The sequence below is a fragment of the Archocentrus centrarchus genome, chromosome 20 (assembly GCF_007364275.1).
Source record: "Archocentrus centrarchus isolate MPI-CPG fArcCen1 chromosome 20, fArcCen1, whole genome shotgun sequence".
Taxonomy (NCBI): Eukaryota; Metazoa; Chordata; class Actinopteri; order Cichliformes; family Cichlidae; genus Archocentrus; species Archocentrus centrarchus.
The window spans coordinates 2,124,006-2,195,704 of record NC_044365.1 but is presented as its reverse complement, the minus strand read 5'-3'; the positions used below and the strand labels follow the sequence as shown (position 1 = coordinate 2,195,704).

General features: G+C 46.3%; 1 protein-coding gene across 3 annotated transcripts; it reads left to right on the top strand.

Moving 5' to 3' along the window:
- Positions 1 to 32,001: 32,001 nt before the first annotated feature.
- On the top strand, positions 32,002 to 70,075 carry LOC115799125 (activin receptor type-2B-like). 3 transcript variants are annotated; one of them, XM_030756126.1, is made up of 11 exons: positions 32,002 to 32,553; positions 48,450 to 48,517; positions 58,591 to 58,798; positions 63,238 to 63,344; positions 64,083 to 64,231; positions 65,503 to 65,877; positions 66,014 to 66,162; positions 66,886 to 67,000; positions 67,085 to 67,223; positions 67,394 to 67,524; positions 68,993 to 70,075. In XM_030756126.1, the coding sequence occupies exons 3-11, from the start codon at positions 58,614 to 58,616 to the stop codon at positions 69,212 to 69,214; spliced, it is 1,572 nt and encodes a 523-aa protein (XP_030611986.1). In that variant the 5' UTR covers positions 32,002 to 32,553; positions 48,450 to 48,517; positions 58,591 to 58,613; the 3' UTR covers positions 69,215 to 70,075. The 3 variants fall into 3 exon arrangements, with proteins under 3 accessions (XP_030611986.1, XP_030611985.1, XP_030611987.1); XM_030756127.1 differs by lacking the exon at positions 48,450 to 48,517 and having other exon boundaries at positions 32,502 to 32,553; positions 65,503 to 65,646; positions 65,734 to 65,877; positions 68,993 to 69,214; XM_030756125.1 differs by lacking the exon at positions 48,450 to 48,517.
- Positions 70,076 to 71,699: the final 1,624 nt, after the last annotated feature.

Sequence of the window (71,699 nt, the reverse complement as noted above, 5' to 3'; positions counted from 1 at the left end):
ATAAATGTGGATTTGTAGCTGGAATTCATCTTAAAGCATCAAAGGCACGCTTCTTCTCCTCACTGTGATTTCATCGCTCTGCCTCTTCTGCTGCGGTTTAATGGCTCTAACAGGAGAATTAGCTGCAGCAGCTGTTTATCTCCATCACTCAGTCAGCTCGTGTTCACACAGGAAACAAACGCTCGTCACGTTTTTATTTGGGAAACTCAGTGAAACACAAACCTGATTTCTGCCTGTTATCAGATTACAGGCCAGAGTGTGATAAAGGTTAGCCTGTGTGTGTGTGTGTGTGTGTGTGTGTGTGTGTGTGTGTGAGAGAGAGAGAGAGACTGTGTAAACGCCACTTTCTCCCTGGTGACTAATGCCTCAGCCCTGAGAGATGGAGTTCGATTGAGATGGGCTCTGTCTGTTTGTGTGTGTCTGTGTGTGTGCATGTGTGTGTGTGTGCGCGTGTCTGCATGTGTGTATGTGTGTGTAATGCGGCAGTGGAGACTGGGTTCATGTGAGGAGACAGACTCTGCAGAAAGGGCCACATGTGTGTGTCTGCATGTTGTGTGTGTGTGTGTGTGTGGGTGGGTGGGTGCTCCATAGCATTCACAGGATGGGAGGGGGTGCCTCTCTGTGAGCTGTCCTCAGATGACTCTGGTATGTGTGCATATGTGGATGTGGGCGTGGCTTATAGTTGTCCTCAGCTGTCTTCTGTATCCCCGGAAACCCCGCGGCTCTCCTGCATCTGTTTACCTCCGTACGGACCGACTCCGAGCCTGATCATTAGCCGGCCCCCCGCCTTCATCCAGCAGCTGCCTCACCGGGGAGCTCTCAGGCTCCGGAGCCTTTTCTCCGGTAATCCCGACACATGAAATGTTGTCAGATATCAGACTCGGTGTTCAGCTCTGTCATGGATGGATCCTGCTCCTCAGCTGGACCATCACTTCCACAATGAACTTCATGTTTCAGTCAGACCTGAAACCAGCAACTGAGACCATAAATTCAGCAGGAAAGAGTTCACTGAGGTCAGAGGTCAGCTGAGTGAGAGCCTCATTTTCTCATAGACTTCTATACAGTCAGGCCAGAGCAGTCGCCCTCTGCTGGACATTAGAATAACAGTTTAAAACAGATGGAGCTTCCAGGTCAGAAAATGAAGCCAGTGTAGAAGTGCCTCCACATGGTGATAGCTGTGAAAATGTTTCCTGTCCCATTGAAGTCTACAGGAAAACAGCTTCCTGACCTCTGACCTCTGCAAACACGTTCCTGCTCAATTTTTGTGCTCACTCACTCATTTCAGGTCCTATTCACCCAGGGTATGCTCATTGACTGAGCACTCAGTAGCCAATCAGCAAGTTGTTTCACAGTCAGACCCGCGCCTCTTCATCACATCCGGTGATGATGAGATGGAGCTGATCAGGAGCAGCAGGAGGAGCTGGGCCCCCTGGGAACATGAATGGCCCGCCCCCGGTTTGTGGGGGCGAGCGTGGTGTACTGTCCGGATGTGCTTGCAGTGTACCGAGGTGACGGCTCCAGCTGAGGTTACTCACGTGACATCATGTGCACAATGTTCAAGAGTGGTCTGCCATAAGCACTGTTTGGTAGGAAAACCGTGTGTGACTGGTTGGTTCCTGGAGGTCTAAAAACCTCTAAGTGCTCTGGTTGCCAGCAGGTTGCTGCGGTTGCCTGTTGTTTTTCATGTTTGTCTGCAAATACTCGCTAACAACTAGTTGAGCTGTAGTAGAACTTCAAAAAGGCTCACCTTCAAAATAAAAGTCGCAGTGCAGCTGGCAACATGTTACAAAAGCTGGAGCTTTTACTTTGAAGGGAAAAGGTTTCCATTTCCGGTTTGTGCACATTTTTCTGTTTCGCTGCAGCTCTGAAAGCAGCTGCACGTGTTTGGAGACGAGTCCATCACTTCCATAGCAAAATGCTGGAGACCAACAAAATCACATGGAGGTTTCTGGCAGGGAACAAGAGGGTGATGGTCACCGACTGGCCTGTGGGCCTGAGGCCTTAGTCACTTCCAACATTAAATTCACGTGGTTCCTCCTGGGCGGTCCCCAGGTGTACCCCGGGGGTCTCGTCCCAGTAGGGTGTGCCTGGAAGATCTCCAAAGGCAGGTACCGAGGAGGCACCCTCACCAGATGTATGAACCTCCTCAACCTGCGCCTGTCGACATGCAGGAGCTGCAGGATGTCTACTCTGGATGTGTGAGATCCTCAGCCTATCTCCAAGGCTGAGCCCAGCCACCCTGAAGGAAACCCACTTCAGCCGCTTGCATTCGTGACCTCACTCTTTGGCTCATTACCCAGATCTTATGGCCATCAGTGAGGGTTGGGACGTAGATGGAGTGGCAAATCGAAAGATTCTGAACTCGTGACTAAACTGAACGGACAACGCTGCAGTGGCGGTGGAGAGGTTTACCCGGAAAGACGTGACAGCATCGGGGCGCTGCAGCAGCTAACAGCCGTGTTCCCCCTTTCCAGATTTTTCTCCGCATTTTTAATTTTAGAGTGGAGGTTAAAATGAGAAAAAGAGCTTTCCCTCTGAATGTGGGCCATGTGATGTCCTCACAGAGTGTGAGTCATGCTATAGGTTCAGCCGAGGCGATGAGCCGCTCTGCAGAGCTGTCCTCAGACGGCACGTGAGTGTGTGTGTGTGTGTGTGTGTGTTTAGACTGATAAAAAGGAGCTGCTTTCATGTTCACACACACACACACACACACTCTTGATGATGGAGGACGTGTGACTGTGTATTCTGGATGTTTTGTTTGTGTGTTTGAAATAATTGGCTCCCAAAAGGCATAAAACAGGAAAACAAATTGTGCTGCAGCAGCAGAGACGGGGCGTATATATGAGCTGTGTATATGTACATATATATATGTGTGTGTGTGTGTGGGTGTGTGTGTGCGTGTGTGTGTGTGTGTGTGTGTGTGTGTGTGTGTGTGTGTGTGTGTATGTGTGCGTGCGTGCGTGCATGTGCGTGCCTGAATGTTTAAGTCTGTGTGCTAAATGTGCCTAAAACACAGAGGGGGAGGGCGTACGGAGGCTGGCTCTGTATTTGCATATCTGTGTGTCTGATTCAGTAGATGTGTGTGCGTGATGAACAGATCAGGAGTGTGTTTGAGCGAGGACGCCCGCCTCAGATCCTAATCCAGCCGTTAATTAGTTTCAAAGCGGGCGGATGAAAACGTGCGTGTGGATTTCATCTGAACCCTCAAACCTGGCAACCGGCGTCTGAAGCTGCTGTAAAAGTTTGGGTGTAAAATGAGAGATTCATCGATTTGGAGGGAATGACTGACAGAGGGAGGTTTAATGAAGGACTCTGTAAGAGATAGAAGCAGCGTTAAAACAAGCCGAGTGCTTTCACTGACGGCGTCCTCCAGGTCTGAGACACATTCAAAGATAATCTTCAGATGAAATCTTGTTTTTTGGTGCCCAGAAGTGCCGCGTGTTTCATGTGCAGATAAAACACTCACATTTTTTTATTGGCTCTTTTTGAGCCTCAGAAATGACAATTCAAGGCTGCTGAAGAGAGCACACAGCAAACTGATGAAATCTCTAAAATTCAAGAAGTCGTCAGCCTCCATTTTTAAGGCTGCAGGAGAACCAGCGTCGACCTCCTGAAACATGAACGCTGGAGCTGCTGGGGGGGGGGTCATTTTGAACCCATATGTATCATCACAGGCTGCTTACCCTCATTATGAAGGCTGCTCTAACATGCACAGATAGATAAATGCTGAGCAGAGGGGAGGATGGATGCATGGAGAACTGGGCGGGTTCTGGCAGTGCAGAGCGGAGGAACCAGAAAAACGCAGCTGAACTGAGTCCAGATGGTGGAGCAGTGAAGCCCAGAGCGGAGCAGCAACTTCAGCATGTTGTCATTGCTGCTGTTGTTACAGGAAAGGCTCAAGATGCAGCTCCAGCTGATGAAGCCCACAGATAAATACTTTATTGATCCCACAAGAGAAGCTGTTGTGTTCCAGCAGCAGGATGAAGAATAAAAACACAGTCTACAATAACATAGTTAAAGTAGCACAGGTGTACGGTGAGGGCCGAGCATGAGTAAATAATTTGAACACCATAAAAACAGCTGCGAGAAGGCATCATACAGAAATATGTGTGTGGAATACCTGACAGGTGAGTTCACCTGTCCCAGGAAGAAGAGTTACAGTGCAGGTTGATGGCTGAATCAGTCTGAGGGAGGAGGAGCTCTGCTGCCTCTGCAGTGTGGAGTGGAGCAGGTGAGATGGTGGTCCATGGTGGAGAGCAGTTTGTTCAGTGACCTCCTGACCCTCACTGACTCAACCACCCCCAGATTCGGACCAATGATGGCTCCAATCAGTTTGTTGATCCTGCTGGCGTCTCTGGCAGCAGATACCAGCAGCACTCACTGCCAGACTGGTAGAAGATCTCCAGCATCTGCTGCACACATTAAAGGATCTGAGCTTCGTTCCCCTTCTTACACACAGCATCACTGTTGGTCCGCCAGTCCAGTCTGTCATTCAGGTGAATGCCCAGGTACCTGTACCTGTCCACTGTCTTCACAACCTCACCCATGATGGGATCAGTCACAGTTTTTCCACCATTTCATTTGTCTGACTAACATTCAGGAGGAGGTGATTTCTGCCGGACCACAAAGCTCCTCACCAGCTCTCCAGTGAAATGATCAGTGTGCTGTTCTCAGCTGTTACAATAAGGTTTATTGTCCTGCATCCATGACAAAAAGGATCTACCAGATTTAACTGAGATAGAAGTTAGCAGAAAGTTAGCTAGTTGGTATCTATATGAAGATGAGATGCCATGTTCTGACTGAAGGATTTCTAAAAACCTAAATGATGGAGCTCAATTCAGACTAATATAAAAACACATCAGCACAGAGAAGATGGAGGATGAGGCTTCACTTGTTCTCAGCTGAGCAATAAACACCATCATATGACATCAAGAAGACTCCAAAAACAGACCAAATATCAGCCAAGAGAACGTCTGCTTCATGTTCACACTGAGAGAGTCTTTCCTGAAGCGTTCAGATATTTGTGTCAGCTCACCGTGTAGGTCGAGTTTTATAAACTGAGCTTAAAGACGTGCTGCACATGAACGGAGCTGATGAACAGCTGCAGAGGCCGAGGGTGATGACTGATGATTGATTCTTTCGACACCTGCAGCAGACACTGATACATCATCACTTAATGAGAGGATACCAGTCAACAGTATCCTGCACTCCCATTGGTCACTGCTGCAGAGAAAAGTTTAACCCTGGACTCGTCCACTTTGCACTGAGTTCAGGGGTCTCTGCTCTTCCCTCCAGAGTTACCGTCTGATAAACAAACTGCATCAAAAACAAAGGAAAGCAGAGCTCATGGAGGGGTGCTGAACAGAAGAGAAAAGCTGAGGAGCACTGAATCCTTATGGAGACACAGAGACACACAATGAGACCACACAGATCTGACTACAGGTCCACTCAGGAAATGAGACACAGGTGGAAACAGTTAGGGCGGGGCAGATATAAAACCTGACAAAGACGAGAAGCAAAAACACCGGAGTGTGAAATCTGCTGAAGAGAAGACGCAGCCTTCATGGGTGTGCTGGAGGTGCTTGAAGTAATGACAGTCTAGCTTTACTGGATCATCTCTCTGTGGCACAAAGCAGAGTTGTAGAGCTTTCTTGGCCACGTTCAGACAGCATCTCTGTTGTCTTTGTCTTCAGGAAAATTGCAGATGAACCTTGAAAATGTTTGTGTGTGTAAAATGTCAGAAACAAGCAGGGACGTCCCTGAGAACAACCTTTTAAAAATTAGAATGAGAAAAGCAAGTGACGGCTTCAGCTGGCAGCAGCACACCTGCTTCACTCTGCTTATTAAGTCCATCTGTCAGCGTGATGGACGGACGCTCTGAGAGGAAGGTAAATGCCATTAATGTCCTCCTGCTCTTCCTCCTCCTCTCAGGGTCTTTCCAATCATCGAGTCAGGTTTTTATCTCTACATTTTTTCTGATAACTGTTTATAAATAAAGATTTTAAGTATTTCATTTCATATTTGAACAAAGGACAAATAAACAGTGTACAGTAATCCCTCACTTATCGCGGGTGTTACGTTCCAGGACCACCGCGATAAGTGAAAATCCGTGAAGTAGGGACGCTATATTTATTTTAACACTTATACATTATTTTAGTAGTTATACACTATTTTAAGTTTTTACAAACCCTCCCCACACACTTATACACCAAATATATACATTACTGTACAACATGTACTACGTATGTGAAGAACGAGTACCGCAAAAACACACGAAACAGCAAAAATATCGCAATAAATGTTTTACACTAATATTGACTGAAAACCCACGAAACAGCGAGTCCGCGAAAAGCAAACCGCGAAGTAGCGAAGGATTACTGTATATTTATGATAAAGGATGTTCATCGTACCTCTGAGCTGCCAGCTGTTGGTCTGATGCCCCTGTTGGATGGAAAACACTGTTACAGTCATTCATCTTCCCTGGTGGAGGAATCCTTTAGTTTTCATGGTTGCTTTGACACCACGAGGTCAGCTTTGTTTATTTTAATGAAACCTGCACGTCTTCTGAATGAGTCATGATGAAATGTGGGGCAGATGTTCATTTTCCCCTGAAGATGAACCACAGTGACTTTAAGTGACCTTTTAACATTTGCTGGTATTGCAGCTTATGACCAAAGTCTATTGAGTTATAAAGCTGAGTATCATCTGCATAACAATGAAAATTGATGCAGTGCTTTCTAATAATACTGCCTAAGGGAAGCATGTATAATGTAAATAAAATTGGTCCTAGCACAGAACCCTGTGGAACTCCATAATTAACCTTAGTGTGTGAAGAAGACTCCCCATTTACATGAACAAATTGGAGTCTATGAGATAAATATGAGTCAAACCACTGCAGTGCAGTACCTTTAATATTATAGTATGCTCTAATCTCTGTAATAAAATGTTATGGTCAACAGTATCAAAGCTGCACTGAGGTCCAACAGGACAAGAACAGAGATGAGTCCACTGTCAGAGGCTCTAAGAAGATCATTTGTAACCTTCACTAATGCTGTTTCTGTACTGTGATGAATTCTGAAACCTGACTGAAACTCTTCAAATAAACCGTTCCTCTGCAGATGATCAGTTAGCTGTTTTACAACTACTCTTTCAAGGATCTTTGAGAGAAAAGGAAGATGTATTTGGAAACATTTATTGGTAATAAAAGTAATGATTAACTTATCAGAATTAGAACTTCCTCTAAAATGTGTGTAAAATTTCTGAGGCAGTTTTTTGTGACAGTTTTATCAGGAACGTGCTGATGCTGCTGTCTCGTTTTGCACCCTGAGACTTTCGGCTGTTACTTTACAAACTCTTTACCACCTAAATGTGTGATACTTTATAAACTCTTTGCTGATGTAAAAAAGTCTTTCTGTTAAACAGACCGTCTCCACTGTGCAGCCCACGTTCTCCGTCTCTCCATCACTGCAGCTCTGTCAACATTTACTTCTCCAGAACATTTAAAGAGCGAGTCATCATCAGTGGAGGAGGCACACAGAAAATTAAATCACAATAAATATCAGCTTTCTATTTTATTAGCCATGTGGAGCTTCTCTTGACTTAATGACCTCACCGCATTTGTGTAAGCCCACAGAGCAGATAATTAAACATAAAAACAGCTTTTTTAGTGTTTGCTGTGACAGGAGCTCTGCTCAGGATCATTTGTTAATACTGTGAATGCCCTTTGAGTCACACAGCAACCAGAGAACATGTCTGCAAATGTGCTGAGCGGTGACCACTGACAAAGAAAGGTATGACTTTAATATTAGACATGAAGTCTGGACTCCAAGCAGTAATCTATACATCCATTACACACCCATGTCTGTGTGTCTGTGCCCTTTGACCCGGTGCAGGGTCAGAGTTACATGTTGGTCTAAACAGGAGCCAGCAGAGGAAAACGGGTGCAGATCAGGACACTTAGTGACTGTAACCTTGATGTAAATGATGACTTAAACTCAGTGACATCACACTGTGGTCTCTGACTTTTTATTTCAAGTCTCCACTGAAGCTTTACGGCCCTCATCTTAAAGCTGCCATGTTTTTAAAACGAGAAGTCACCATGTCTGTATGACAGGGTGAATTGCTAACTTATCATCAGCCTGCATCCACAGACACAGATCATATCTGCGTGAGACCATGATCCAACAGTCTCATCCAACAAATGACTCGCAGATTCATCTCACACTGAAAAGTAAATCGATGAGTCGCCTGAAGGCTTTACTGGACTGTTTGGAGGATTTTAGGATGTTCTTTAAATGTTCTTAAACAGAAAACAGAGGCCAGTGTCACTATGATCCTTTAAAGACTTGTAATAATCCCTCTGTGAAGAACCTGTGAGTGATCTTTGACAGTAATCTGACCTTTGACAGTCACTTTCATGCTGTCATTAAAACTGGTTTCTTTCACCTCCAGCTACTCACAAAGGTGAAGCCGTTCCTCTGTTTCCGAGACTGTCAGCTGTCCATGCCTTCATTAGGTCTCGACTACAGTAATGATCTTTATTCCTGTCAGTCTGTCGCTGCTTCACCGGTTACTAACTGGCACCGTGACGCGAGACCACATCCTCCATGTGAGTGTCCCCTACACTGGCTGAACTGAGTTTAAGGTTTTATCATTTGTTTTTAGGCGTGGGTCAGCGCCTTCTTCCCCCTCTGACCTTTTAAGGTTGCACATTCACATCACTGAGGTGTGCTGAGCTGATGCTCCTAACTGCCCCGAGGTCCAGATTGAAGCACAGAGGAGATCAGGCCTTCGCAGTTATTGTTACAAAACTGTGAAACAAACTGCAGCTTCACATCAAACCTGTTTGAACCCATTTTTATTCTCTGGCTCTAAATCAGACCGAGCTCTGAGTACGCTGTTTCTGCTGTTTTTACTCAGGTTTTATTATTTTATGTTTCCTGTTCTGTCTCTTTACCTTATGTTTTATGTGTATTTAGATGTGCAGCACTTTGGTCAACAGCTGTTTTTAAAGGTGCAAATTAATAATATCCAAAAACACTGCTGGGTGACCTCATCAGTCAGCCTGTCCATCACCACCACTCAGAGCTGTCCCTGATGTAATCCACCCCCACCTTCAACCCACCTGTCACTCCCACCACACACCTCAGCACTGCCTCGCTGGCCCCGTACATGACCTGCACCACCTTCACAACCTTCTCTGCCACTCCCGACTCCGACTTGTCCTAAGGACAAATCATGTCTGGAACTGATTCAATAAATTATTTCACTTTTAATGTGGAAGTTTTCCACAGCTGAGACAGGAACTGGGCTGCCCCCTCCATTATCGGGTCTAAACCTTTGCAGCTGATTAAAAGCTGAACGAGCTGTAGAGACCGAAGCAGCTGGACAGTAACTGCAGTTACTGGCTCTTTGGTGTTATTTTAATTTCTGCTTTAATGTTTCAGCATTTTTGTTGTGAAGCACGTTGTGATATTGATCTTTAAAGGTGTTGTTGTCTGAGTACTTCCTGCCACTGGCTGACCTGGACGCTGGGTCAGCTGACTCTGATCAGGATGTTTGCTGCTCCTCGTTGTGTGTCTGTGTTTGTTGTGGACGTCAGCGTCGAGTGTGCGATGCCTTCAGGTTCATCCCCTGACAGCAGAGCGGCATCGCCTCTAAATGAAAAATGGGACATATTATTAGGCATGATTATTAGAAGGCACTCCTCCTGCAGGTCGACTGTGTCTGTGTCTGTGTCTGTCTCTGTGTCTGTGTCTGTGTCTGTGTCTCTGTCTGTGTCTGTCTCTGTGTCTGTCTCTGTCTCTGTCTGTGTCTGTGTCTGTGTCTGTGTCTGTCTCTCTGTCTGTGTCTGTCTCTGTGTCTGTGTCTGTCTCTCTGTCTGTGTCTGTGTCTGTGTCTGTCCTTCAGCTGTTTGTTCCTGTAAAGTCCATCAGACCTGCGCTCAGGAAATTACAGCCCAAACCACAGAGAGGATTCTGGATGCCTAGCAACAACCACTTGCTGCTTTCCCTTTTCCCCTGAATCTCAGACACACACACACACACACGCACACACACACACACACACACACACACACACACACACACACACACACACACGTGCCTCATCCACCGAGGCAGAAACACCAGCCTTTAGAGTCAGCTGTTAATTTGGTCAATAAGGACACCGTTAATTTGGTCAATTACAACCTGTGTTCATTTGTCCAATTAAGCGTCACGCTAATTGATCATCTAGGGGGCAGCTCGGGCCTAATTAGGTGGATGCTGTCGGCCAAACACACATTATCAGACAGAAAGGTGGGGGAGGGGCTCCTCTTTTAGGATGGGTTAAAGCAGGCGGCTCGTTAAGGAACACACACCGAGGTGACTGACAGCTGGACGAGGTGTGAAGATGAGTTTCCAGATGAAGGTTGTGTTTGTTTTTTGTATATTAATGTGTACTCTGACATCAGCCTGCTCCAGATTTACAGCTCTCCACCCGACACACCGAGCTGCAGCGGCTCACTGAGTCGTGTGTGTGTGTGTGTGTGTGTGTGTGTGTGTGTGTGTGTGTGTGTGTGTGTGTGTGTGTGTGTGTGTGTGTGTGTGTGTGTTGGAGGACATTAAATCATTGCAGTTGGATCTTGGTTCATCCTGAAGGTGGAAAAGAACATTTAGGTTCATCTCAACATCCACACAACAAAGAAAAAATCACAATCACACAACTCCAGAGCGTGGAGGACACGGAGGTCATGGACTTGGTGCTACATGCATTTGTCACACAGAGTGTGTGCTGTTTGCTGCTGAGCAGGTGGAGCACAGATGCAGATCGTTGCCTCTCATGTTTTTACATTAAACTCTTCGTGCTCTGTCACGTGTGACACATTCAGAGTTTGAAAACTCTGTAACTGCAGCTCACAGGACACCAAATCTTTGCGCTCTTCAGGAAAGACTCCCTCTCAGTGTGGACGTGCAGCTGAGGACAATCAAACCACACAGCAGCAGATTAATGACTAACCTCCTGCTGTGGATGGATCATCTCAGACGTTCTCTTGGCTGAAGTTTGGTCCATTTTTGACGTCTTCTTCCTGTCACATGATGTGTTTGTGTCTCACATTAGGAACCGTCAACATCTCACTGTACAAACATGTTCATATATGTCTGCCCACAGCTCAGCTACCCCCCCCCCCCAAACACTGTTTCTGTGTAGTTTCCTGTCTTCATAAATTCATTTCAGTTCAATTTTATTTATACAGCACCAAATCACAACAAACAGCCGCCTCAAGGCGCTTTGTATTGTGGGTAAAGCCCCTACAATCATACAGAGAAAACAGAACCAGGCTCAGGGGGGGGGGGGGGTCATCTGCTGAGGGGGGGCAGAGATTAATAATAACTAATGATTAAATACAGAGTGGAGTATAAACAGAGGTGAATTAAAAGAAACAGTGCATTATGGGAACCCCCAGCTTGAATTAGCTTTTCAGCATCAGTCTGAGAAAGGCTGTTTCTAATTTTAGAAATATATTTGTTTAATGGATGCTGTTCACAGTTAAAAGCATTGAAGCAGTTTTACTGTAGTTTTGATTGGTTTTTGTGTCTCTGACCCACATTTAAACCCTGGAAACACTCCTTAAACTCAGCGGTGGCCTGTTGTTGCCATCTGAGTGTCTCTTTGTTGCTCTGTTCCTAAACCAGCATTCAGTTAATGATAATTTAGTATTATTCTCCACTGGAGTTTCTGCACTGAGCACACAGGTTATTAAAATCCAGGACTCAGTATTCACAGAGCTGCAGATGAAGCAGATCATCCGCCTCTAAAGTAATCCTCGTGTTGCACGCTGGACTTTAGCTCTTCCTGCTCCCGCGGCGCGCTCAGCTCACAGGAAAATGAAAGGAAACAACAGGCACACAGCCTGTTAGAGTAACTGACATTTCATTGAAATGTCAGTACAGTGCTGCTGTCGCCATCCTCTCACTGAGCTCAGGTCTGCAGGCTGCCAAGGAGACTTTAATTAATGATGATGACACTAATTATTTCAAGAAAAATGGGAAAAGATTCACTTTGTCTTCTTTCTTTCTGCTTGGTGCTGCCCTTTAATCTGTCACTCATTCACACACACACACACACACACACACACACACACACACACACACACACACACACACACACACACACACACACACTGATGTGCTTGGTAAAGATGCTTCAATATTGTTTGAGCTGTTCTGCAGCCGCTCGCTGGAACATCAATTACACCGTCATTTTATATCACTGAATTAGCATGTTGCTGTGTGATGATGACACACACATATACACACAATCACACACACACTCTGCGGCATAAGCTGTGACAGCTCGGCAAAACAATAAATCTTTGTCGCACTGTTTGCTGACGCCAAACACCACAAACTGTCTCACACACACACACACACACACACAAACACACACACACACACACACACACACACACACACACACGCACACACACACACACACACACATCTTAAAGGAACAATCCAATCTTTTCCTGTCATGGAGGAAGTGTAGGACTCCTCCCTCTGTGTGTGGTGATGATAATCAGGAAGTTGGTCTGGGCTGCAGCTCAGGATGACACCACACCTGATGGTGATTGGCCAGCTGTGAGGAGGTGAGGGAAGCCGAAAAGTTAACGAGATTTTCTTAGTCTGTGGTAATTATTCCTCTTCAGATCTAAATCTTCCTTCAAATTCTCCAGATCAAACAAACTCTGAGGAATCACTGGGAATGAAACAGTCCAGATTCCTCCTGCTCCGTGTGGCTGTCACAGTGAAGTTTAACCTTCACCATCCGGGATGAAGAGGATTTACAGGGCTCAACGGTCAGCAGGAAGTTAGCAGCTAGCTTCCATCTAAAGATGATGCAGTGCGTTCAGACTGAAGCACCTCTGAACAACTGAAACTTTGACAGAACAGCAGCGACAGTTGGAGGGTTGGTGAAGTCGGGCTCGCTGATCCGAGGCAGAAGAAGCACCGTAAATCAGTCAGAAGCACCTCCACCTGCAGGCATTCAAACGTATCATCGAGCACATTCACTGACATAAAGCCACAGAGCACCGAACAGCAGAATAAGTGAAAACTAGGAATAATCACAATAAATTATATTAGAAAATCAATCCAAACCAATACAAACAGGATTAAATATAATAAAACAATAAAAACAAAGAGATGTTTTATCTATGCTGGTAAACAGGGCATTACAATAATCTGCACACAGTGACTCAAAAATGTAAACAGTTTTCTTCAGTTCAGCTGATCTTGCCATTTAAGGATGTTCCTTAAAACTGTTCCTGTTTTCCTGAAAGAAAGGAAATGTGAAACTGATTTTTCAGAGATATTATGCTGAGATTACAAACACTGGAAGCAATGAATTGACTGATTTTTGAATCTATATCAGGAGAATTGATAATCATGGCCTCAGGCTTGTTGGGGTTTAAAAGAAGGGGATTGTTGGAGAGCCGGTCACTAATCCGGGTTAAACAGTCCACTCGGGTGGAGAGCCCATCCAGCTAGTGACACATACTGTACACAGAGGAATGTCATTGGCATAGAAATGATAACAACTGGCAGAAAAAGATCAAATGATGTTGACTAAGGGAAGGATGTAAGGAGACTAAAGATGGATCCAGGATTGAACCCTGTGGAACCCCACAGGTTAGAGAAGCATTGCTAGAGGAGAACTCGGTCCTCCTAACAGAGAAAATCCTGTGAGATAAACCAGTGCAGTGCTGAGCCACACATACCAGCCAGCACCTTATTATGGTGAGCAGTATTAAAGGGAACACTGAGGTCATGCAGTACGAGTGCAGAACAATGCCCTGCATCAGGTGCCATATTCGGCAGCACGGCTCTGTTCTGAGACTGCACCAAGCTCCTGTGCACATCCATGGGGGGGGTCAAACACAGCATGAAGAAGAGGAGGTGGGCTGCAAAACAACTTGTAGAGGTGCAGCAGAGCTGCCCTATGTGACATTTGCCGGTTGGATGCGATTTTTTAAAGTTGTAATTTAGCTAAGCTTGAGTAGATGGTCTGAATGAACTAATGCTTAGTTCTTACTTTTTAGAACAATGGGATTATGGGTATTAGCTGAACACCTATTGTGTAGAGTAGAGCTGGTGTCCTAAAACTGACTGCAGCTCTTTCATAGATGGACTTCTTTTTTACAACTTTCAGAAAACTTGTGATGAGCTCATCTCAGCTTCCTGTCTGTGCAGTGTGCTCAGACTCATTCAAACTGGTAACCAAAGTTCAGCATTTCTATCCAGCAAATTGTTACTGTATTGCATTAGGGATTTAGTTTTGCAATGCAAATGAGCCAAGCTTTAATTTCTGGCTGGCAGTCATTCTGTCAGAGGAGGAGTCATCAGATTTGCCTTCAGTCGCTCTAACAGAGTATTTATCTCGGCCTTTTGTTCCTTCCTTTTCTTCTGCTCCTTTCCTTCGGGTTAATAATCATTTTCATTTGAAAGCCTGGATAAATCTGAGAGTTAATTTCAGTGTAATTTTCTAATCAAATGCTCTTAATGTGTTAGAGTGATGAGTAGGCCTGGAGCTGTTACCTCAGCTGCACTCTGGATGAGCTGAAAGACAAACGCTCACTTTGATGCACTTTTTGTTTTGTCTAATTTACAAAGTCCACTGGAGATTTTTAGAGGTTTTTCTTCTGGACGACCAGAAGGCAGCACGAGCACCTTCTGGTCTTTCCCCCGAGCCTGGAGTGCTTTCCTGTTTCCTCAGGGGCTCCAGTTTATCCCATCATCAGCAAACATACCAGGTTCATGCTGCTTGTTCTTAAAGTACAGAGTTTCACTTCCTGTTTAACCTGTTTAAATAAAGGTTGATTGGTTGGTGGGTGCAATGATGCCAATCCAGCATCACTGCAGATGTATAAACACTCTGTGTTGTTTTGTTGGTGCTGAAAGCAGACGAGGGCGATCACGCAGCAGATGTTTATGAGGGTCATAACTGAAACACCTCCACGGTGTTTTTTAGAGATGGGAGTAGAGCCGGGGTACCCTGACGGGTCACCTCAGAGCGTCAGCAGTTCATTCATGCAGCCTGATGGAGCTGTGCTGTTAGCTGCCGCTCTTGACTGTTGTAACCTTAACCTGAAGCAATTTTATGGACACAGCTGGTTGGAGGGAGTCGGAGTTCAGGGGCGAAGCCTGTTGAAGATTCAGGCTTCCATCAATAGCGTGACGGCCCTGTGAGCAGGTCCTCGTCTGTGGAGGTCGGGACAGACTCACTGAGCTCATTTGTGTGGCGGTGCAAACCAGCCGTTAACCAGCAGGTCAGGTTTGGATTGGATGCACATCTTTATTCACAGCTTCTGAGTGATGTCCACTTCTATGTCCAGCATTAACCTGGACGGGGAAGAATCTGTTCCAGAAATGGAGAAACATGCATGTCTGAGTGGCTCCTTCAGGTTTTGTTTCTCCTGCCTGGGTCTCATTCTCCAGGCTTTGTTTGGTGTCTCTGTCCTTCCTCCACCCACCCTGCAGAGACAGATAACTGAACACCTCATTAAACTTTGATGCAGCTAACAGAGAAAACGGGTTCATGATCATCCTGTCGGCTCAGTGTCGGAGGGATGAAAGATGCTGATGCAGTGTTGGTCAAACCAGCAGACTCTGCTTCTTTGAATCTGAATATGACCTGCTGTATAAAGATGATTACAACATTTCTGATCTGAAGTCTGTTTCAGTGTCCTGCTTCTGGAGAAAGGACCCCAGCTTCCTTTTTCAGCTGCTCTTTTGACACATGTCTGATGTCCTTTGGTTCAAATTGAAACTTTGCCCTCAGCCTGTGAACAGAGCTGATACAGTCAAAGGTTAAAGGCCACACTGGGCTGACAAGTTAGCCCCAAAGTCTCCAAGTAAACTGAAGCTGTCCTGAATCATCCATCAGAGTGTGAGAGTGTGCTTAGACATGAGCTGCCTCAGACAAAAATATGCCTCATATTTGAGATATGAGGAATTTTATTCAAATTAAAGTTTCACAGCAGACAGACTGAATGGTCAGTAAAACCAAACCAACAGGAGAGTAAAACATTGGCTTTTTTTTAATTCTCACCTGTTTAAATTGGATTAATGCTTAAAGTTTGCATTAGTGGGGCGTGGCCTCTTTGACTGACAGGTGAATGGCGACACAGGCGGCTGTAGCTGCTTTCTGTCTGAACTGACCTCTGGACCATGTTTGTGCTTTTTTAATGCAGTTATCTGACCAATCATATGGCCGCTGTGGCTTCATTGGACTAACAGACGGTCCAAGAGGGCGGAGCTCCAGATTACTGAGTCTGTGATCTGAACCCAGCCTCCATTTTTCCTGCTGGTCTGTCTACTGTGGTATCAGTGAGAGAAGATGAACTGTGTGGAGAACATGGAGACATTAAAGGTCAGGGAAGTCTCTGGGATTTTGCTGAACGTCTTCATATGAAACGCTAACCTGAATCCTGAGCTCAGAGACATGACAGTGAGTCAGACTCAGAGGAGGGCGAGGGCAGCAGCAGCTTTGTCTCAGTCCAGTCAGACCTCATCGACTGTGTTATTGACCGAAGCTCCGGCTGCTGCTCAGTGGCTGCAGCAGGCCGCACATGCAGAACTAATCTCGAAGCCCCGCGTGCATGTGAAATGCACGAGAGCGTGGCTGATAGCCCGGCGTAATGTGCAGCTGTGAAAACCATCCTGTCACGAGCTGCTGTGGGAGTCTGAAGCTGCCAAAACGAATCCCACCTGTAGCAGCGCTGAGCACCACAAGGCACTTAATCTCCACCCGTGTTCACGCTGTCGTCCACGATACTGAGCGAATGCCAGCTCTCGATGTCGGCCTCCTCCTGACTCATTTACCTCTCAACATCAAGTGCTGCTAAATGTGAGCTGAATATTATAATGCAATCAGCCGAAGCCACGAGTGCCGCCGAGTGGGTGTGATCTTTGCGTGGACCTGCTGTGCTGTAATCTGGAGATTAAACTCCAATCAGCCGACCCCGACCCACACGCACACGTCTGACCGGCAGATCGGTGACCGAGCGGAGGAGGCCTGCAGGACTTTATTGTGTCTGCGGGCAACAACAAGCTGCACTGATCTTCTACAAGCACACTCCTTTCACCTGTTGGCTGCAGTGCATTCTGGGTAGTGACATTAACGTTTGGAGCAGTCTGTGGACCCTACAAGACCTAAACCTTCAGTCTGAGCCTGAGGAGCAAAACATGGCGGGCGTCACTCAGAGTGAACATGAGGATGGTCACAGGGCGAGTGGCGACTCCACCCGAGCTGGAGGTCAGCGTGTGGATCAAAGTATGGTTGATCAGGGATTTGATTGGTTTCTGTCACTCATAACCATCATCAGCGTGCGCGGCTCTTTCTCCTCTTCCTGTGGACCGGAGAGCTGTGATGACTCATCACACTCGTTTCCTTTTTGATTGGAAATCACAGTCAGCGTCGGCTTTTTAACGCTCCGTCTGCGGCTGATTAACCGAAGCATCGCGTCATGGAGCCGGAGTGCGCTCTGCAGTGATGACAGGCTTCATGGCTCAGATATGTTTCTGACAGCAGGCCCGCTGTAGGCCCATTCACACCGGGCTGTGAGGCCATGGCAACCTCTCGTTGCTAGGTAAAGTGGTCACTAAGAGCTGAACTGGGATTTTTCCCTAGCAACAGGAGGTTGCCGCGGGTCTCAGACTGGTCTCAGATTTGAAGCAGTGAGACGCTCGGAGGTGTCTGCACTTACAGTTCACCCTGGAGACCCAGATGGAGACATCGTGGCTGCTGTCTCATGAGCGAGGACATCAGTGTGGACGGAGCTTCTTCTTCTTCTCTGGTTTCCTGAAACTGATCAAACCTGCATCACTCGAGTTTGATCCAACGACCTCGCTCTGAGTCAGGTGACATTTGCTCACATGCTCAGCTTACATTGCTTCACTCTCCTCCCCGTCTTCCTGTTTTAATCCCACTTCCTCTCCCTCGCTCTTCACCTCAATTATCTTCTCTTTCACCTTCATCCATCAGGGATCGATGGGGCTCGACTCGCCCGTTCTTTTTCTCTCTCAGATCCAAACTATTCAATAATCCAGAGATGCTGTCAGATTGATTCGCAGGAGTGTCCGAGGTCCTGAGCTCAGGGAGGTCGAACTGTTTAATGTGAGAGCAGAACTAAAAATCTAATCTGCCTCTTCAGCCCTTCTCCTGCAGACCTCTGAGCGGGCCGACGTTCTCCTCCAGGCCCAGCAGAACCATTTATGTCATAATTCTAAAATCAATGGCTTCCTTCTGTTTAAAGCAGAACACGTGCATGCATGCGAGCAGCGATCATCAGCCTCTGTTCACCGCTCTCATGTTCATGTCGACCGGCTTTCAACATGATCCTTTCTCACCAAAACCTTTGTGCAAAAGTCTTGAGCCAGCCCTCATTTCTTTGTGTTCTGTACGAAAATGGGAAACATGCAAGATGTCTGTGCAGGTTCTCAGTCATCCAGGTCAGAGTGTCTCTGGAGCTTGAAGAAAGAGGACTGGACGTCTTTTTGTTTCTTCAAGACGTTTCACCCCAAACGCTTCTTCAGGTCTCACACCAAAGCTGGAGAGACCCAGGTATTTAAAGCCCAGTGGGCGTGGTCCCCTGGAGGTGGTTGTTCATGTATATAATCACATGCACCAAGCTGTGAAAGGAGGCGTGGCTCATTACAGTCAGTGACCACCTCCAGGGGACTGACAGACCTTCAGAAGCTGTAAAATGAATCTTCTCACGTTTAGTTTTTTTCCTTTTGGGTGTTAAAGAGTGTTTTCCTCTGAGGAAAAGTGATCAGAGGATCTGTTGGTTGATTTGATTTAAAGCTGCATTAACAGACTTTTTGTCACTAGAGGGCATGCTGTATATGCCACATCAGGTTTTGCCCTCCTGAGGGAAACATCAGGCTCTGGAGCTGCTGTGATGCTGCCCCGTGTTCTCCAGCTCGTCTCTAGCTGCTCGTTGCTGCTCAGAGGGAGCGCAGATATCCCTGAGGTGTCTCCGGCTGGATGTTTGGGCTCGTTGTCCCGCTGCAGAGTGAATTCGTGCCATCCTCCCTGATGGTGTTGGTGTGGAGAAGCTCTGTTCGCTGCTGTGTGTTTGTGTTGCATCAGACACACTCAGCTCTTTAATATTGCATCTGTGTGTTTGCGCTCGCAGCAGGAGGCCTGTCGTCGCTCTGTGTGCAGCTCTGTGTGCAGCTCTGTGTGCAGCTCTGTGTGCAGCTCGCTGCAGCTGCGTCGAGCCTCTCCATCCTCTGCAGCGTGCAGAGTCTGCCGTCGCACTTCTGTGAATATCAAAGACTGAATTAGAGCGAGTAATCAGGTCAGAGCAGCAGATCAGGTGATGTGTTTGGGTTTGCTGCCTGTGGGCCGTTCACCACCAGCCTCAGTGTCTCCTCATGAAAACACACATGTTGGTTGATGGAGGGTCTTAATGAAAGCCCTTCTGCTGTGACCCTTTCCTTTCTCTGGCTTTAGGATTTGAACTCCCAGACGAGGAGAAGTTCAGGCAGATTCTCTGCTGACTGTAAACGAGCTGCTTTAAAATATGACTTCCTTCTTTGTTTTGTCACTTTCAGATGGATCACTGAACAGAAGGATGCGAGTCGACACCCACACAGAGCCTCAGTCTCAGCAGCCAGAGGATTTCTATTGGTTATTTAAATAAGGATGCAGGCAGCCTCCTCCTGTTCTCACCACATGTATGTTGTAATTATCTTTACTCTGTGTGAGATAATGAGTTCTAATTAATACATAACATCACAGTTTTTTCTTTACTTTGTGACTGCAGTGTGTTCCTGGGTAAGAAGATCAGCCTGAGAGCTGCCATCAGCTCAGCCAGGAGAGGAGGAGATGTTGTTGTTATTGTTGTTGTTGTTGTCGTTGTGATGGAGGTGACAGAAGCTACACTAGAACAGCCCACACCCGTCTCTGTAGACACTGCCAGGACTCACAAGGTTGCGGCAGCAGTGAGGCAGGTGTAGCTGCAGCTCAGCATCAGGGATCAGCAACTGTTGCTGTTACATTACAAATGATGACATCAGTTGTCAGGTTTCCTCCACAAAGCTGTGGCTTTAGATCGTTGGTGTAAACTCCTGTTTGTGATTTTTAACAGAGCTGATATCTGTTGTATTTATGAAAAAGGTGACAAAAATCTGACCCGCTGCACTTCCAGAGCCTGAAAATATTCACAGTATGATGGTAAAAATTTACAGGGTCAGGGGTCGGGTCGGCTGCATCCTGGGGTCACGGCTGGCTCCAAGGGTGGTGCTCGTTCACCCACACTTTGTAGGAGGGGTTGATGTGGATGGGTGTGTGTGTGTGTGTGTGTGTGTGTGTGTGTGTGTGTGTGTGTGTGTGTGTGTGTGTGTGTGTAACTGGGTCTGCAGGCTTGCTGAGCGCCTGTAGGTCGTGGAGGATGGTCCCTGCCGCTCCCCGCTGTTCTCGGCTCGTGTGGGGGTGGCTGGCCTCTGGTGGGGTGGGCTCTTGCCCTTTGGCTGTGGGGGCTTTTGGGTTCCTGTGTTTTTCTTATTTTCTCCCTTTTTTCCTTCTCTGTCTTTTTTCCTCCCCGTCAGCTCTGCTGTCACTGTGTCACAGGTAATAAACAGGTAATAAACAGGTAATAAACAACAGGTAATAAACAACAGGTAATAAAGGCCTTTGTTCCACAGATATTAATAAATGCTTGAGTGCTCACCTGGAGCATCTGGACCCAGATGTTTTCCTCTGTTGTGCCATTTTTGGTAATAATATTTAGCACACAATGCTCTCTCAGAGCTGCCACAGATGGAAATCATCTTTCAGCCGTGCTGTTTCCTGACTGAAGGAATCTAAAGTTTCTCTGACACATTTCATTCATTCAGGACCAGAAACTAAAGGAGACGCTTCAGTTTATCTCATCAAATCACAGCAGTCGCCTCAGGGTGCTTTGTACTGTAACTAAAGACCCTCCATTAATACAGAGAAACCCAACAGTCAAACGACCCCCTATGAGCAGCACTTGGTGACAGTGGGAAGGAAAAACTCCCTTTAACAGGAAAGGCTCACAAATGTGGATGTGTGAGATTTTACTGACATTTCCAGGATCAGCTGATGCTGCTCTGGTGACACAGATCTTAATAGTTGTTTTAGTTTGAATATTAACATACAATATAACATAATAATGACATATTTGTGTATCTGACTCTGTGTCTGACTCACCTCTGTTGGCCAAACAAAGCTCCTCACCTCTCAGAAAGTTTCCCTGCTTGCAGCAGAGCGCGGTGTGGCTGGTTGTCGGAGGCGTACGTCAGTGATGTATGCCTCTAATTTTAGTTTGCATTGTTCACAAGTTTACATAAAACATCTCTGACAGCTTGATGGAAACACAGAGGAAACTTTTTCCTCCTCCCTCTGTCTCTGTCACAAGGCCAGCCGCTCGTCTTATAGACTCTTACATAAAGCTGTTATATAAGCAGCTGGCGGGCGACCGAGCTATAGCATGAATGAGGAGGGAGAGAGCGAGCAGCAGAGGGAGCGAGGTGATAAAGAGGAGGTGGGCAGAACAGGATGGGAAGGATGCAACGCTGAGAACATTCACTCGTCTTCGTTCTGCAGTAACCTGATTTCTCTGCAGCCTGTGCACCACTAACCTGGTTTCTTTATTCCTGCTGTGGAAGCCGGCTTTGTGACCATGTAGAGATTTAATCTGGTTTCTAACAAGGTTTTCACTCTGAGTGAGACAGAAAGGCTGCACGGGGCTTTCTCAGCCAGGTGGAGACCTGCTTTCACTGACCTGCACCTCTAATTCAGTCATTTTAACTCATTTAAAGCAGACGTGTCAAACAGGCGGCCTCACTTCTCAAAACCTGGAGTCCAGAAACGAGCTCGAACAGAGCCACAGATGCCCTCGTTTATTTAAAAGACATGAGAGCGCTGAGGGCAGGAAAAGATTTACATGTTCTCCAGGTTAGCATGTATCAATCCACTGCAGAAAATAGTCCTTTACAGCAGTTTATACCACCTCCAGTGAGAGGCAAAGGGAGCCACAGACAGGAAGTCAGAGCGTGCTGAGTGGTGCAGATCAGGTCTGTTGGCTTTAGGAGGAAATGATGTAACATCTCCAACATCATCATCATCAGCAGCAGCAGCAGCAGCAGGATCATCAATCCGTCCAGCCACATTTCTGCACTGCTGAACTTCAGGACCCAAAACAGCAGGAAATAAAGACGAGTCCAAAGTGAAAACTACTTTCATCACTCTGTCTGTCATCACTCATGTGTGTGTGTGTGCACGTGTGTGTGTCTGTGTGTGCATCTGTGTGTGCGTCTATGCGTGCGTGGCTGGGAGAAGATGTGTGCTCTCTGCATCCCGCGGCAAACTTAGTGTGAGACAGAAAAGAAAGCATGTGAGTCGTACATCCCCAGGCGTGTGTGTGTGTGTGTGTGTGTGTGTGTGTGTGTGTGTGTGTGTGTGTGTGTGTGTGTGTGTGTGCGCCTCCATCAGCAGAGCTTTGAGGAGGATCCATGCATTAGTTATCAGCTCAGCTCTGATTTTCCTGTTTCTGCTCTCAGCTCTGACTGATGAAACATCGCTAACACAGCACTGTGTGTGTGTGTGTGTGTGTGTGTGTGTGTGTGTGTGTGTGTGTGTGTGTGTGTGTGTGTGTGTGTGTGTGTGTGTGCGTATGTTTATAATACCTTGTGGGGACAATTTTCCTGACATATACTACGTTGTGGGGACCAATTGCTCCTTGTGGGGACTGGAACCTTGTCCCCACAAGGGGAAACCCTGTTTTTGGGTCAGGGGTCAGAGTTAGGGCTAAGGTATGAATTGAGTTTAGGTGTGTGTGTGTGTGTGTGTGTGTGTGTGTGTGTGTGTGTGTGTGTGTGTGTGTGTGTGTGTGTGTGTGTGTGTGTGTTCCTCTTATTGCTGCCATCCGTCGTTCAGTTTATTCAGACTGAGGAAATGCTGCAGGGATGAAGGTTAGTGAGGCGAAGCTGCACCTGGTGATCCTGAAGTCAGGGCGATCAGGTGATCAGAGTCAGTTTGAGGATCCAGAAGTAAAAAGTCTGGTTCAATAAACACGTCAGACTCGAGGTCAGCTGACCTGAGTATATGGGTCCAGTAGCTCAGAGAGATAAACAGGAGCAGAGCCATGGAGACCTTTAAAAACAGGTCAAATGTAGTGGGGGTAATGTGTTCCCTCTTGTTGACTCTGTTAGTAGCTGAGCAGCAGCACTCTGAACCAGCTGGAGACGCTTTCTGGATGACCGGCTGATTCCACAATAAAGAGCATTACAATAATCTAAGCAGGAAATAATAAAAGCATGAATTAAAGTTTCAAATTGTTGCTTGAGGAGAACGGGCCTTACTTAGCCAGCTGTCTGATACAAACAGGACTTTCCTCAGGAAACCTGAGGCAGCAGAACGCTGCAGTCAGTGACTGTGTTGAACGTGGATGATGGAGGTTAGCGGGAAGAACTCCACCCTGAAGGCAGCAGACAACACCTCTCTCAGCCACCAGGGAACCTCCAGCAGGCAGGTACCAAACCAGGAGGGTACAGGTGTCCCAGCGCTGCCCCGCCTCCCACTGAGGGCGGAACGTTCCAGAACATGAACGCTGAGTTGAGCCCGACTGGTTTCTCTCACACCGGCTCAGGTTCCTTTCTGTGGGCGTCAGCTGGGATCCACCAAGGACCCGCCCACCTCACCTCACCTCCGACCACGAAGCTCAGGCACGCCACATCGATGGCTGAGTCGTTGCTACGGACTGTTGCTATGTATATAAAAGTGAGTCCAGTTCAGTGAATGAGCTCAAACACACTGCTCACTGAACTCACACACGCACACACACGCACACACACACACACACACACACACACACACACACACACACACACACACACAGAGGAGAGCTTTCTGTCTCTTACCAGTTTAATCCTTGTCAATATTGAACAGAATGGAGGCAATCATCTCAGCCAAACTAAAGAAACTCTGGCAAAGCCCCAGCTACACACACACACACACACACACACACACACACAAGCTGCTACCCCAATTAGTGTCTGAAACCCTTTTTCTGTGTGGTGTCCAAAAAACAAACAGTATTTTTAACAGGGGAATTTACTGTGTGTGTGTGTGTGTGTGTGTGTGTGTGTGTGTGTGTGTGTGTGTGTGTGTGTGTAGAATGGAGTCCAGCTGGTTGTGTTCATGTGTCATTAAATTGTTGCTGCTTCCAGTTTGTGACAGGAACAATCAGAATGTATTGATCTGAACGTTGGAGCTGCTTCACTGCTGCAGAGAGGAAACAGGAGGGACCCCATGTAGCATAAAACTATACAAAAAAACTGTGTGTTTATGTTGACATATACAATGATTCAGTACAACAGGCTGAAGGAGTGGCTCCGCCCACCACAGCTGTTTGTGTTACCTGTCATCTTCTTAATGGAGGCTTGTTTTATTCTTGTTACCCATAACTCAGTAAAAACCTCAACATTTGGAGTTTCTCTGTGAATCGTGAAGCTCAGTGAAAAAGCGTTAGCTGGAAGGAGACGACAGAAGCTCACGTGCACTCGAAACCAGGCAGTGACGTATCAGTGAGCTCGACGAGTGTAGCAAACATGAACAAACTGTCAGCAGGCTTTTGGCCTTGATGCCTTTGAGCCAATCAGAGCGGCACAGAAGGAATCAGTGTTTCCATGCTGGACTGCTGGACAGCTGACGCCCTCAGCCTCCTGCTTCCAGGTAACAAGGAAATGATGTACCTTCATAGAGCTTCCTGATTGGCAGAGTTTAGAGGTACATATATTTTAGGAAGCAGCTTCCATAGATCTGGGACAAAGGCTGCATCATTTTATTTGGTAAAGACAACATCTGTGATTTAACAGTGGTGACTGAGGCTGCTGCAGCGATTACCCCATCCACACTCATATAACCATAATACTCCAACATGTGCTGATGATCAGTTTCACAGATTGTGTTCAGGATCCACTGACTGCATTTTCACCATCATTGTGAAACCAGCTGAATCATGGATCTGGGTGTTGCATGCTCATACCCTGCCAACCTTTCAATCACACAGTAGCCCCGCCCTAAATCCTCCCTGCTTCCTGCTCCTTTATGTCTCTAACAGGACCATAATCTCCATAATGAACTAATGAAGTTCTTTAAATGTTAAAGCAGACCTGCAGTTCTTCCTGAACCTGCACTGAGAGCTGCAGCAGAACCATGAGAGCGTCTGATGGAGCTGCAGACACTGAGCTGGAGGAAACTCCCCTCACCCAGGCAGAGGTTTTAATATCATATCAACATCTGTTTGTTCTGCTGATAGAAAATACTGCACAAACACTGAAACAGTGAATTAATATTCACAATATAACACACAGCCACTCCCTGCTGTGTGTGTGTGTGTGTGTGTGTGTGTGTGTGTGTGTGTGTGTGTGTGTGTGTGTGTGTGTGTGTGTGTGTGTGTGTGTGTGTCAGACTGAGTTATAATAATGATTCCATTAATAATAAAAGCTTGTTGTGGGTTTAAATTTGCTGTTTGGTAGAAATTCTTCATCTTTTCTCAGGGAAACACACACACACACACACACACACACACGCACACACAGCAGTGAGTGCTCAGAGGAGGTGGCAGCAGCTGTTGGTTTACACTAAGAATGATTTTAATGGCTACAAACAGTGTTTAAATTCTCAGTTTGAGGCTTCAGTTTCCCCCAAATCTGCCTCCACACAAAGATTTAAGAGGAAGGAGGGAAAGAGGACTACTCCACCCCTGAATGCAAATAACAATAAACCTGCCTCGCTCTTTCTGACGGGTTAAAAATGTGCTCTCCTGATAGCATCACAGAGCAGTCAGACTGACGCGCATCCACAGACTCACACAAAGACGTTTCCATCCACCTGGCGGCGGATGAAGCTCAGTCTGCTCAAGGTCAAGGCTGCGGTAATGAAAGGGGAGTTCGTCCACCTGCCCACAGCCTGTGCACCAAAACCTCGAGTGGAAATACAGAAAAACCTCCAAATAAAGCCCAGATGGAAAAGCTGTAATATGAGCGAGTGCACACTGAGGCCGCTGTGCGCTCGAGCTGAAGGTAACTGAACTTTTATTCATCATTTAGGTGCAGCTGTACATCTGCACTTGAAGGAGAGAGGACACTTTTGAGGCTCTTCATGTTCTGGACAGTGAGGACAGATGACGAGTAAATGAGGACGTCTGTGAACATCACTGAACGGAGGCGCTGGCCTACAACAGCACACACCTGTTACACAGCCCTGAGATACCAGCCCCCACTCACACTTTGACCCATGGTCAGTGATCCTCATGACCCCCTCCAAGCTTCACTAGAGGTTACACAGCTGTTGCTCTCCATCAGTGCCCACACCTGAAGACTCCTATTAGAGAAGAAACAGCTTCATGAACCTGAAAGAAGTCCAGAAGTGCTTCAGACCACCGAGACCTGGATGGCTGCGAGCCCACACAGACACACGTGAATCACAGCTGTGGTATTGTTTGCATTGTTTCAGGAGATTTTATTCATTTATATTTTATTGGTTTCAGTTCAGTTTCAGTTTCTCTTTTAGCTCCCAGAAGGTCTCTGCTCATCTGGACGTGCAGATTTGTCCACAGACTAAAACATCACATCAGTGACTTTTTTATTTCACCAAATTCAAATAATTATTCGCACTTCGTTTGACTTATTTTTAGTTAGCTATTTTGTTATCGTATGATCTTACAATATAAAGCACATTGAGCTGACTGTTGTTGTGATTTGGTGCTGTATAAATAACATGGATTGAAAATTGAATATGTTTATTTTTATTTTGGTTCTCTATAAGAAGCTTGGCGGAGCGCTGAGGAAACATCGATGCTCCTGACTAACGATCAGAAATGCAAAGTTCCCGTCACGTGTTCCTCTTCCTGTTCCAGCTCGGTGGGGTTTCAGGAGCTCTGCTCTGTAATAGTCTCAGACCAGCAGTGGGTGAAAGCAGGCATTAATTCAGCTAGCATTCATCAGGTTCACCCTCTATGCCGATGACCTTCAGCTCTATGGGTCAGCTGACAGTTTAACACTTCCTGCTGAGCTACAAACACAAAAGTCGGTCAGATGTTTGGTCTGTTTGCTTTCAGAGCACAATCACACTGAATCAAAGTCCATATGGAAGCAGGCTGAGGTCCTGCTTCCAGGCTGCTTATGGAAGAAGGAAATATGCCATGAATATGTTCTATTTCTCTCTCTCAGCCCCCCAACGACCTGCAACAAGGCAAACACATCACACCTGAGCACCTGTAGAGAGCAGGTGCTTCCTGTTCTTCCACTGCCTCTGTCCCAGTGATAGCCACGGCCAGAGGGCTGCATCTGTCTGTTACCGTGTGAGGTAGGGTTTAATCCCGGGATCCGGGATTCCCGGGAAATGCGATCAGAACCATTTCCCGTTTCCCGGGAAACGTTAGACGGGAAACCGGGAAAAAAGTCGCGCGCGTCGATTTGACTTTCAGAAAGAAAAGAAAGCTTCAGAATGTTAAATTTAAGGAAATATTGAGAGAAGGGTTCGTTTAATGCGAAAAGCATTACTCTTCATTTCAGGCACGTTCAGCCTCCGTTTAAGGCTTCAGCCTTCATCTCAAGCGTTTTAATAGAGGTATTACACAGTTGTACTTTTTTCCTCTTTAATTTGTTGAAATCGTAGGCAATGTGTTTACCCTAAGGTATTTTGTATTATATAATTTTATATTATTATATATTGTTATATTGCATTATATAGCCTATAAAATATGCCTGCCCTGAACAATAAAGAAATATCTGTTTAACTTCGAGTGTTTCTTTTCCTCGTTTGCAGCCACTTACTAACAATCATGAATTAGGATACGGGCCTAATGTGTGAAGAAATGATCATGAAATAGATTGCTTTAACATATTTCGCTTTTAAAATGGAGTTGAGTAAAATGTATATTTTTTAGGCTATAAGGATCGGCCAGTTTTTCAAAAGACGATTCACAGCGAATCTACTTTAACCCTCAGACACGGTGTTATAAATTTGCTGTTGCCAGAATGGCAATGACCAAGTCGTAGTGCATTACTCAAGGCCCTGTGTTATGCCATATTATAGTGTAGTACGGTAGTTAACTTTTCAATGACTATTACAGCGTTCCACTGGTGGAGATATAGCGCAACAGATGTCGCCACGACAGCGTGGCTGAGCCTTTATCAATGCTGTGTGGAGATGAACCGTATTGTTTTGCACCAGCAATTGTAAAATATCTTGGTATAATTCCATGTACAATGGAGGAATATTCCAATTATATTTGTTAAGGGAGTGTTGAGGAACGATACAACACCGCATAGCTCGAGCACTCAAATGCCGAGATGTAGGTTTTATTGCGTTAATCAAGCCGACGTTGCCCCCTACTGGGCATAACAGGACATAGCTGGAAAGCTACCTCTACAATATCACAATAGGTTAAGCCCGACACAGGCTACAGAAGGCCTAATTAAAATAAAAAAATAAATAAACTCTTTCCCGGGATTCCCGGGAAATGGCTCGTCATTTCCCGGGATTTGATTCATGTCATTTTCGGGAAAAATATTAAACCCTAGTGTGAGGCAGCTGCATCTTCATAACTTGCTAATATCATGGCGAGCTCGAAAGCTTCTCAGCCTGCAGCTTTTAGCTCATGTTCACAGCTTGTTTTTGCCCTTGAGCGCCCTCTGTCACAAAGGTTTCCCAGATGTGCAGCTAACATCTGTACATCTGTCATTCCCGTTCATGCAAACACGTTATTTTAGGAATACTTTGAAGGGATTTCCTCATATATGGCACAAATAAACATGGACTCTCAAAACACATTTTTAGCCATAACAGGAATTTGTGTGCAAAGTATGACAAAAATAAACTGTGGTTGGCAGAGACGTACCGATGAGCTAACAGCATGTACATGGAGGTCAATGACCCTCACACAAACTTGAAGGTAGCACAGGACACTAGGAACTGGAAATGCAATTTTCTTTCTGCAGCTTTACATGCAGCAGAAGCCGAACAGTTCAACACCATCTGCAGAAACAAGAGTTTTAATATATGCAGCAGCAATAAAAGCATCTGCTTTCTTGAGATTTTTGGCTTTTGTCACTTTTATTTCCTTGCAAGTATAAAAGCGTGTGTGAGGCTGATGAGAAGAGAAGAGCAGAAACTCTCCACAGAGCATAAAAACTTCATTTGAAAGGTTCATTTTTTCTATTTCTGTCTCTGGGTTGGAGGACGCTCTCCACTGCACACCGAGCCGCAGACAGCCGGCCTCCTCAGCGGCGCTCTTATTGTGAAATGTGTGGGTGAGCTTCTCCATGTGCTGCGTGATGGATCAATGGTGCGACTGCAGTGTCGACTCTCAGAGGACAGGAGGAGCATCTCTGAGCCCTGACACACACATGCTCGAGGTGTGTGTGTGTGTGTTGCGTGCACATGTCAGCGCGTAGGAGTGTGTGGTGGCGTGTTCGGACGTGTTCGCTCCTCTCGTCTCAGCTTGTGGATGCGTGTGTTTGATGCCGAGCCAAGAATAACACAGCTGTCTGGTTCATGTCTGCATTTTGTCTGAACTTATGTAACATCAGCCGACTGCAGAGAAAGCAGCACGCTAACATCCGACCACACTGAAGCACTAATCTCTGCTACTTCATCTGACGCCTTTCTTTCATCTGACTTTTGCTTCTACTCGCCGGCACCTCAGAGGGACGTGCACTTTTTTACTTCTGACTTTGTTCACCTGACAGGTGCACTTACTGTAGTATGAGGAGCTCCTAGAATGAGGTGTGTATGTGGAGCTGAAACTGATTAGTTGCAGTTAGAGTCGGCTTCAGCCTCCCTGCAAAGCTCTCTGGCAGGTCCTGGAGAGGATTCGGGAGGAACAAAGCAGTTTTCATGCTGGAACGCTGGACCTGATCTTCAGCCTCTCTAGGAGACGTGAGGGTGCTTCGGCGTTTGCCTGACTCAGGCTGCTCAGTCTTGCTGTTACGTGCTCTCTGCTCTGTGTGTCGGGTGTTGAAGTCCACCAGAGCTGCTCTTTGTCACCGAATCTGTTCATAACTTTTGTGGACAGAACTTCTAGGGGCAACAAAGGGCAGAGGTTGTAATCGAGCGTCTGAAGTCTGAGGTCACGGTTTTCAGCCTGAAAAGTGCGGAGGGGTCACTCAGGGTTTGGGATGCGCTGCTGCCTCATGCATCTGTGTCTAATTCATCAGAATGAGGCGACAGACGGGCGGCTGCAGCACCTGCAGTGATGTCGACGCTGTCCATTTACAGGCTGAGATACCCTCACTGATGACCTCGAGCTGTGGGCAGTGAGACGGTGGAGAGAAGAGTGGCAGGGGTCGGAGCACAGAGTAGAGACGCTGCTCCTCCACATTTAAAGAAGCCAGCTGAGGCGGCTCAGCATATCTGCCCGAGAAGTCTCCTGGACGCCTCCTAGCTGAGGTGTTTCGGTGTTTCCAGCTGGGAGCGGACTGGGGACACAGTGGAGAGGTTATGTGCTGAGAACACCTCAGAGGTGGGAGGAGGAGGTCTGGGCTTCTCTGCTTAGACCGCTGACCCCGCAGAAATGATTTGACCCCTGCAGAAGCAAAACTAGAGTCCATCAATAACCCGGTGAGACGGCTTCTCATCCTGCTCAGGATGAAGATCTGTTTCTCCTTCAGTGTCTGAATGTGCAGAGATTTGGTGAATCAAGCATGAATACAAAGATAGATTTTGCTGCTTCTGTCCTCACACACTCTAGTTGTTGTTTTGCATCACATGATGCTGCAGCTGGACTCTGTATTACCCATCATGCCTCTGTGGGAGCCAAAAGTCACTGGTGTCACCGTAACATCCATATTATCCAATTTACACAGTGATTATGTTGCAGAGGACATGTGTCTCTCTTTCACTCCATCCCTGCTTTTGTATTTAAACATCCGGGTCTCTCTCTCTCTCTCTCTCTCTAGGAGCCATTTTGGACTCAGTTCAACTTGGCTGCATCAAACGCTGTCAAGCCCATGTGGAAGAACCATGCCGCTTCCGCTTTGGATTGCCAAAATAAAAGTGTCCCACAAACCTGCTGCTGATGTTAGCCCTGCTGTGAGCTTTGTTGTATTGTCATCAGTGAAGAAGAAACTGGGAGCCGGATGTAAAGGTAAAAAAAGCACAGTAAGCATCCTTTCTTTGGAGGGGAAGAAAATAAATGATGGTGGTGAAAACTCAGAGATCTTGATGCCTTTAGTCCAGTTTTCCCACTTGTAACTCCATCCAGTGGACCCATTCTGGCCCCCGGGCCACCTGTTTAACTCCTTGGATCCAATGCCTTGGAATGATGTCCTGCTTCGGAAAGAAAGATTTTGGAGCAGGTTTCATTTCCCACTGATTCAGCAAAGCACAGCGACTTGTATGTGAAGAGTTGTGAGGCCAGAGGGGTGACCGAGGTCCCCCCACTGGGTACAGTGAACCCCGGGGAGGGCCATCATTCTCACTGGAACGCAGCAACTGCAAAATGAATATCTCCCAATGCATTCATCTGCAAGTTTTTTCTACATGAAAATGGAAATTTTGCCTCAAGTTCAAATCTGCAGAAATAAATCGAATATATTTGAACCCGGATGGATGGATGGTGTCAGAGCTGAGAGGCTGAACGTTCCCTCATCGCTGCATCTCTGCTGGTCACACGACAAACCTGATATGAACTCTTCTAAACGTTATTCCGGAGTGAAGTCAGAAACTGTTTGGTGGTTCTTGGATGCAGTTTTATGTCCCGGTGAGCGCTGAAATCACACTTATTTGAGACAAAGCTTCTGAATAAGCGCCCACGGGCTCCAGGAGCGCTTCTGTGAGGACTTCTCATTCAGAGCGCGGTGGTTTTATTTTGAAAGAGGAAGCAGGAGCTGTGGGGGAGGTTACTGCAGCTTTACGAGCCTCCTGCCAGCTTGTCCCCAGCAGCCCCGACCAGAGAGGGGGAGAGAGGACAAGGCGGTGGAGAGAGCTGCACCGAGGCGCAGAAAGAGAGAGAGAGGGAGGGAGAGACGGGCAGAGGAGAGCTGGTCTGCGGGCTGTTTCCACCCACAACTGCCTTCCTCACGCTGGGTTTTGGGCTGGTTTGGGAACTGTCCCCCCCCCGGGCTGAGCCGCCGCTGCTGTCTGTCCTGCATGGCTCCGGAGCCGAGGGGAAGTTCTCCGTAGAGCCGCGAGGGTCTGGTGCGTTTTGGAGCAGCAGAAAGGGGAGGAGGAAGAGGCTGCTTGCTGGATTATTACTTACACACACACACACACACACACACACACACTGCACGGCGCTCCACACAGGAAAGCCCAGCGGACAAACCGCTCCCGGAGCCCGGGCCTGGCTGCGGGTCGCGGTTTTACGCAGCGTCCCCCTGCGCTTCGGTGTTTTGTCTTTTAAATGTTGGAGGAGGATCCGGAGGACCGCGGGAGCAAAGCTGGCGGCGCAGCGGCGACCGCCACCAACTAGAAGGAATATGTGGCTGTCCTGGCTGACATGTGCACTCGTGCTGGGAACTTTGTGTGCAGGTAAGCAGAGCTGGCCTTTGGCTGTGTGGCTGCAAACAGAGCAGCAGCGCGAGCCGCGGGCTTGCTGCCGCAGGTGCGCCCTGACCACGGTGTTTGGACCGGAGAGCAGCACGCGTCCAGCATCTACGCTCAGAAACACGCGTGTGGCTGTGTTGTAGTATTTCTCCAGCAGCACATGGCAAGAAGCGCGAGCAGGTTTCACGCTGGACTGAGGACACGCGGATCCACTGAGCGTAAACTTGCCGCGTTCCGAGGCCGATTTGCGGATTTATTTATTGAGTGTTTTCAGATTGGAGCCGGACTGGTGTGTGTGTGTGTGTGTGTGTGTGTGTGTGTGTGTGTGTGTGTGTGTGTGTGTGTGTGTGTGTCAGGCTTTGTGAGAGTGGAAACACGGCTGTGTGTGTGTGTGTGAGAGAGAGAGGATCTTGTGAATGAATCCTCCGCTTTGTTTCCGGCGCAGGAGTCACCTCAGTCCAGCCTGCCGTTGCGTTCACTGTCCGCTGCGTTTCAGGAGGGGGGACTTGGCCGCTGCCGTGCGCGCACGCACACGCGTGCAGGCGGCCGCTTCATTGTCTGCTCGGGCACGGTGGCGGATCAATAATCGATCAGCAGAGCTCAAACCTCAAAGAGGAAAAAGAATAAGCTCTCCATCCTCTTATGCTGTTTGATGGTGGGCCCGCGCGCCTCGATGCCGTCCACGCGCATCTTACTACGACACCCCACGGATGAATGAAGCGGCTCCGTCATGTGGCCTCGTAGTAGTGGAGCAGAGGCGCGTGCGCGCTGGAGAAATACTACTCAGATACTCAGAAGCGTAAAACGGTCCGTGGAGGTTCGGAACGTTTGCGTCAGGTTTATGATTCTGGCGCTGTGATGTGCGCAGGTGTGACACGCGTCCTGAGGGTCACCTCAAATTCACCTGAGGACACGTGTCAGGTGACCCTCTCTGTCCGCCTCCTGCTGTGATTTTGAAGGTGGTGATTTTGGTTTGTAGTTTTGGTCATTTAGAGCCTGTCGGTGTCAGACTGGTCTCCTCTCACAGGAGGATCTCTGAGGTTCACGCAGGACTCTTCCTGCTTGTGGGTTCATGTCAGCTCATTCTCACGCGGGTGGTGTTTGATTGGTTTCTGTAATAGTTTCAGGTTTTTGTGAATGTGATGTGGGTGTCTGTGCATACAGTCAGCCAGTACGGGGCTGCTGTGCAGCCACTCAAAGCTCAGTGTCACTTCTGGCTGCCAGCAGTTCTCAGACGTTATTGTGCTGCATTCATGTTTGTTTTGGAGGTTTTCTCCTAAATCCAGAGCATCATCTTCTTTGGATCGCTGACCTCTGCAACAGCAGCCTGGCCTCTGAGCGGAGGCCCAGAAACAGTCCAGCTGATGGAAGTCTGGGAGTGCTGTTGAAAACACTTACTGTGTTGAAGTCTCTGAGTTTTGGTACTCCACATTTATCACTTTATTTCATGGTCGAGTAGCTCCAACTATAACCGAGAAGAAAAATGTGCACGTATTAAAAATGAGCTCGCAGTTTCTCTGTGGACTCCAGCAGCGTTTGCTCCTGTTCACTCTGACGGCTAAAACTGAAGACAGACACTTGTTTGGTGTCACTTGGTGCTTCTGTGGTCAGCGCCTCACAGCGGGGGGTCCTGGGTCTGGAGTTTGTCCTGCTGCCTCCTTCCAGAAGCGCAGATAAAGGTTGATGTTATTAGGTGAGCTGTGGATGTTTCACGACCCTCTCAGTGATTCCAGCAGGCCGTCATCCTGGTATCTGTGACTGGAGCTCTGATGAACCTTCTCCCGCTGTCCTGCTGAGAGCTGCTGCGTCCTCGTGGTTCACCTGAGCAGCTTCCTGCTGTAACGAGCCACATCTGTGTGTTTGTTTGTTTCTCTGTCCACAAACTCCTCCTGCACCATCAGGACATAAGCAGCCAAACTTGGCACACAGGTACATCCCAGGCCTCTGAAGGTTCTTATCTATGTCAGGTCTGAGGATGTTGTTGTGTTGCCTAGCAGCCACCTGGTGACAGGCTGAATGACCTGTTTGTAGCATTTTTGCACCTATAACACATTTTAGTTTCATAACAGTCACCCTCTCATTACAAAGCTGAATCAGTCATAACATGATGACATGATGTTGCCTAGTAACTACCTTACAATGGGTGACCCATTCGTACCATGTAAACAGTGTCTGCTGCCCCCCCCCCCCCCCCCCCCCCCCCCCCGTTTTTTTTACATTATCCTCAGGCTGATTGATTAGATCTGTTTGCCAACAGCACAAACAGGCAGAACAATACTGTAGCAGCCAATAAGCAGCAGGAATCACAGAGAAGCGACTCATGTGATGAAGATGTTATTTGGTGTCAGTGTATCGATAACGTACCTGAAGGGAGGGGCTAAAATATATTGCTGTATTGATATTGTTCACTTAGGTGAGCCAGATCCAGTCCACCTGCAGATTTGGAAGAAATCTATAGAAACACACAGACTGCACCTCTGCTGTGTGTGTGTGTGTGTGTGTGTGTGTGTGTGTGTGTGTGTGTGTGTGTGTGTGTGTGTGTGTGTGTGTGTGTGTGTGTGTGTTCAGTTCATGTGTTTCACAGCAGGAACCCTGAGGAGCTGCAGCAGCAGGTCTGTGCAGTCAGAATAAAGTGGAAGTTTATCGGCAGCTGTGGAAACTGCTTTTCTTCTCCTGCTCGCAGCGTTACCTCCTGATCAATACACACACAGACATACACACACACACACACACACACACACACACTACAGCAGCCTGACGATAAATTGTACATGGATATAAACTGAGAAGGAATTTCTTCTGATTCTGAGTTTCTGATCAATAATCGCAGGAACTGAGCAGTTTTTTTCAGCCTCTCTTTGTTTAAGAAATGCAGCCCTTTCTAAAAAGCTTCTGTCAGGCACAAAACAACAACCAAACAAGATCTGTTCAGAGCAGCTGCTGCTGCTGCTGCTGCTGCTGCTGCCTGGTTTTACCTGAGTCTGGTACCATCCATGCAGGTGTGCTGTTGTTAAACTCACGTCAGAGAGAAAACGAGGAGCAGACGTTCGACCCGCTCGCGTAGATTCATGCAGCGATAGCAGAGCGTCATCAGCGTAGCAGTGGAGTCACAAATGTGGCTGTCTGCAATGATCCTGTGGTGATATGATGTAACCGATCATTCATTAAAACTGACCATTCACACAGATGTGATGTCATGTGATTTGGGGCACAGGTTTCTGTCAGCGTGTGAAACGTCAGCACGATGCAGCCAGAGAATCGGGTTAAATGACTGATTCAATGGTCAAAGGTCAGGAACAAGCTGGACAGACATGAAAACAGCCATTTAGAAAGATCACACTGAAAGTTTCAGTGCTCAGAACTGTAGGGGGCGCTCAACCCTCCAGTGTGACACAATGACAGTAATATGCATACAGTAAAATGATGTGATTGGGGTCATTTCTGCAGGAGGTGCTCAGAGTGCCTCTTTATGAGGACGTTTCTGTTGGTAAAATCCAGTCTGTCCTCCGTCCTCGAGCCCGAATCGCTCTGCAGCGTCAGTGTGTTAGCGAGCAGGCTCACAGCTGGATTTCTGCTCTTTCCTGCTCCCCGTGGGCTCCTCTGAACTCAGTCAGATTTATTTCCAGTAAAATCTGCCTTCTGACGCTGTAACTCGGGCCTTTAATGAGCCGCCGAGCAAACTGCTGCAGACCTGTGAACTCCGAACGCTGCATGAAGGCAAATTTATCAGGAGCTGCTTCACTCGCCACAGCAGAGCCGTGTTAGAGTGTGTGTAAACAGGCGTGTGTGTGTGTGTGGGTCAGACTGCACAGCATCACACTTCCTGTTCTCCTGTGAGGATGAGCTCAGGTCTGAATCCTCGGCTTTAGCTGTTTCTCAGTTCACAAATGTTCTGGTGGAGATCTGAAGGCTCCTGCTCCGTCCGCTGTAGGAGGTATAAACTTAGATATGTTTACACCAGCAAGCATTTCTACAACTGTGTGTTTAAAATGAGCTTTCTTTAGGTTTTCAGCCCCGTTTCTGTTCTTTTATATTTCTGTCATTTTTTTTGTAAATTGTAGTTTTTAATTATTTCGGTGCTGAGGATGGACGAGCACTTTACCCTCAGCTGAGTGCTCAGAGTGCTCTCTATGCTTTCAGTCTGGATGCTTCGGGCTTCAGTATCAAGGATAGTTTGGCAGGCAGACCGGAGGTCAGGGATCGAATCCTGACAACAACCTGCTCTACCGCTGGAGCAGCAGCACTCCTGTTTGGTCCGGGTGCAGTAAAGGTGCTGTTGGTTACACACGGAGAAAGATTTGAATGAAATCTTTTCTGAGTTTCTCCAAAGTTGATTTGTTGTGTGGATCTAACTGCTCCTGATATTTACCTGCCCATCATCCACCCCGACCTCCTCCAAACACCTCACAGGTGTCACCTGCCGGAGTGAAAGCAGCATGAATGTGTGACACCTGCAGACAGGTACACGCTGCTCCTCTGCGTGTTCATTAGTCGGTTTTTCTCTCCACCTCCTGAGACAGTTTCAGGATGTCTTACTGCAGCGGTTCCTCTTAAACAGTAAAAACAGATATAAGTGAACCTGAACTGTAAACTCTGAGTCTGAGTCTGAGTGAAGCGAGAGGAGCTGCAGGCCGTCTTCACCCCGTTTCTACAAACATGGCTGCTTTAAAGCTGCTTAAAGGAAACTTGAGGACCAAAATCTGCCTCTCCAGCTCCAGCCGGGGCTCTTTTGTTGCTGAGGGACTTTTTTGTTGTTGTTGTTGCTTTTTGTTGCCGGGTGAAACAGAAAGCAGCGTCCTTGCTGCTCCGACTCCCTGCAGGGCCTGAACGCCAGCGGGAGGGGGGGGTACATGCTGGGGGATGGGGCTCTCCTAGCTACGGGCAAGATTTAAAGGCCCAGTGTCTGTTTTTCTTTCTTTCTCCTCACTGCTCCCCCTAAGATTAATGGCATGGAGTCGAGGAGGAGGAGGGGTTGGGGGATGGGGATGGAAGAGGGGGAGGGGCTGGGTCAAGCAGACCCGGGGGGGAGAAGCAGAGCACTGATTTGAAACCAGGTTGGCTGTGTAGATGTGTAAGTGGAGGAGTGCTGGACTTGTAGCTCCTAAACTGCAGACGTCAGCAGGAAGTGAAGCTGAAACAATGAAACCGGCAGCAGGTGGAAACAGCCGTGAATATTCCAGCAGCTGATGAGCAGAGTGCTTTCACCCCATCAGGGCTGTGGATGAGTCCTCTCTGCAGACCCTCAGGAGGACTTTTTTCAGTTGGGTTCCTCCCATCACTTTGGGGTGGGCCCACGGATGTGCTCTGCTCAGCAGTGATCATAAATCAGGGGTCAGTGGCGCTCTGGGAGAGATGAATGCAACAGGGAAGAGTAATTATTAATCATGAAATGTTTATTTCAGCACACAGAGGAAAATAGTAATCTGTCTATAAATGGCCTTTAAACGCTGACTCAGGTGTGGCCACGGTTTCGTCTGCATTAATGAGATCTGAGAAACTTCTTTTTAAAGAATAAACTGGTGTCAGAAGAAGACATGATGGGCACACAGCTCCAGGTTCACCAGCCGGGTCTCCGTGGGTCCGGCTGGGTTCAGGTCTGAGCTCACAGTCACAGTAAAGCTGAGATTAAAGGGGGCATTAGCAGCTTTGGACTGCCTGCAGAGAGCGTCTGCTGTATGTGGTGGACCCGTCTGCTTGGCTTGTGCTGCTGTTGGTCCACAAACCCTGAAGAAGTTCTAACATCCAAAGAGCTGCATTGAAACTGAGAGTTTCAGCCTCTGTCTGAGCTGCTCTTGCTCTAATTTTGAGCCCTTCTTTGTGGTGCCCAATCAACGCCGCTGTCAGGCCCGTCCCTGCTCCAGCAATCAGCATTCGACTAATGCACAGCACCACCCACAGCCAGCACCACCCACAGCCAGCACCACCCAGCTGGGATTGTGCAGGAGCTCTGCGGTGGTTGAAACACTCTGCAAACACAACCGCGGTAGCAGAAATGAAGCTTCAAGCAGCTGCTGAAGCTGCAGAGCCGCACACCTGATCCAGAGCAGTGTGTTCTCACCTTCACTCCTCAGTCAGCAACTCCAGGTGAAGGCAGACTGAGACCCACATAACAACAAAAGATTAACCGACTAGTCTGAAACTAAGAAACACTCAGATTAGATTTTAGGACTGTTTAACGGAGTGATGTCAAACCCTGTCTAAACAAAGGCATTTAATCCAGTAACCATGGTCTTCTATAATGAATCAAATACTGCCGAACTGTGCAGCACCCGCGTTATGAACGCTCTTCTTTACACTCCAGACAGACAGTGAAGAAAAAACTTTAAATAAATTGATGTCAAATATATGAAAACACGTCACTGCAAACGATGTCCATGCATTGTTAACCCCTGATTCAGCGCTGGGTCTTCATAGAGCTACAACATAACCTACATAAGCGGCCGATGGTGTTGCCGGTGTTTATACCTGTGCAGGTGTGTTAATTACCTTTCCCTCCTAAGACCTACTCTGTGCTGTGGTCAGTTTGTTTTAAAGGCTCAAACACATCTGTCCCACTAGTTTTGTCGCTTCTTTGTACAAAGTTGGAGGAAGTAGCTGAAATGCAGGTGTTTCCTGGGAGGTGTGCTTCAGGTTATATTGTAAAACTTAAAAAATAACTACTGATATTAGACCTAATAAAAATATCAGGCCAGGATTAACAGAGTTTTTCTATAATGATGTCAGGGCTGCAGGTCCATCTGATGCCAGACAGCTGCATAACATTCAGGACAAACATTTACAGCACTGGGTATTCTTTGCATTAAGGCTAACCGACTAATACGTCTGTCACCGACTAGTGACGATTAGTCGACTAGTCCCACATCCCTAGGGTCTGCATCCATAAACAAAGTCAGTGTTACCGTGTGACTGTGGACTCTTTGTGAGCTGCAGCGTCCACGTTTCACTCCTACACTGTAGGCGACCTGAGCTCCAATGACCTGCTTTCTCAGTGCTCAATACTGAGGATGGAGGAGGAGTCCAGCATTCACTGTAACCCCCACCAAACAAAGCTGAACATGAACGTGACATGACCCCTCAGGCCTGCCATGTTGGTTCCTTGTCATTGTGTCATGTGACTCTTTTTACCTTTATGTAAATTAGTTATTCACCTGAGGAGTGACTGCAGGAAGCAGCATCCAAGTGAACGGGTTAAATAAATGAGTGAAAATAGATTCCAGCGGGATGTTCCCTGGAAGAAAATCAGGCCTTTAAACCTGTCCTGATGGCTGCTGTTGATGGTCTAATTGGGACAAATCAGGTGTGCAAAGGTGTTAAATCTGCAGTGGAACTAAACATCATGTAAGTGTTGACCACAAAAGACTCTGATTGGCCCATTCAGGACTGTCACTGCTGCCTACGCGTGTCTGGCTCCTCCTTCTGCTGCCGTGTGTCAATCAGCTGGAAGCAAGTGGATCAACTCAGTGAGAGAAGAAACCTAAATTAAGCTTTGACCCCCACCACCACACCCCTGGGGTTCAAGGTTTGCTGGGATTTGTAGTTTTATGGCCCAGGCATGTTGGAATGTGAGGTTACAGGTCCAGGATTTGTTGGGTCTTACATGGTTCGAGCTTCGTTTTGGGCGTTTATGGTTTGATGTCCTGGATTTGTTGGTTTTTCTGTTTCCTGGTCCAGGATTTGCTGTAGTTTCGCAGTTCCTGCCTCAGAACGTGAGACTCGAGCTCGGCCGGCATTCTCGCTGCAGCTCCGCGTACCTAAGGCAGGAAGAGGCGAGCTTTACGAGCAGCTTTACGGGGGGGGGCTCCGAAAGAGAGGGCAGAGGGGCCGGAGAGGGAGAGAGGACACTTTGTGCTCTATCATGTTTATTGGTTTTTATCCCAAACTTTGACTCACACTAAGATCCAGAGTGAAAAAACTGTTTGCTCTTTATTTAAACCTGCAGAGATGCAGTATTCAGACCCCGTTACTGCAGTAAAAGTACTCACACCACCCTGTACTGATTCCTGTACTAATAATTTTATTTATCTGCAGAATTTGGAGCCCTGAATCCACAGTTTGCTTTGTAAAACAATAAAATAATTTCTAAAGGTTAATTATAAGTTAATAAGCATTAATAAACGTGCAGCCTGTGGCTCCTCCTGCACCTCCTCACCTGCAGCAGGTTTGATTCAGCACCAGCAGGATGCTGCAAGTTTTACCTGAAGCTGTGAGATAAAAGTAATGCAGCAAAAATGATGATGTGATTATAGATTATTGGTGATCATATAAATCTGTCTCAAATGTTATTTGAAGCCAAAAACTGAGTCATCTGAGAGCTCTGCTGAGCTGTGAGCCGTCTGCCAATGAATATAAAACACACTTTATGGCCGAGCCCATCGTCTCACACACACACACACACACACACAGTCATTAGCAGAGAGTGTATGATGCAGTTTATTCAGGCCCGCAGCAGAGGAATAAGAGAAGCAGCCTGCAGACATTAAAGCAGTCACTTCATCAGCAGCTCGCTGATGTGATTAGAAGCGAACAGATGAATGTAGCAGGCTGACTCGCTCCCTGCTTCCTCTCAGATCAATGGTAAACACGCTGAGTTACACACAGATGTGCAAAGAGCTGCTGAAACTGTACTCAAGTAAAAGTACTGCTACTTACATCCCTGTAGTACTACTCGTTTTCAGTTAGAGTAGAAGTATTTTCTGAACAGAGGCTGCAGATGGAGCCTTTACTGTGAGTGGCAGGTCCTCCTCTGCAGGTCCAGGTGAGACCACAGTTATTATTCTGAGAGTAAGTCTTCGTGTTTCGACTCCTCTGAGGCCGTCGGCCTGCCTGACGCTGTGCGGGGTCATCCTCACACCGGCGGAGCTCCGCTCAGAGGTTTCACTTTCATCTTTTAGATTTTCGGCTTCCTGTGAGAAGCAGTTTATTTGAGGCAGTTTCAAAACTGAGCCAAGCACAAGCCTAATTAAATATGTGTGTCAGAGCTGTTCCCTCTGTAATTAGCACCAGCTTACGTTGTTCTTTCAGACATTATGAGGAAATCACAGCTCTGTGAGATTAGCAGATGAAGCGTGGAGATGTGAGAGCCTTTTCAAAGCGCTCTCCTCATTGACATTAATTATCATCTCGGGGGAATGCTCTCTGTTTTCATTTATTTATGTTGACTGTATTTGCTGAGTCTAAAAATGCTGCATTAACCATAGGAACACCCAACATGGATTCAGGTCCTCCAACCTCCAGGCTGCGGGTTGTGGGTCTGAATCCCCGTCAAATTAATCAAACTGGTTTAATTCACTCTCTGTTTATATTGCAGCAGTTCATTACATTGCAGGGTGACCTCTAGCATATTAAATCCCATCAGATGATCCTGTCCAGGCAGACGGTGAAAGTGGGGATGAAGAACTCCCTTTTAACAGGAAGAGACCTCCCACAGAGCCAGACTCAGGGAGGGGCAGCCATCTGCTGGGGCCTGTTGGGGGGGAAGAGGACCACAAACCAGAAACACAAACTACAGAACCGAGCAGACAAAAGCAGCATTGTTATGATCATTTCCATCTGCGGTAATTAATGTCCATGCATGGGAAACTGGAGGCGGGGAGAGCAGCTGCAAGGCTCCCCCACAGAGCAGAGCAAGCATCAATTACAGCAGATATGACACTGATTCAGTCAGAAGCAGCAGGAAACGGAGGCGCTGGGGTGGATGTGGTCACAAAGCAGCATGCAATATGTCAGATCTGTATTTGTACAAGGAGACCACCTGAGCCGCGAGCCGATTGTCCTCAGATCTGCCGGGACTGCGGCTCAGCCTGTGTGAAGGTAGCACTGGACACCAGCTGACTGGCTCAGGGTCTGATCTGTAATCATGAAGCTTTTCACATCCTCCGGGGCCGGAAAAGTTCTCCTAAGGATTAGAAATGAGTCTGCTTTTAGAGGATGAGTCCCAAACAGATTTCCTGTTAAAGGAGTTTCCATTCAGGTTTCAAACTGGGCTCAAACCCTCCCCATAACCCTAAACAGGTCTCTAGTGACCTGGTGGAGGTTCCATTCCCACACAGGAGCTATCGCTGCGTTACGTTAACGATGAGGTTTTTCCGTAAGATGCTCACTGAAGCAGCAGGAAGACTCTGCAGCTGCCACCATCAGGCACCTGAAAGCCTTTGCTTCAATAAGGTGAAGCGACATGTTGGTGCTTTGAAAGCAAAGGTCATAAAGCTCAGTCCACACAGGTATGTGCTCAGCAGGTGTCACCTTGTTGTCAGGTCTGAGCTGAAAGAACCGCACGCTCGGTGGAACAGAGAGACACTCGTTCAACTTTATGAATGCAGTTTGTGTCGTTGTGAATGTGGCAACATGAAAATCTGGACAAATATGTTTGTATTTAACAGTCACATGATTAAGATCAGCCTGCACAGGCTGAGAGTTCAGTCCACTGTGTCAGAGCCACTGTTGGTTTTACTCTGATAAGCACTGCAGGCCTGTGTGTGTGTGTGTGTGTGTGTGTGTGTGTGTGTGTGTGTGTGTGTGTGTGTGTGTGTGTGTGTGTCTCTGATAGATAAAGTGTTATCTTGCTCGTGCTGTTTGGGCCCAAAGCACACAGCTCAACAATGGAGTCCAGAGCAGTTTATCAAACAGCGAGCGGGGATGTGTCCAGCCCCGTTCAAACCGTCCAATCAGAGCCCGGCGCCCTCGCTGCTCCTGCTGCAGAGTCACAGCAGTAAATGGCAGAGTGCTGGTCTGCGCTGTGTTCGCTGGGCTGTAAAGTCTGGAGTCTCGCTGTGACAGATGGGGGGGTCCACGGCTCGTTCATTGATAAAGTGACGGCTCCCTGGGGGCCCAGACTGCCGCCCCCCTCCCCTCTGCTCATTTGTTTCCTCTCTCACTCGGAGACCAGAGGAATGACTCTGTTCTGTGTGAACGTGGAGGGGGGGCTCTGGGAGTGTGTGTCCTGTCTCCTCCCAGAGATGACGGAGACAGATGTTGTCTGGACGACAACAGAACACACGTTCTCGTGTAGGTCGTCTTATCTGCCGCTTCCTCTCTGGATCAGACGGCGGCTCCTCTAATCAGCGGGTAAAACGTGAACGCACACCTGGCCTCGTGCACGCTCACGTGCTGCTGGTGTTTTTGTTGCTGCAGCAAATGTGTTCCAGCATTTGTTGTTGTTGTTCCTGGAGCAGCTTTTTGTGTGTGTTTGTTTTTAAAGTTTTGTTTTTTTAATGCTAATTTTGTGCTCTGCCTCCTTTTAAAATTGATCTTTACTTGTTGAGGACAGTTGATGTACAGCCTCACAAAGTGATGCCTCCTGTATTTCTGTTGGGCTGAGAGCGAGCGGATGTTGGAGTTAGTGATGCCCTCCTACAGTTTAGTTTGTTGGTTTTATTGTGATAAACGTAAAGATGCAGGATTACAGAGGTGATGGTTGTGTGAATGAGCAAAGGTGAAGCTTCCTAACATGTGGTTAGTGTTGTCAGAGGCTAATTAACCCAAACAATGATCTTCTCCAGACGAGCCAAAAGGAGCTGAAAACCAGGACCGGAGTGAAGGTCATCAGATTTATGCCATCGTCACCCCTCTAACCACCTCTGCTGCCCTTTGAAGTGGAAACACGTTTCAGCAAAGTAGCACCAATAAATGGACAGAACCCGACAGCTGGTGGAGCGATAAGAAGTGATCAGTCATTCAAACAAGTGGTTTCATTTGGTGTTTGGCCCAGGATCAGGATTTTCAGGGGTTAGTAGTGGTCCTTGTCCGTATCTCTAAAACTTATTAAGGTAGAATTGATCTTCAGATCGTTTCTTCAGTTTTCTTTATGTGGTTATTATTAGTTTCAGTTTGACTTTATCAGTGCATCAAATTTTAGTTCAGTTTAATTCAAAATTTGATCCATCAACGATCATTTTGAAACCACTTAAAACATGATCTAAAAATGCAATATAAATAGGGCTGCAACTATCGATTGTTTTAGTAATCAATTATTCTACCAATTATTCCATTGATTACCCAAGTAACTGGATAAGAAATACTTTTTTCACATTAACAGTTCATCTGCATATTTTAACTTCCGTACTGCAGTTTTTCCCTGTGTGAAACAAACAGGGTGGATGGAGCAGCTACAAAGTTCTCTTTTCTTCACTTACTGATCAGCTGGTTGATGAAGGACCTCCAGCTGTTTCCCAGTAAAGGTTTAATGGAGGTTACAGGGGGAAAAGCTTCATTTGGACACTAGAAAAACATTTCCTTCCGCTTCACCTGAGCTCACCGGCTCCGCCTCTTTGTGCAGACAGACTGCAGGTAAATCAGCTGATTGCTGCTGTTGTGTTATCAGTGTTTATGTTGAAAAACTGGGGGCTGTGTGAGCGTAATCTTGTAATGCTTTATATTTACAAGCATTCTCCTAAATCCGTTTCTACTGCAGGTCTATATTTAGTCACTAATCAGGGATTAAAGTATCAAAAATATTTTGACGGTCCTTCCGGTACCGGACGGTCACCAGTGCTAATAGCTGCGCTGGCTAGCAGTATGTCCGGGAGCTGAAGGAGAGAAAAAATAACAGCTGATTCTCAGCACAGCGAGCACAACACACGAACACGCAGAGAGCGGTGGAGGCAGAAAAACACGATGATCCACTCAGTGTTAAAGGGAATCCGTCACAGCCACGGAGAACTTAAACGAAGCATCGAAGCAACAAATTTGCTTTGAGTATTTTTTACAATGGAATTATTGAAGTGACTCGAGGAATTGTTGCAGCCCTAAATATAAATGTCACAAAGGCCTGATGGTGGAGACCAGTCCACATCATGCTGAAAAACAGCCAAGACAGAGACAAATATGCCAAAGAAAAACAATCCCAGCATAAACTGCAGCAACATGACAGAAGTTCGTGTTCGTTTGGGGTTTAAGGAGTTCTTCATTTGTTTATCTACTGGTTCTTTAACAGGGTTCAACTGTTTCTGAAGGTTCTCTTTGGTTTTTAAGGTTTCACATGCTGCTGGAGTAGATCTATGTGGAAATATTTAGTTACATGAGAAGAGTGTTTAACTCCATTCTTTTGTTCTGACTGATCAGTCTCATGATCTTATGTTCTTACAGATTTGCCTTGTATATTTCTTTGCATATACTTTTTGCAGATCGCTTGTTAAACCAGCCGCCGTCTGTTCGCTTGCTCACATGGAACCATCGACACACGGTGCACATATGCTCATTGTACTGGAATTTGAATTATGGACAGTATCTGTATATTTGTCCACCTGTGAGCTGCAAACAGCTGCAGGTCTGTGAGTCAGTCAGAACATGTCATATTCCATCAAGGCCGCGAATGAAACCAAACATTTGGATGTTTATAAAGAAGCTGCAGTCCTTTTTCTGCATTCCAGTAACAACCAGAGGAAGATCAGTTTCTGCCTAAAAACAGTTGCAGTCCTTCATTAACAAACCACATGGATAACCCTAGAACTACACTGCCGGACCTCGTGCAAGGATAACCCTCGCTGCACCTGATCCTGTTAACAGATGAAAGAACCGAAGAAGGAAGTTCCCTCAAGAACCTCCTTTGAGGTATCATAAACCCTACAAACAGCTGAAGGAACTTCAAATAAATCCTGCTTCAACTTTAAGGCCAAAGTCGAACAGAAGAACTTCTTCACGGATCGTTTTAACCTCCTTAAACTCAAATAGGTCCAGAATAGAGGTGGTAAACTGCTGCAGTCCAGCAGTCACAGGTTCAAAAAGGTAACTGCTCGATTGGAGCGATGTCTGCACTTATTGAGGATTATTTGTGTTTTAAACAGTACTAAACTAACAGGGCGATAAACTTAAATAAACGGGTGGGGATAACATCTGTCATTAAATGATCAGCACATCAGACATGTGGTGAAAAACTAGCAACACCTGGCAGGCTTACCTAGCACAGGCCCTGGGAGCTTGTTGACTCTCACAGCTGTAGGACACAAATTTCCCATAAAAAACAGCTGACGGTGTACTTAGTCAGTCTCCAGGTAGATCGCCCAGTCAAGAACACCTGAGTGCTGATAGGAGCTTTGGCTTACTTTGAAGATCCATAAGAACGAACAGATTCCTCTATGGACCTGCCTCAGAGGTCCTGTCACTAATGCTGATTCATAGCACTATGTATACATCTGTCTCTATGATATAACTTACACTGCCACCGTCCCAGAAATGTAACTACACATGGCTACATGCTGTCAGACCCCAACCAGACCTCTGCCATTTTTCCTCGCTTGTATGTATGTACGTGTATGTACCCTCAGTCTATCCTGAGGTTTTCTCTCCGTCCCGCCTTTTTGTAACAGTTTAATGTTTAGACCAGTATGAAGAGCAGTTTCACTCATGATGACAGAGCAAAGAAGGATGTCTTCCTCTATGGTGGGGGTACCACGCAGTGCTGCAAATGAAGCTTAACTCAATTACTCAGTCATGAGGAAATAAGACAGCTTTGGAACCGCCTATATGGATCATTTTTAAAGAAACTAACCAAAATGTACTGGAGTAACAGTGAAACTGTCCCTGAACCCGTGTGACCTTCTGACCCGACCTTTAAGTACCACAGAGCACCTTTACCCCGCGATCCCTGAGGAAACAGCCACCCAGCACAAACCCAGACCTGATGTTTTGTTTGTAGTGAACACATCGGCCATGGTTTCAGACAAAGCAAGCAGTTTGTTGTCATCAGGTCTGCATGTCTGACTCTGTGATGGGAGATGGGATTTCTTTGTTGCGTTCATCAATAAAACCATGGACAGATTATTCCCGTAGCTGCAGCTGTAATGTGTGCATTTCCATGTTGGATGACATGATGGTGTTAAAAACCCATAAAAGTAAAGATGTAAGAAACGGAGAGCCAGCATGCAGAGCTTTAGCTCTGATTGTGCAGTAACACAGAGTGTGAGGACATGTTACAGCTCATGCTGTTGGCTCTTTTTCCTAAAGGGTGTCAGCGTCGTGACGATGTTCTGTTTTGTTGCTGTGTTTTTGCTGTGACTGAGCTGTCGGCACCATTGTCCCTCCAAAAAAAACCGATCTGCTTATTGGTCTTCACTTCTCTTTGTCACGATGTCTCAGGTCCACCTGCTGGAAGTAAATCCACCTCTGCTGACTGTGATCAGGTCGTGTTTCTCCGCACGTCGTATAAAATATTACATCGAAAAACTACATCAGACTTTTAACAAATTAACTAACAAATAAAATGTTCTTGCTTAAAATCATTAAGCTGAGTGTTTCTAACATCCTTGGATGCGTCTTTGCTGAGGACAGATGTAGAAATAAAAAGTGTCGTGCGTTCCTCTCTTTGTCGTTCTCGCTCTCCAACGATGAGGCCCGCTGTCTCAGAGGTCAGCTCTATTGTCTGCAGCCCTCTGTGCTGTCAGGCCGAGCAGGCTGTGATTGATGGCACTTATTGCTGTGTGTGTGTGTGTGTGTGTGTGTGTGTGTGTGTGTGTGTGTGTGTGTGTGTGTGTGTGTGTGTGTGTGTGTGTGTGTAACAATAAGCTCTAGTACTCATTCTCTCCCCCTCTTTGTCCTCTTATCGTTTTCACAGAGAGCATTTCTGCAGTGTTGAGGCTGACTTGTGAGCAGCTATAAATAGAGAAATAGAGGCTGTTTGTGTGTGTGTGTGTGTGTGTGTGTGTGTGTGTGTGTGTGTGTGTGTGTGTGTGTGTGTGTGTTAGTGTTAGAGTTTGGGGAGGGGAAGCCCTTTCTGGGTTTCCAGCTGGATGGAGGCCAGGACTCGGAGCTGGAGCTTGAGGAGAAATGAGGAGCGTCGGCTCACAAAGTTAAGCTGGTGCTGAATGTAGATCTGTGTCAGTGTTTCATCACAGTATTAATATCTTTAAATACTTTTACCCTTCCAGCTGTGTTTTCTCTGTCCACAGCTCCCCTCCACCCTCCTGCTGCGTCTCTGCTTTATCAGAGTCTCTGACTCAGTGCTCCGCATGATCTGGTGGGTTGATCATCACTATTGATACAGAGATACGGGATGACCCGTGTGCTCATCTTTGTCCCGGTGCCAGCAGTTATCAGATGTGTTGGGGGGGGGGGGGGGTCAGAGGGTGTTCTTACTGTGCAGCTTAGACATGGAACAAATTACAGAACCCTCTGAGCTCACATGTTTGTAAATCATCATGAGGAACGTGCTGAAGGAGACGTGGATGTTTCTCTCGAGGGAACACTGATGCTTTTTGTTGTGGCTGTTTGTGTATTGTATGTTGTGTGTGTGAATTTTTGATATGTTTTGGGCTGTTTTGCTGCTCTCGGCTGTAAAAGAGACCTGATGTCAGTGATGTGAAAGTGAAGGCAATTAAATTTGCTCCACAGCAGTCTGTGAACATTGTTCCTGTGGTATTCCCGGCACTTGGACTGCTCACATGTAGTTTCAGAGGTCGTGCACCTCCTCATTTTTGTGAGCTGGTGCGAGCAGGTCGGTCTCTATGATGCAATGATGCATCAGTGCAGGGCAGCGAGGTTCCACATAGCTCAGAGGGAGATGCTGCAACATCAGGAAAAGATGAGACCGTCTGCTGAAATCTTCTGTAACCAGTTCCCGTTTTGGCTTCCGCTCCTGTAGCAGCACTGAGGCAGTTTTCTCCTGAGCAGTGAAACCTGCCCATCTTCTAGAAGTAGTCTCTAATGAAGCCAGCATGCTTCAAGCATCAGTGTGAGCAGTTACAGGACTGTGCTGGCATTGCATCAGCAAAGACCAGCCAACATGCTGACCATGAGCTTGGCATATGGGAGGCTATGAAAGAGGCATATTACAGCTGTGTGCTGGATGTTCAGGTACACTGTGCAGCACTACTACAGTGATACCTGTGAGATCAGCAAACTCAACGATTGCTTGCTGAAGGTGTTACGACCTCTCAAGCCCTTAAACATCCAAATAAAATGGAGACACCAGAGTTTTTATTAATATTAGTCAATTAAAATTTAGGGCCAAGTACTGAAAAAATCCAGGCGTGACTCCACACTCGGTCAGGTGTGGAGCATCTAAGTTTGCCAGAGATAACGAGGCATCAAATCCAGAGACAGAGCTGCTGATTCAGCCTCAGCTCAGCACGATTCTGAACTCGGCGCAGAAAACTTTATTCATGCTGACAGTTTATTGATACATTTAACAAAGAAACACAAACAGTACAAGTCAGAGCTGGAACACATGAACAACTGTGTGTGTGTGTGTGTGTGTGTGTGTGTGTGTGTGTGTGTGTGTGTGTGTGTGTGTGTGTGCGCGTGTGTGTGTGTGGAGTTCCCATGACTTTGCATCTCATATTCTGCCCTATGATCTCAGTAATATATGCACACACATAATTGGTCTGCCAGATGCTGGTGTGTGTGTGTGTGTGTGCATATATGTGCGTGTTTGCATGTGAGTGCATGACCTCTGACCCCTTATGTCTGGTGCTCACAAAGGCTCTTAATAATTGGTATTTGGTCATTTTGCATTAGAAAGTGGAGCGCACACATTTTGAGCCATTTGCATTTGGCTCACGTTCGTATGCGTGTCATCAAGAAACACTGGAGGTCAGAGGTCACACACTTTCACACATACGCAGCATAGAAATGTTAATGTGTGAGATGCGATTGTGCGTCTGAGCCGCTGCAGCTGGAAGGCTGAAAGTTCGACTCCGTTCTGTCTTTTCTCACACTCGCTGCTTTTCATAACAATGCTGCAGCTGTCGCTGATTAGAGTTTATGATATGAACATTTGTGGTGTTCACGGTAACATCTGTGCCGCCGTCGTAAAGGTCGTGTGAACACGCCGAGGATGATTCTGGTTTATTACAGCTCTGGCGTTAATGCGGCGGCTCTGCCCATCGTTTCTGCTCTGTGACGATAACCCCGCTGTCACTGAGCTAATATCTGACTTCCACAGAAGAATAATGTGTGAGCAGATTCTGAGAGTGCGTCTGCAGGACTGCACAGCATGTTACTGATGTTAACTGCTTTCACTGGTGTCTGTTTTAGTAGTTAGAATTAAATTTTTATGATTTGTGCGTCAGTGTTTATCATCCTCGGTCGCCCCGGCTTATTCCCCAGCAGAAACACGTGCTCTGTTAATGCTGCCTGTCCAGACCAGGACACCCACCACAAAGATTCTTAATGTCAACAGTTTCACTTTCTAGTCAAATAAAATACTAATAATCAATCCCAGAGTGCTCGTCCACTTACTGCACGACTGGAAGCTGCCTCCTGTTTCCACTTCTCATGTTACAAAAGTAATGCATCGTTTGTAGTAGCCGATGTTATCGCCAGTATTTATACCAGTGCTAGCTGGCAGTGAGTTTCTTTGAGTGATCCATTCTCTCCCAGTCGATTCAAACAAATGCAGAAGTATCCAGAAATATCTGTGAACACAGTACTGAGCAGTACTGATCGGTCACTGAGGATGTTCATGTCGGGGTCACTGTTCACGTTAATGCATAAATTAAATTAAAGACTAAAGCCAAACAAGCACTTAGGACAGATATATAATCTAATTTAACAGAAGGCTCTGTGATATCAAAGTCTTTTTATCATTTTTAAAATCTTTTTAATCAAAAACTTGTTAAAGAAAATTTCCACAACATGTGAAACTGTGCCACGGGTGTCACAGTGGGTTTAGGCCACACCACACCACTTTAACTTTTAACAAATTTGAATAAATACCAAAGTTTAAAGGAAAGAGCAGAAAGATCACTTTAAATTCAGAAAACTCCACCAAACGAGGGTGTTTGGATCCTGTCTCAGGAAGTCCAGCTCATCATCTGTGTACTTCACTGAGCTTTTTTAAATAAATGCTCTGATTTTTGTTTCTGGTTTTTGGGTTTTAGGTTATTCCATTTTCAACTATGAAACAGCAGTTTTTATCATTCATATCTGAAACAGTGATTTTTGGATTGTGAGCTTGTTTCATTTTTTTTAGCACATTAGAGTCAGATGGAAACCTGGTTATCTGGAACCAGTAGAAGTCCATTTTTACTCCAGAGGTTTTCATGATGAAGCCGAGTTAAAACTCAAACTGCTTCATTTGTTGGGAATCAGGGTGCTGTGATATTCCAGCACTGAGGATAACCCTGATATTTAAAAAGAAAATATTGACGTTGTGTTTTTAATGCACATGTGGTGATTAATTCTAGAGTTGTTGTTTTGCTTGCAGTAAGAAGCCTCTCCGCCTCCCTGCTCACAGCGTCTCGTGTTAAAAGGTGAAAGGGGCCCACTGAGGCGTTTAAGCTCTGAGGCCAGATTTATGCACGACATCACCGACAGTGTGCCCCCTTAACTAGAAAATAAAGGTTAAAAGTCCTGGGAACAGTTTGACTAACAGTGGAAAGAATGAACAGTGATGCATGTGTTCAGATCAAAGTTCAAACATCACCTTTATTTAATTTATTAGATGTTCTTCAGCTTTGGTGATAATTAATACACGAAGTGTAAAGAGAAACTGATGGCTGATACGACGGGAAAACTTCAAAGTGGTTCCTTTAAGTGTGTGTGTGTATAAATGTGTGTGTGTTGAGTTGCAGGCTATAATGATCTCAGTGACAATAGAGCTGGATTGCAGCTGTGTGTGAGATCAGACCTGTTGTGTGTCTCACAGGCCACCGTAGGGCCAGCTGGTTCATTTTTGTTATGTGCTTTTCACAGACAGGAGTCACACTCTGCTTTAAAGAAGGCGAACTAAAACAATGCAACAAGAAAACAACTCAGTACTACAATATAATACACACCATACAATCCCAAAAACATTCAAACTAAATATACTGTAGATAAAAACTGCAGTAAAGGGTCAAATATGTTTTAATTTAAAGATCACACTCTTTTAAAATATGATTATCAAAGATTTTTTCTTTATCTGTTTTTTCTCCTCCTCCACCTGCTCTCCTCTTCCTCATCTCCATCTCATCCTCTCTCTCTTCAACTCAAGCCTGATCTGAAAGTCAGGGCTCTAACACACGTGCATAAACATTTATTTTCTGATATTGTCACAATTATATTTATGACTATTTTGATTACATTCTCACAGCGTCCATCCATCCATCCATTCACTTCCGCTTATCCTGTTCAGGGTCGCGGGGGGGCTGGAGCCTATCCCAGCTGTCATAGGGCCAACACAGAAAGACGAACAATCTTACACACTCTCATTCACACCTATGGGCAATTTAAAGTAGCCAATTAACCTAACCCCAGTAAGTGCATGTCTTTGGAATGTGGGAGGAAACTGGAGTACCCGGAGGAAACCCACGCAAGCACGGGGAGAACATGCAAACTCCACACAGAGAGAGGGAGATGTGTGTGGATTCTCACAGCGTATCAAAGTTTATTTGCTCAGTGTCCGTGTTAACATTAGATCCACTTTATAAGAAAGTTTCAGGAATGCCGGCTAACAGCTGCAAAAACTAAAGTGGAAACTGAGGGAGAAGTTGTGGAAATCCTCAGCAGCTCACTCAGCATCACTGACCTGTATCAGAGTCCTCTGACAGAGTAAACAGTGTGGACGCTCCACACCCAGCATTATGCACTCAGTAGATGAACACGGTCACAGTGTTTCGGTGACTCTGCAGTAACAGTGTAAAATATCGCAAAATATTTGTCACGTAATTTATTGTTTTGATATATAATATATTGTGTACAAAACCATTTTTATACAGACACAGTGGTTGAAACACGCTGACTGGCTATGGGGTACAGAGGGTTAAAGAAGTTTTTATTATAGTATAAAAGTTTTATACTAAACAACTGACTCTAAAATGATTGGTACTGTCCTTTATTATTCTCTTACCTGGGGAAAGAGGTGGCCTGGTGAGTTGCTGTCTTGTTAACTGGTTGATAAGTTAAAGTGGACGTGGGCATTAGTGAGAGAATCGGATAATCACGGAGCTGAAGCCTCACGAGGGACCAGGGATGCTAATGTGTTAGCAAAGGTCCTCACAGAGACAGAATGGCAGACCTGTGTGTGTGTGTGTGTGTGTGTGTGTGTGTGTGTGTGTGTGTGTGTGTGTGTGTGTGTGTGTGTGTGTGTGTGTTTTGACATTTACTCAAACAACTTCTTCAATTAAAAAGTTGATCAGTAAGTTACATAAAGTTCACACACACACACACACACACACACACACACACACACACACACACACACACACACACAGGCATCAGTTCACAGGTCTCCAAGGTAACCGAGGTCGACCTCCAGAATACTGATGAGGGTTCTGTCAGAGTACTCTACTGCAAACATTACTGCTGAAGTCCTCTGTGTACTTTGTGCTATTGCAGTACTCACAGAGACATCAGCAGCTGCTTCGTATCCCAGAATGCAGCGTGGCTGATTATCAGGTGAGTAAAAGTGCTTCACATGCTCCATTAGAGAAGCTGTGATCTGCGGTCAGTAACTCTTCCGTTCGTTCCTCTCTCCGGCTCATTTCTTCATGATAACGATGATGACTTTAAGAGTTTTGAATGGATGCTCGACACAAACGCATGAAGGCCGCTCTGCTGCTCCTCATCAAAAACATGTACTGCAAGAAATCTGTGATGAAAACATGGAGGAAAATCACAACTACAACAACTGAACAATGTTCCTCTTTTAAAGCTACTTTTGATGTTAAAGGGCTTGGAGCGTAAAACCCAGCAGGTTCACAGACTTCCTGTTTCATCAGAGAGAGTCAGTAATGTTTTTGATAGAAGGGTTCGACACACTGGGCAGCACGGTGGTGCAGTGGTTAGCACTGCTGCCTCACAGTTAGAATAACATCTGGATTCCCCCTTGGCCCAGGCCTCTCCCTCTCTCTGTGTGGAGTTTGCATGTTCTCCCCGTGCTTGCGTGGGTTTCCTCCGGGTACTCCGGTTTCCTCCCACATTCCAAAGACATGCACTTACTGGGGTTAGGTTAATTGGCTAATCTAAATTGCCCATAGGTGTGAATGTGAGTGTGAAAGGTTGTTTGTCTCTCTGTGTTGGCCCTGCAACAGGCTGGTGACCTGTTCAGGGTGTACCCCGCCTCTCGCCCTATGACAGCTGGGATAGGCTCCAGCCCCCCCGCGACCCTGAACAGGATGAGCGGAAGCGAATGGATGGATGGATGGATGGATGGGTTCGACACACTGACTCAGCCTTCAGATGTTTTAAAGGTTTCTGGTGTAGTCCTTTCAGGGGTGTCAGAGCACCACAAACTGCTTCATGGCAGTTTGATTTGGGGCGTAAAGCGAGTGGCAGCAGAGCGTCTGCAGCAGCAGCATCCTGAGGGGCAGCGTTTGAAGAGCCCTCTGATTCTGACTGCAGAACACGACAAGAAGAGCTCCATTAAATTGGATTAAAGGATGCATTGTTAGGGGCGTGGCCTCTGTGAATGACAGGTGGGAGGTGACGCTGGTGGCTGTAGCTGCTAGCTGTCTGCTAGGCCTCTGGACTGGGTTTGTGCTGTTGGAGCATTTATGATGCAATTATCTGACCAATGATGGGGCTGCTGTGCTTCATTGGACTAACAGACCATCCAAGAAGGCGGAGCTCCAGTTTGCTGAGTGAGGCTCTGGATGTACTTTGGATGCTACTGATAAGCAGATATCTGTGTGTGTGTGTGTGTGTGTGTGTGTGTGTGTGTGCGCGCGCGTGATGCTCCTGTACTGTCTGTGCTCCACCTTCTCAGCTGATATCATCACTTCCTCCAATAACAACAATGGATAAATCGCTGTTGAAGCCCAGAAACAAATGGATGAGGTCACGGTGCCTCTGTCCATCTTTTATATACAGTGTGTTTAACACAAACAGCTCAGTACATTAAACAGTCAGGAACAGGGTCTGAGATCATGCAGTATTAGTAGTATTAGCAGTATTAGTAGTATTAGTAGTGACTGCACTGAATATGCAGTCTGACTGCAGCTGTACATTCACAGCTGTGCAGGACAGGATGTGTGTGTGTGTGTGTGTTCTTTCAGGGGGTGGGTGAGTGTTTCATGTTTGGGGGGGTGGGTGTCAGTGAATACTCCCACATTTGTGGTTGCCTAGCGACGGTTAATGCACAGATTGGCTGTAACATCTGTCGCGCTGAGCGCTGCCAAAGCTCAGTGTTCGCTCCGCCTCACTGTTCACTGCCTCCAGCTTTGGGCTCAGGAAGTTTGAGCTGTTCTCCTCCCGTTTGCCCACCGTGCCCTCGCCTTTTTAAACCCACTCGTTCGCCCTCTGCACTGACCCTGCAGCTCCTGCACTGTTCACTGTTCAGTTTCAGTCTGGTCACTCGTTCTGATACCCATCATTAATAAATAATATGATGGTTTAGTTAATATTTGCTCATTTATTTATTTTACTATGGAAAGAGTTTAATTAGTGCACCTTTGTCTTTGGGAATCATTCATTTATGTCAGAGCGCTTCAGGCTCCTCGCTAACGTTGCTTTGGAAAATCTAACAAAGACACAGAAGAATTGAAATTTACTGATATGTTGTTATAAGAAGTCCTAGATGATAAAACACAGAGTGAAAAGGCCTTTCTTCATTTTTATTTTCACAGTTCTTGAAATGAGCTGATTTCTGTTAATCTAATAATGAAGATCTAATAATCAAGATCTAATAATCATGATCTAATTATCAAGATCTAATAATCAAGATCTAATAATCAAGATCTAATAATCATGATCTAATAATCAAGATCTAATAATCAAGATCTAATAATCATGATCTAATAATCAAGATCTAATAATCAAGATCTAATAATCAAGATCTAATAATCATGATCTAATAATCAAGATCTAAACTGGAATTTTTATTGCATTTACATGATATGGATACTTTGCAGCACAAAACAGAATAATTATCACTTAACATGTTTAACATCAGCTTTACTTTGACAAGCACTACCTCTGTGTGTGTGTGTGTGTGTCTGTGTGTGCGTGTGTGTGTGTGTGCGTGCGTGCACGCGCGCATGTGTGTGTGTGCGCGTGTGCACACACTTTTTTGGTGATGACCTCATTCTTGTGTGACCACAAAGGTCAAAGGTTACATCTGGTGCCCACAAGTTCCTGCCTTCAAAGGTCTTTGATCACATCTGTGAGTGTGTGTGTGTGAGAGCATACTCACCTGTATATGTTTGTGAGGACTCTGTGACCTGAGGACAGACATCCAGAATCTCCTTCATTATTTTAGTCGCTGCTGGAAGGAGCCATCGATACTGTATACATAACCACCCAGACACTAGTCAATCTGAGTGCTGAGTGATTTATCATCACCAGTGCACAATGATGATCAGCAATGAAGAAAATATGACTGACTCACCAGAGCAACACACAGCATCCAGCACACAGTGAAGCAGAGGTAAATGTAAAGGCTTTAACAGGAGAACAAGAAAATAACAGACCTTGACAACAGGTGATGTTACCAACCGCTGGGCAGCTTTTAAAAAAAGTACAAGAACAAAGACTTGGATGAGACTTAGTCTGAATCAGACCAATAACAGCTCTGCTGCTACAGGGACAGGAGAGGAGAGCGCTCATACCACATGCTATCAGCTGCTATATCTGTCTGGCAGACAGGCATCTATCACATATTATTATATTAACATAATAATATTAGTAATAATATTATTTCAGCTGCTGTGACAAAGGAATTTCCCAAACATGTGATAAAGTATTTCTCTCCCGTTTGCATTTACCTGAACAGAAATCAGCTCTTTAACGGACCGTTCAGCAGTTTGCAGCCCATCAAAGAATGAGGTTAGAATCAGATTCAGGGTCCTCGTAAATGTAGAAGATCAAGCAGCTGTACAGCTACCTGAAAAGCCCTCCTCCTCCTCCTCCTCCTCCTCCTCCTCCTCCTCCTGGTCTTTCTTTGTATGTCTGCAGCTCCTGGAGGAATGTGGTTTATTCTCTGGGGAAAGAGGGGGATGAAGGTTTTAGGGAAGACGAGCAGAGGAAAGGCAGAGGAAGGAAGGAAGGATGATTTGAGTGCTCAGCAGGACGGCTTCAGTTTGTGGCTTCATGCTGTGAGCGCAGAAAGTGTGTGTTTGATTTCTCTTACAATCACGGCTAATAAAATCAGTGCTCATCGTGTGTTCTCAGCTTTCTCTGCAGAGGCTCTGATTGAGCTTCAGTTTAATCAGACTGACATCTCTGACTGTATTAATAGGTAATAATCATGATGTCTGAATCAGTCGCTGTAGACATCCAGGGTTATTTTTCCCATCTGCAGACAGTCTGTGGCAGTTTGATCAGTTATTTATTTCCATAAAATAAAGAGCAGGTTGGTGCTGTTCTAGTAACCGTCCTGTCCTCATGCTAGCCAAACTACAGCAGCTGCTAAATGTGCAACAAATGTGCCACAGCCTGGTAGGAGGAGATCCTCCGCTCTGTGGTTAAAATCATCCAGCATGTCCAGAAATCATCTTTAGCATGTAAAAACGCCCTCTTCTTATAACTGGCCTTCTCTGTGTCGTAGTGCTGTGTGGGTACCTCCAGCTCGTCATCAGTGGTGATTTGGTTATTGAAGTGTGTTTAAGCAGTGTGGAGAGTCAGTGTCACGGTGGGGCTCGTCTTCTTTCCCGTGTGAAGAGGCTGAAGAGTCTCGTCACTGAGCTCATTGAACTGAGTCACTCTGAACTTCTGCTGCTGGCAGACTTTTGTCTCAGCAGCGTCTTTGAAAGCATCCTTTGAGAGCTGAGCTCACCTGTTGCATGCAGGCAGACAGTCAAGCTCATTTTTCTGCCTCTTTTCTTCTGCCTCTGTGCTTTAATAAGATGAGTATGATTAAAAAGTGCTAATGGTGTTTTTGATGGTGTGGGAGCAGTCGGGTCAGGGTCTGAGGAGCGCTGGATTATCGAGCCCCAGGCGTCAGCGCCCACGGCAGCTTTTAGCTCAGGGTCTTTCAGGACTTTGATGAGCGTCTGCTCCTGAATGCCTTCTTTGTTTCTGTCAGTGTGCTGAGAGGCTTGAAGCTCCACAGCGCCCCCTGGAGCACATTTTCTATCTTCTGAACTTCACAGATTGAAAACTGTCTTCTCTGTGTGTGTGTGTGTGTGTGTGTGTGTGTGTGTGTGTGTGTGTGTGTGTGTGTGTGTGCTGCAGGGCTGAGCCATGGGAAGGCCAACATGAGGGAGTGTGTGTACTACAACGTCAACTACGAGATCGAGAAGACCAACCAGAGCGGAGTGGAGCTCTGCGAGGACGAGAAGGACAAGCGCTCGCACTGCTACGCCTCCTGGAGGAACAACTCCGGCTCCATCGAGCTGGTGAAAAAAGGATGCTGGCTGGACGACTTCAACTGCTATGACCGGTACAAACACACACTTACACACATATTTAACACATGAGGCACACTGAACCAAACCAACCTGGATCAGTCATCTCAGTTGTTCATCCTGCTAAGTTACAGTTAAATGGTGCTTTGGTCCACATCATAAAATACACTGAGCTTCTATTAGCTGATGCACACTTTGGGGTTAAGTATCAGCATGAAACACCTCAGCAGCTCTGACAGAAGAGGCTGGCAGCTGATCTGCAGATACCTGACCCACCTGTATCCAGGACAGATCTTTGTACAGACGCCATCACGATGCTCTGCAAAGCTCCATAAAACTAGAAAACCTTCTGCATGCAGTCAGATTTTTGTGCCCTGTGTTTTCCACATAAAAGCTTGTTATATTTTAAAAGCTTCTCTGCTGAGCAAGTGTGGAATTACTGGGACTGATGTCCCACCTTGGTGTCTGTCAGTGTCGTCTGCAGGTTAGAGGCTTCAACAGCATCATGACACTGAAGATGTGCAGGAAGATGAAGTGGACAGTTTCCACTGTTTTTAAGTGCCTGTTTCACTTCATTACAAAGACGTTCTTGGTCTCTTCTGACTGCTGTGCTGTCTGCAGCAGCAGCTGAGCTAAAGCACAGCGCAGACATTAAAAGGAGCGTCTCACATTATCAGTGGTTCCACATATTTTAGCACTTCCTGTACTCTGCTGTAGTCTACGTCACGTCCTGATGTGTCATTTTTCAGTCACATTTCATGAGAAATGATTTAAAATTTCAGGATTGCAGGTCTGAAAACTGAAGCCAGCACAGAAGCTCCACAGCTGCAGTTCCTCTGCAGTCCAGCAGAGGCACCAGCGGGGAGCCAGCCTCAGAGACTCCCATGTTAAAACTTTACAGCAGAAATAAACGTGTTCACAGGCTGATACAGAAACTGTTACGGTCTCTGTAGATAATCTCCCCTTCATAGCAGCTGTACGGGGGGAGGATGCTTCTATGACTCACCTGTTTAAATTAGAATAAGGCTTCCAAACTTTAAGCTGTCCAGGAAGTCTGAGCTCCAGTGACATTCAGGGATTTTATGTGGCTGTTACTGAGCGCTGATTAGCAGGTATCTGTGTGTGATACGGGTCGAGGAGGCACCGTGATTACATGTTAGCTAGCATTAGCACTGAAAACACACTCAGTCCCATCTCCAAAAACCAACACGGTCCCAAAATGCTGATGTTAAGGCTTCAAAACGCAGCCAGTGGACGACGTCATGGTGACTACAGCCTTCTTATTTATGGACTGTTATGTCTGCTGCAACTGACTCCAGATCAGCACAGCTGGTGGATGTGAACCCACAGAGAGAAGACAGCACACGGCCAAATGAGAGGAACGTAACCTGATGGAGCCTCATTTCCCATCCTTCTCAGTGTCTCCACCTTCATCGTGGGCTGCTTTTTGATTGACAGGTGTAGTGATGCCTGATGCTGTTTTGGCAGTGATGCTGTAGCTTGTTGAGGCCACAGTGTAATGAAGACAACAGCTCTCAGATTTCAGATTTTAGCTTTATCGATGGGCAGCACTAGTTTTAATGAAACTTGATCAGAGCAGGTGTTTTCTGACTGTAAACCTGCAGAGGCACCTGTACAGGTGATATTATCGTGGTGTCTCAGCACCTTCTAAACATACTTAAAGGTGTCCTTTCCTGTTTCCTTTAATTACTCAGCCGTTTAAAAGGATTTTCCATGCAGGAACAACAGATTATGATATCATTAGAAGGTACGTTTGTTCTCTACTAAGAATCGTCTCTTGCTCATTTTGCTCTTAAACACTCTGACACGCTCACCTGCTGAACAGGTTGCAGGTATTCAGACGGTATAATCAGTTGCATTTCCTGGATCAGCAGCTTTAAAGGCGACCAGGAGCCGTGAGGAGCGCAGCCCCTTCACTTCTCCTCAGTCATCGGTGTAAAAGGATGAAGAGAGGAGAGAAAAGCAGCAAAACGTTTTCTCACTTTCTCCCCCGACACAAACGATACGCTGCAAACTTCACATTTTTCCTCGAGGCGTCAAAGAAAAAAAAAAAACTGTTATTTGGGTCAAGTACAACTGCAGCCAGACTGCTGCCATGATATCCAGCATTCCCCGGATACCGTTTGATTGACAGGTCTGCTGTTAGCCTCCCTTAGCTGTTTCAACTATGATGATGAGAGAGAGCGGAGCGGAGCGTCGCTCAACGTATGAGATCTCTGGAGCTGAAAGATAAACACAGAGAAAACAATTTTATCATCACGTGGAGAGCATCAAATATGACGAGTGTGCTCACGAGGGACTGATACCAGACTGGAGGTGTGCTAAAACTGACAGTGGGTGGAGTGGAAGCTTCAGGATTCAGAGATGTGTCCTGGTTTAATGTTGCCATTACATGAGATGTGAGAACAAAATGAAACTGATTAACTTCAATCGTCACAAACAAACTGATTTAAACTATTGTAAACTGAGAAAAATCCAGCTGATCTACTTTGTCTGTTAGATATTTCATATGTGACACACTGTTTAAGATAACCTGCAAGCCACTTAGCAACCCACCCCCACCACAGCTTTCATGCTATATCTGATTTAATCTGAGTCCTGTATATTGTTATTGTTCTCTGCTCGGTCCTTGGTATTATATAATATAGTTGAACTATTATAATCAGTCTTCCTTCCATACGTGTTACTGGAAACATAGAAGTAATGAATCAGTGAGTCAAACATCATCACATAGGAGTGAAAATCTACTGAAAGTTTAAAGTTGATCTCGACGAGTTGTTTGACTCATAAAAATCATAAAAATACAAATACTAGTTATTTAGTGCTTATTGTGGAGCTTTGATTGGAAAACTGTGACAGTGTGAAATCCATCAGAGACCAATAAAAAGCTGCTCCTCGATCACGGTGAACAGACAGAAAATTTTTGCCGCTTTGACCTCTTAGAAAGATCTTGATCCAGATTTAATCTATTTGACTAATATGGGTCTGTGAGATATGATCGGGCCGGATTATTCAGGACTTTTTATGTGAAGAAAATGAAATTTAAATTCAATTCCAGATTTAACTGAGAGTCAGTAAAGAGACACTAATATGGAATAAACTGAAGTATCAGCTGAAGGCTTCTCAGAGAGCTTTTAGAGCATCCTGATAATGAATTACCATCGTCCAGCCTAGAAGTAATAAATGGAGGTCTTTCAGCATCACTCTGAGATGTTCTGTTCTAAATACCTGACTGACATCAGTGGCTCTTGGTCCTGGTTTAGTGGGCATTAACTCCGGCTCTGTGCTCGTGGGTGGACGATAAAAAGGTGCGGTGCTGTTTTTTAAAGGCGGGAGTGAGGCGTCATCGACAGCAGCTGCTGGAGCAGTTGATGTGCTGTGAGCACATACAGTTGTCACAGCAGCAGAAGCAGTTTAGATCACTGACTGATGGGGTTGGAGCCCCCCCTACAGGCTAACAGTGGATCATCATCTTTAATAAAGTGTGAGATGAGAGATTTTCACACATCCACACTGTGGTTATCAGTTATTTTTGTTGTTTATTGTTGCATGCTGTGGAGTGTTTGTGTGTGTGTGAGTCACAGCAGCACCCTTCGATGTCAGAATGATTGTTTCCAACCTGGCTGCTCCTCTCAGTCTCAGAGAGATGAGACAACAATGTTGGTTTGTTTGAGGAGACTTTGCTTTACAGTCACCAGTGAGTGCTCCTTTTGCTGCGTCCCAGGAGGCGAGGAGGATGGGGAGGAGGAAGGAAGGAGATGATCTGAACAGCTGATGATACACAGACATGTGACACGAGTTTGTAGATTTGTGCTGTTTGGTGGCTGAGTGGGGACTGTGGGCTCAGACAGAAGACAAACTGGAGGGTGGAGGACTGAACGCTGACTGAAGGTCCAGAAAGAGCTTCAGTCTGAAGCGTCCTCCACCTGTTGGGTTTGTGAATGAGTTTCTATGTGAATCCTCTGGTCTGATATGATGAAGCAGCTGACAGAATCTCATTGGTAAGCCTCCTCTCTCCATCTCTGCAGCTTCTTCCTCCTCTGACTCAAACACCGTGTTTAATCTTCGAGTGGACGAACACTCGGATATTTCTATGAGCTGAAGCTGTGAATCACAACTGAAGCTGTGACTTCCTGCTGCAGAAGCCTCGAGGCAGATACTTAAACCCCAAAGTGAGGATGAAAACAGCTCAGCTGGAAAAAGGATTCCTGTGTGAAACATGACAGGGCCGTAAATGCCCGCCCCGGTCAGGGTAGATACTAAACCAAGTGTTGGAGGGTGGATGTGTGTGCTTCCTGCTCCTGTTCGCACAAATTCTGGCTCTCAGTCACATAAATGAATCTTTCTTTGCTCGAGTCATATCTGATCATATTTAACTGCATGAACAGTGCACATGTTTACATGGGTGTTTATATGAAAGCAGCTGATGTCATTTCCTGTCTGCGTCTCTCAGGCAGGAGTGCGTGGCCACCGAGGAGAGCCCGCAGGTCTTCTTCTGCTGCTGTGAAGGAAACTTCTGCAACCAGCAGTTCACCCACCTGCCGGATGTCACCGTGCCACGTGAGTGGGCTTTGTGCATGTGTCACATCTATATTCTACTGTTTGTGCTTCATCTCATCAATTAGTCCTTTAAATGTTTTATTCAGCAGAACAAACTGTGTCTTCATACGTGTTGGTCAGTGTCTGTGTTTAACATGTATGTATTCAGGATATCTCATGATCTGCTGTGTCCATGTTTCAGCTGTTCTTCATACTACCAGCTCATATTTACCTGCCTGAGGTTAATTCTCGGTTCGATGCTCAAGTTCTACCTGATCAACCGTTAGCATAGACTGTACATAAAGATGGATGTCGCTCTCTGGTCAACATTCTCTCTAATGTCCAGCAGGGGGCTGATTGTGTCTCTGAGCTCAGTGAACTCTTTCCTGATAAGTTTACGATCTCAGTCACTGGTTTCAGGTCTGACTCAATAAATCATGAAGTTTATTTTGGAAGTTATGGTCTCGTTAGGGTTACAAAGGAGCGGGAAGCAGGGGAGGATTTAGGGCGGGGCTACCTGTGATTGACAAGTCTCTACTGTTTCAGTATTATGACAGGCAGTGAAAAAAGTCAGTTTGAGGCTTCATTACTCACTAATGGGTGGTGTCATGGCAGCGAGCGCCAGCCTGCTAACAGCTGTTTGCTCAAACTGACACCAGGCTGTCGGGACTTACCAGTGTTACCATGGTAACACAGAGCCGATAACGTGTTTTCTTACTTTTTAAAATTAACTTTTTTTTTGTATTTTCTGTGTTTCAGTGATCAAGGCCCCGCCCTCCAGTGTGGGCGTGTTAAATGTGATGATTTACTGCCTGCTGCCCGTCACCATGCTGTCGGTCACCCTGCTCACCGCCATCTGGATGTATCGACACCGCAAACCTCCGTACGGACACGTGGACATCGCCGAGGTGAAACTCTGACAGCAAAATGTCTCATTACATCGATTTTTGGGTTTTTTCTGTTGTTTTTGGGGGGGGGGGAGAGAAAACAGGCAAGTAAATGTACTCAGTTACTTTCCACCTGCAGACTTTAGCTGATGACATCAGTTTTCCTGGAGGTACATTAACTCCACGAAGCTGAGACAGACATGAGCCAACAACCACGTTCAGACTGTGGAAATGTGCTGTCGGAGCACCATCTGCTGGGGGTCTGCTGCTACTGCAGCTTCCACTCAAACATGAACACATCAGGAATAATAGGAGTCCTCGAAACTCACAGCACAGTTAGATATGCTTCTGTCTGCAAGGCGCCTGATTATAGCATCACACAGAGCATCCACTGTTCCCGAGTTTCAGTTTATTCGTGCGAGAAAAACACAAAAGCAGCCCAACAAACCAGTTTCTCAACAAATCATGACTCTGCATATTTAGCTGTAAAACAATCACAGTCTCAAACTGCTCAGAACAGCAACTCCTGAACTGAAACCTTAAAACACAACGGCTCGCTCTGACTGTTGTAATGTAGAAGACAGCCCAGGGTTCATCAGAAGGAGCCATCATCTGAGCTTTAGAAAGACCCACCCATCCATCTATCCATCCATCCATCCATCCATCTATGCGTCCATCCATCCATCCATCCATCCATCCATCCATCTATCCATCCATCCATCTCTGACCACAAGCTGAGGGCAGCAGCCAGCAGAAGACTGAAGCACTGCTGAAGTTGTCTGGGCTCAGCTTTAGAGTTCAGGTGAGGAACTGGGTGTCTCCTAGGTGTGATGCTTAGGGCATGTCCAAATGGAGAACCGGGGCAGAACATTCACACTGGAGCGATCGTGCTCTGTATTTTTAGACTTTGTCAAACCAGGAAACAAAACCTGGACAATCACCCGAATGATGTCCTAAAGATCAGCAGCTGTTGGTTCTGGCTGCAGCTAACTATTACTATCAGTTCATCAACACAGTGAAATATGCAGGAGACCTGCACTGCAGGAGGTGTTGCTGAACGAAGCGTCAGAAGTCGTATTCTGTTTGACAGAAGTCCAAACATTCAGTCTGCAGAGATATCTGAGAAAGAGGAGCAGGAATCTGACTCCACGGTTTGATAAACGATGATCAGTGTCTCTCGCGTTCACACTTCTCAATCTTTTATTGTCATAAATGCAACAACTCAACTCAGCAACTTGAGTCCAACATTTAAATGAGACATGTTGGTGCTCTGCTCTCCACGTGTCCTCCAGGACCCCGGTCCACCTCCTGCCTCCCCCCTGCTGGGTCTCAAGCCGCTGCAGCTGCTCGAGGTGAAAGCCAGCGGGCGCTTCGGCTGCGTCTGGAAGGCCCAGATGATGAACGAATACGTGGCTGTGAAGATCTTTCCCATCCAGGTACGTTTCCTCATTGGCTGTTCCTCCGAGTGTCGGTGCTGTTGTTGTGTCTCCAACCCCTTCATCACCTCCTCTGCTTCCCGACAGAATAAAGATTCATGGGAGAATGAGAGGGACGTGTTCATGACGCCGGGAATGAGACACGAAAACATCCTGAGGTTCATCGCCGCAGAGAAACGAGGGAGTCACCTGGAGGCCGAGCTGTGGCTCATCACAGAGTTCCACGAGAGGGTGAGGAAGAGGAGGGAGGCAGAGGGGACATAATTTAGAAACTTGAGGGTGTCCACTTGAATTTCTGATAAAGTTCACTGATTTTGAACAAACCTTTGGAGTCTGAGCTGGTCTGATTTCTGTGGTGTCTCCGCAGGGCTCCCTGTCAGACTTCCTGAAGGGAAACGTGGTCAGCTGGTCCGAGCTGTGTCACATAGCCGAGTCGCTGGCGTGTGGCCTGGCTTACCTCCACGAAGACATCCCCCGGCTGAAAGGAGAGGGACCCAAACCGGCCATCGCCCACAGGTCTGCACACAAACCCTCCAAACCTCTTCAGAGCAGCCAAAGCAGGAGAGACACAACAACAACAACGACAACGACAGCACTCTACAAATCTGACAGGAAACATTTATCTGCAGTAACAGCTTTCTGCCACACGGTGGCGCCTGTGTACAGATTTTAGAGGAAACCACCTCCCTGCTTGTGCTTTGACCTCCTCTTCACTCATTCTGAAGCACACGTCTCACAGGACATAAAAACTGTGTGCATAAAATCAGAAACCATCTTTAAAGTTATCTGCCTACTGCACATGCTCAGAGTTACACAACCTTACAGCTTCATTATTGGCTCAGTCAAGTGCACAAACATGACCAGTGTCTCTGGCTCCTCCAATCAGAGCATCAGGACAGTAAAGCAGGAAAAATGATGAGTAGATTTACCTCCTTTTTTACTTCAGTAATGAGCAATATATGAAGTAGTACATGTAGTACATGTACGCCACATGTCTCAGATTGTCATGATCCTCCACTGTGCAGCAACACTGTCTCAGTTTGACTGCTGGAGAATCTGTTCTTTAGAGAGCCACACCTCCCTCTGACATCCTGACAATGTTACACCTTCCTTTGCAGCTGCAGCAGCAGCTAAAGGCATGATGGGAACTGTAGTTCAGAAACAGTGCTATTATTCAGTAAATGTTGTGGGCAGGTAACGTGTCTGTGTTTGATGTGCTTTATGTTCTTTCCCTCTCAGGGATTTGAAGAGTAAGAACATCATGCTGCGCTCTGACCTCACAGCAGTGATCGGAGACTTCGGCCTCGCCGTGCTTTTCGAGCCGGGGAAACCGCCAGGAGAGACGCATGGACAGGTGAGCCGCTCTGCCTGCAGGTGGCTGAGGAGACAAGTGTCATCTTCATGCTCACCACACGCTTTTGTGTGTCTGTGTGTGCAGGTGGGCACCAGGCGGTACATGGCTCCCGAGGTCTTAGAAGGAGCCATCAACTTCCAGCGAGACGCCTTCCTTCGAATCGACATGTACGCCATGGGCCTGGTGCTGTGGGAGCTGGTGTCCCGCTGCAAGGCTGCAGACGGTAACACACACACACACACACACACACACACACACACACACACACACACACACACACACACACACACACACATACACAGCTTTGATTACAGGAGGTCTCAACAGCAGATGGAAGCAATGCTGGCCTCCACCTTTAACATCCATGCTGAGTCCTGGTTGTGGTGTGTTCAGGGCCAGTGGATGAGTACATGCTGCCTTTCGAGGAGGAGGTTGGTCAGCATCCATCACTGGAGGACCTGCAGGAAGTCGTGGTCCACAAGAAGATGAGACCGGCCATCAAAGAGCTCTGGCTTAAACACAACGTGAGTGAAAATCAGTCCAACCATCAACATGACCGGAATCATCCCCACAAAGCAAATGAAAACATTGAACTTCTGATTATATATTAAATCTTAGCGTGCTGTTGGATAATGAATTTCATGAGCAGATGAACTACGCATTCATCTGCCTTCAGAAAACTGGATGAAGCGTTGTCCTCCAGCTGTTGGTGCTCTGTTTAGCTGATGTTCCAGATGTTTTAAAGCTCTCGTTCAGTTCGAGGTTCTCTGTGCTGCTCTCATGATTCTTATTTCTTTCTGTTCTCTGCTGCAAAACACATTTTGATACTGAGAGCTGTTTCTATTACATCGGGGTATTTACTGAATGTTCTCAGAACAGCAGTCATCTGCAGCTGCTTTATACTCTAAGGAGGTGAATATCTGACAGTATCTATCGTCCACCTGGTCCTTACTCAGAGTTTCTGATTTCTCAGACTTTTTATCTGATTTAGTGCTCAGTTCAGATAAAATCATTATAGTGGGTGATTTTAACATCCATGTAGATGCTGAGAATGACAGCCTCAACACTGCATTTAATCTATTGTTAGATTCAACCGGCTTCTCTCAAAATGTAAAGGTGTAGGTTCTGTGTAGGTTCTCAGTCATCCAGGTCATAGTAGTCTCTGGAGCTTGAAAAAAGACCTTTCACCTCTTGGATGAGAGGTGAAACATCTTCGAGAAACTTAAAGAAGTCCAGTCGCCTTTTTTCAAGCTCCAAAGACCCTCTGCTGTCTGATCATTTCTTAATAACATTCAAAGTTACTTTAATGGATTACAGGGCAGCGGGGAATAAATATCATTACAGCATAAGTCTTTATTAAAGTGTTAAATTTAAGGATATAATTCCACTTTCCAACTATGAGTAGAACTTGTCAGTGATGATGAGGAAAACTTCCCTTGCTGTGAAGCTTCACATTGAACACAGAGGTCTGCAGGTCAGTTTAGTTATTGGTGGGACTGGAAAATAAATGGTTTTAATGTAAACATGAGTGGGCCTAATGTGGATCCCTGAGGGACACCTTTTATCAAACCCACTATCTCCTTCATTTTCATTTAGTGTCACTTCACAATGTTTTTTTCAAGGTGTTTTATTTTGTAAGGACCCTGTAAAGACAGTATTGGAGAGCAAACTCAAAAGATCTCGTCCCGGTGGGTAGTGTGTGTTGATGGTGAGGAAGGCCTCCCTTACTTGAAAGAAGTTTTAAATTAAACACAGAGGTGTTGGTGGGGCTGTGTTCATGAAGGATGGTGTCATCTGCATAGAACTGTATGTTCCAGTGCTGAGCCGTAAAGTAGGGAGGTATCCACATTATTCAGCCTAGTGTGGATCCCTGAGGGACACCTTGCTGTGTTTCAGATACAAACCGAGTGGACCGGGTCATCTTCTTGTCTTTGGTTAAAGCTCGAGCAGCAGTGCTTCCTTTCCTGACCTTTCCCCCTGTGCTCTCTGCAGGGTCTGGCTCAGATCTGTGAGTCGGTGGAGGAGTGCTGGGATCACGACGCCGAGGCTCGACTATCGGCCGGCTGCGTGGAGGAGAGGATCGCCCAGATCCGCCGCCTCACCGCCACCATCACCCCACCTACCTCCGAAAACAACACCCTGCTGGTGTCCTCCGTCGCACCCGTTCCCATGGTAACTAATGTGGATCTGCCGCCCAAAGAGTCCAGTATATGAGGAGGAAGAAACGACGCGCACACACCACGCTGTCTTTCCTCAGTGGAAGTTCGGGCGTTAGAGCAGCTGCTATTTTACTCTCTGGACTTTTTTTTGAACTCTTTATGTGATTCCCTCTCAGTCCTTCTGGACGAAGAGTACCAGCACACCTTGTTTTTCTTAAGTTTTTCTCTCAGTATGACTCATTCGTGTCTTTTTTAACCAGGTGTGTGTTTTATGAGAAAACGCATTCAGGTCCCGACTCAGTGAATGCTCTTCTATCTCCAGGTACCTCAGCGACCATTTTTCTTCGCTCATTTTTTTACTGTTTTCCTCGCTCATTCTTTCCTCTGCTGTCGTCCGCTCACATCTGGATCTACCTACCTGACAACAGCGTCCCCTAGCAACCACCTTCCACCAGGCGACCGTTGGGACATTTTATTACGATGCTGCAAAACCCTTGTAGGAACCCCAAGACTGTTACACAGGAAACACCTACTGACAGCAGACCATTTTCTACCTTTTCCTGGACTCTTTCTTTTTTTTTATCGTTCTCCTGCGACAACACGTTGCTATTCACACCTTCGGATCCAACGGGTTGCATCCAAAAAAGACGGAAACAGGAAGTGAGGTCAGAAGGAAAAAGGCAACATTGGACTGTTGGGTTTTAGCGTGGCGGTTTCCCTTCTCTCGTGTTTTGTGTTCAGCTCTTCTAGTGTGAGGGTGAAGGCTGAGAGAACTCTGATTGGTGGATCTGGGAGGCAGACGCCTTGTATGCAGAGGTTTGATTGGCTAACTGCGCTCAACCACAGCATTTTGGTTGGTTCGGAAATATTTTCTCAGGTAACCATGTCTACAGGGGTGTGTGGGTGGGGGGTGTGGGAGGGGAGCAGATGCGACGTCGGCCGTGGGTTTCCTGAGTGGTGAAGGGGCGGGGCTGGTGGAAGCCTTCGGTGGGAGGAGCTTATTTGAGGGTGCTCAAAGCCTCTTGGCTGTCCTGAATATGTAAAGGTGCCCAAACAAGGGAACAAGTGTTACCCTGAAAAAAAAGAAAAAAAAGGTGCAAGACCTCATGATGCATACATGCATTCAGGTCTGTGTGTGTGTGTGTGTGTGTGTGTGTCTGTGTGTGTGTGTGTGAACAGTCATGTGATGTGACAGTTTTTTTTGTCTCATGTTGAGTTTATTCTGCACCTGCAGATCTTCCTTATTTCAGTCTACCTGTGGGAGAGGCCTGTGACCTTTGACCTCCAGCTGGTTAAGCCTGTTTAAAGTGCAGGTTTGAACTGGTTTCACTGTCCTGCTTCAAGTTCAGGGTCAAAGTAGAAGTCTGGTGATTTTCTTCATTTCTTCACATCACTGCTCGTTTATTCTGCACGCGTGTGAAGAGGGCTTCTTCCTGCCCCTGCATTTCACAATAAAAGCCGTCCACACGTGCCATCTGTGACTCCTGTGACTCCAGAGGGAAATCTAGCTTATAAACAAAGAAGTAGAAACGTAACTGAATTTGCAAAATTATTAGTAATTAAATTCTGAGTAATTTAATATAAAACCTTCTATAATCTAATAATCATTGTTTCATAGTGAAGTCACACTAAACTTGTGTTCTTCAGTATTTATGTCTAAAAATTTGCTTCAGTTCTCAGCATAAAGTGTGACTTTTATTGAAGATTGGTTTGAACAGTGAGAGCAGCAGCGGAGGAAGTCGGGCTGAACAGGAAGAAACAGAAACGTCAGCTTCAGGTTTCTGTCAGGCGGCGTCTCAGACCCGGCTGCTCCAGGAGGCAGGAAGTACGCACATTTCCTCACGCGTGTGGAACAGATCAGGCAGCATCCCTCTTAACAAGTTGCCGCAGAGGTCAAAGGTCACCTGTTTCCCCTCAATGCCCCTGTTCTTGTTTTCTTTCACTGGGGACCAAAACCGAGGCGGCTTTGGGACGTCAGAACCTCTCCTGGACCTTCGTGTTCAGACTGACGAAGAGGAGAAACAAACTGAACTGTGTTGTTCACTGTGTGCGTTTGCTTTTGTGTCCCTTGTGTGATGCCATACATGTAACAGTGAATGTCTACGATGCTGCTGCTGACCGTGATGATGATGATTCAGACTCAAAGATGAATATATTTCTGTAGATTCTTTTTATTGTTAGTTTTACTTTAGCTACATTGAACACATGCAACTCTGTGTCGTTGTACAAAGTCGGTGAAGTGGGGGGGTGGGGGTGAATGTGGGGTGGGGGCAAAAAGGAAGAACATTAATAAATGAAAGGAGGGTAACGTAGGTGAGAAGAACGGAGCTCCTGAAGCACAGACCACCTCAATACAGCAGAAATACCTCACAGACTTTTCTACGTGTTGAATTCTGTTTTTTAGACTCGAGTAGTTGCTTTGATGACTTTGTTGTCACATAATAATCGATTGTGAAATTTTCATCCATTTATTTTGTATTTGATTCTCTGATTAGAGACGTTCATGTTGTTTCCATTAAATCTGCCAGGTCACGCCGGAC

Excerpts from the sequence above, each read along its gene's own strand:
- LOC115799125 (XM_030756125.1), top strand. The coding sequence starts at position 32,502 with ATGTGGCTGTCCTGGCTGACATGTGCACTCGTGCTGGGAACTTTGTGT. Across the intron at positions 32,554-58,590 it reads GCTGGGAACTTTGTGTGCAG|GGCTGAGCCATGGGAAGGCC; the intron begins GTAAGCAGAGCT and ends TGTGTGCTGCAG. Across the intron at positions 67,001-67,084 it reads CAGGAGAGACGCATGGACAG|GTGGGCACCAGGCGGTACAT; the intron begins GTGAGCCGCTCT and ends CTGTGTGTGCAG.